This window comes from Python bivittatus, unplaced genomic scaffold (assembly GCF_059951505.1).
Source record: "Python bivittatus isolate LINGU-HERP-01145 unplaced genomic scaffold, Pbiv_v1 ctg000430_np1212, whole genome shotgun sequence".
Lineage (NCBI taxonomy): Eukaryota > Metazoa > Chordata > Lepidosauria > Squamata > Pythonidae > Python > Python bivittatus.
In genome coordinates this window covers 4,081,947-4,152,681 of record NW_028277071.1, presented here as the reverse complement: position 1 = coordinate 4,152,681, position 70,735 = coordinate 4,081,947, and the positions used below count along the sequence as shown (strand labels likewise).

Below are 70,735 nucleotides of genomic sequence, written 5' to 3'. Positions count from 1 at the left end.
TATCATCCTATTGATTGCAACATCTGACTCTAATTTCCCCTTCAAATGAACTGGTAATCTTAGAGGTTCCTGTACTTTTGTCCCATCCTAACATGTAGCTTTGGATCATTTTCCTCAATGAATAAATGAAGATGTATAATGTTTTTGACTCATTTGTTGAATTGGGTTCTCTTTATCTAGTTTTAGGATGTGTGGAGAAGAGATCACATTTTAGGTCATATTTATGTAGAAATATTGAAAGTTGAAAAGGATTCACAAACTTTTAGGCACCAATGTATATATTGTTTTAAAGCATGGGGAGAGAAAGAGAGAGGGAGGGAAGATGAGGACAAAACTAATGAAACACTCCAATTCTATCCTCGCTATCAACTCCTAATTCATAAAAGAACTGCTTTTTAGCTAACTAACAAATGAACCATTTAAAGTCTTTATTTCAATTATATATAGAATTAACCTTCTCTCTCCCAACTCCACAGCAAGAAGATCTAGGAAGAAGGCATGAATGAATAGGAAACAAAACCTGAGGAAAGGCAAAACAGAAAATAAGGAGAGAATGTTGTAAATAATAGACGATGTTTCTCTTTCTTTCTTCATTTCTGATATTCCTTTTTGGGAAGAATCACCTTAATTATTGCAGCAAAAAATGGGCCAGGCAAGGAGGACCATAAAAGGGTTGACAGGGTAAAGCAGCAGTGAATGTATGCATCAGAAATGTCTCCAAGCCAGTAAGAGACATGAAGGCCAGTAGGAAACTAATGAAATATTTTATACCCCTTCAATGGTGAAATGCAGTAAATTGTGGAGTGTTGCTGCAACTGCACTTGTTTTTACCAAAAATACATCACCCAGAAGCTTCTAACATGACTCTACCAGTCCACCTTCTAGGCCAGCTGGGCAGGAGAAGGCATGAAGGAAGTTACTTTGCATTTGACTGACAGCCAGATGACTTTCTTCTCATCTCCATTCAGCAGTTGGTCCAGGAAAGGCCTTTTGTAATATTGTTGTTCTTTTTATGCCATTGCTTAAGAAAGGACTTGTTATTTATTTACTGACTAGATTGCCTCCAGGACCTCAACACACTATAGATTGCATTCCTACTTCCAACTTTTCTTCACAACCATGTAAGGTAAATTGGCTTGAGAAGCATGGCTGGTCTCTCAGTAAGATTCAATGTCTATGGATGGATTTGAACCTGGATTTTCCTGGTCTCAGCCAACAACTTAACTACTAGCCCACACTGACTTACTAAAGATTTGCCTTTCCATTGAGATAATTGGATTATAGTAATAATTTCAAAAATCAAGAATTGCCAACATAATTTTTTGAAATACTTTTTTTTAAGTGCTGTTGTTAAAATTACAAACCATGAAAGTCAGCTGACAGACTGAATTAATAAAACCTGTATTCCATTTATGGATAAGAATTCTTGACATGTGCCAAAAGGAAGGAAGGAAGGAAGGAAGGAAGGAAGGAAGGAAGGAAGGAAGGAAGGAAGGAAGGAAGGAAGGAAGGAAGGAAGGAAATTCTAGCACTAAATGATACAAGTTGGAAGTAACAGGACAAATGGGAACCATAAGTGAGAAGGCTCCCTATTTCCTCAATTCAGCCTCAAATCATAATTTTGTGAAAGAACTGCTTGTAATGATGTCCACAATTATTGAATGCATATAAAGAATTTGAGCTTGACGTAGCCGATTTTTAAAACATTCTTTTCATTAGCTGATGCTTATTGTTCAGTTCTGGTCTTACCACAATGATAAAACACTTGGGGGAAAAGATACACACCAGTAAGCCAGCACTGGAGGAGATCATGGAGAAGATCTCCACAGCCAGCATATATTTTCCCCTTGTGCTTAGATACGTTGGAACAAAGCACAGCCAAACGCTGCAGAAGACCAACATGCTGAAGGTGATGAATTTGGCTTCATTGAAACTGTCAGGTAACTTCCTAGCTAGAAAAGCAGCAGAGAAGCTCACCACGGCCAGGAAACCCATAAAGCCCAAGACACAGTAGAACATAGTGACTGATCCCTCATTGCACTCTATTATGACTTCTTCAGACATTGAGTGCATATCAAAATCTGGGTATGGTGGAAAAATTGCCAACCATAGTATGCAAATAGCGGTTTGAACAAGACAACAAAAAAGAACAATAAAAGTGTCCATTCCTTTCCCCACCCATTTCCTCATTCTAGATCCAGGCTTGGTGGCCATGAAAGCTAGAACCACAACAAAGGTTTTGGCCAACACACAAGAAACTGCCATGGAGAAGATGATTCCAAAAGCTGGTTGTTGAAGGAGACACACAAGTTTATTGGGTCTCCCAATAAATAGAAACACACAAAGGAAAGAGAGGAGGAGGGAAACAAAGAGAGTGTAGGTGAGATTCCGGTTGTTGGCTTTGACGATGGGTGTGGCTTTGTGTTTAATGAAGATCCCAAGCATCAGAGTTGTGATAAAAGAAAAAGAAAGAGCACAAACAGCCAAACTGATCCCCATGGGTTCTTCATAGGATAAGAAAGTTATGTGTTTTGGAAGGCATGCATCTTTGTCATGGTTTGGATAATGACTTTCTGGACAATGAGAACAGTCTTCCATGTCTGAAAAAGAAAATGGCAATTCTGTGTACAGTGCCTTTCTAGTCATCAAGCTTTACTGTTGCCCTTCTGAGACAGAAATTAATATCGACAGTGACACTGAATATTTAGCCATTGTAATGTGAAGACATTCTCACTGAGCTTTAAATTCTTCATATATTTTGTTCTATCTTGGATATCACATAAAATGTATTATTTGTGTATCATTCTTGGGTATAAATCTGCATGCACTGAATTTTCACAATCCTTTTCACTGTGAACAGCTTTAATTGCAAGGGAATTAGTACACATGCATGGGGGAGAGGGCTGTGTTTTTAATCCTGCTACACTACCCAGGGTCACTTGTGTGAGATGGGTAGGTGTATAAATAATCCAAATAAATAAATTAATAAACAATCAAAATAGATAAATAAATAATCCAGATAAATAAATAACCCTGCTGATAAGGTAGCTTATCCCATTATTTCTCAAAAACATTTACCTTCTTCATTTGAAATTTTCCCTTCTGAACATGGATGGCAATCATAGCAGCAAAATGGTTTCCCTTCCTTCTTGGTCTTGCTATACCCACTTTGACAAGGATCATTACACAAAGAACGGGGATATGCCTAACCAGAAAGTAAGGAGAACATTGTTAACATTGAAAAAAAGTATTTAAGCAATGTCTATCTTGCTGGAGAATTTAAAGCTTAGACATGGAGTAATGACCACTACTGAACTATAATACGGACAAGAATACTTGGTCTGCAATTGGTGTCATGGAATATCCACCCTTCTTGGAATCTTTTCCCCCCAAAGTTTCTTTAGATGGCTCCTGAAGCCAAATTGCTCTTTATCCTTGGATTTCTATCAGTTGAATGCAGTTGATCTATGCAGCTGAGATCCTCTACTAGAGAGAAGAAGATTCTTAGCATCTGCTCAACTGTCTAATTACTAAGCAGCACTATCTGGTGCCCCCCTCCTATTGTATCTGTGTCAATGTGCCATGCTTGTACAAAGAGGCAGTGCTTTAATCATTATTTCATTACCACCATTTTGCATATGTTGACCCATCCTGAGGCTACCGTTGTGGCTAAGCCCACTTGGACTATGCATATAACTTCCTAGCTCAATGCAGCTACAGTACTGTGCATATTTTGCCATTCAGTTTCCCTTCTTTACCTTTACATTTGCAAACATTTTTATTTGTAGTTGATTTTGTGGTGGGAAAAGACTTCTCTGCATTTTATGGTAGTCCTGTGAGAAGCAGTATAGATTTGCTTCAGTGAAGCCTTTTGAGGCATGGAGGTGCCATGTGGATAGCATCAAATCATTGTGAGTGCTGAAAAAGAAGCCTTCTCTCAACCTCCTTTCTCAATACTGGCTGACTGAAGAGTTTCTATCTTGGTGCACTTTGGGATTGACCCACACTATGGAGCTGCCCAGCCTGGAAGACTAAGGTTCAGAGAGATGACCAAAAGTTCTGGCCAATGCCATGAAGGAGGCCAAGCTTTGGGCAAATGATATCTCCTCTGCAGCACTGATCAGAGTCTTTGCCAAGTAATGGGGAAGTGTTTCTCACTTTCTTCTAATGGCTTACGCATGTAGAGCATGATGAGGAGAAGGCAAGCAACACTTCTTTACAGAGCTGACCAAAGCTTTTGGGGACCAGGCCAAAGGTGGCTCTATCCTGGGTGGCTTAAGTGCACGTTATGGCTTGCCTGCAGTTCACACCAAAGCTATCCAACCTGGAAGAATATCAGCAGATACTAAAGGGTTTCCAAGCTGGCTGCCTTTAGATCATGCTGCAGGCAATGCTGCAAGGTTTGCCAAAGCAGGCCAGACTAGAAGACCATCAGCACACACTGAGAGAGGTGCAGAGCCTGGAAGCACATCCACCACCTTCAGTGTACACTTGCTGAAGCCACCAAGCCTGGAAGCACCTTAGCCAAAACTGAGCAGGCAGAAGATTCCTTTCAGCCTCTCCTTACATTGGAGTTCTGGGGGAGAGGTCTGAGAGGAGCCTCCCAACAGAGAAGATGAAACACATGGTCACTTGGCTTTGCTTTTACAAGTGAGGGGACACTTTGCTTCTTTGAGCTGTCTGAAGGGAAGTTTCATTTGAAGCTTCATTAAAACAAAGCACCTCTTCAGATCTTCATACATATTTGGTTTCCTGTTTATTTCTGAAAACAAAGTTCCATTATCTATTCTGTTTTTTGCCTTTTATACATTGTTAGGATGACAGCCTGAGAATGAATTCAGAGAAAGAAACTGCTGTAAAGTATTATCTGTGAGGTGACAACTTACAGAACAATCACGTACATTTTGACCAAGAAACAAGACCCACTGCATTGCTTCCAAGTATGCTTTTAAAGGAAATTTTCCCAACCTACATCTCTCTAGATCAGTGTTTTTTGAACTTAGCAACTTTAAGATATGTAGACTTCAACTCCCAGAATTCCCCAGCCAACATACTGGATGGGGAATTCTGGGAGTTGAAGTCCATACAACTTAAAGTTGCCAAGTTCAAAAAACACTGATCTAGATGGATTGGAGAATATTATGTATCATCCCCATCCAGGACAACCATGACTGAGTTGAATAGGGATGGTGGGACCTACATGGTGACATGTATAGTGGATACCAATCTGAATATATAGAGGAAAACAGTTTGAAGAAAACCAATATATAAGATTGCAGCCTAAATTTCAAAACTAAGGTTTCAGAGTCCATGACTAAGAAAACACTCAGAAGCAAAAAGAAGCTTTTTTGATCATTTAAATTGTAGCAATTTATAAAATGTTTGGTATCTAACTACAAACATCAGCTATGTATGGAACTTTTTCTATTCCTAGGAAATCATTGCTTATAAAAAAAAACCAAAACTACTCCAGAGTAGTTTAAATATTGTTTGTCCCAGAGAAAGACCTAAGAAACATATCTGAATCCAGAATGTTTTTAATGTTGTTTCAATGAAAGAAAACACAATTAGTCAGACCCCACCTGGTTAAAGCTTTTTGGCCACATGATGGAATCCTCAGAAATCTTGAAGAACTTGTTTGGGGAAGCCATGGGATCTATCCTACCAACCTGGATCCTAAAAAATGACCGGTTTGGGAATGTGACCCAGTGGTTAATATCAAATCCACCAAGTAGTTCCCCATCTTTGTCAAATGAAATCTTTTCTCCAGCATTATTGTTGAAGGAGACCCTTCTCAGGAAAGAATGAAGCTAAATTGAAAAGAGAGAAGGAGGGAAGATAAAATAGGTAAGAATTATTCATTATTCTATTTCTCATCAGAGTCCATTTCATACAGACTCAGTTTATTAGATTGTTCTATCATATTTCATTATTCATCTGTGAGTTTCTTAAACGTACACATATATTTGAATGCATTGCTCTGTAATAGAAGGCCTTGGAAGATGTTAGTATTAGTACATGAGGAAAGCTGGTAACTTGATTGTTAAAAATGTCTTTCCTCCCTTGATGAGTTTCAAACTATGTTCCTAGAGGGAGGTATTTGTTTCAGCAGGTATCCTTCTCAGGAAGTATTCATGGGGCTTGTATTGCTGTTTTTCTGAGCAATAGTGAAGAATATTGGATATGAGAATATGAATGCCTGACTATAGGGTACCATCTCTAAAAGGGTCATGAACAGCCCTAGCACTGGAGCTGTTGCAAAGGGAACACTGTAGTATTAGTTTCCAAGATTTTTTATGTGCCCCTATTATTATGAGTTCATTTTCTCCTTCAGTGTGTGTGAGCCATATGTAGCAATGAACATCAAGATATTTCTTGTTTGGAGAGCACTGGAGATGTTATAAATGCAGGGGATGTCTTCCATTGTTTCAGACTTTGACCAAACCAGGGGTCTAATCTATATAAGGAGATTATGGTGTAGATCTATGATACATAATGTTAATATACAACTGCTTTATTATGTCCTCTGTGGTCCTAAGATGTTGTAAGAAGGAAATCGGTGGTAGACATGGCACTTAGATGTCCCAACGTCCTTTGGAGTGAGACTTCTATCTGGTCTTTAGAGTGAACTTGCAGATCTCCTGCGTATCTCTGCTCTGAACATTACCTGCCACAATTGTTCATTTTGAAGCTTCTTCCTTCTTCCATCCACAATATTGTTGTGCTTGATTTTTGATGAACGCATTGCCTCCAAAGCATGTGCTACAGCATAGACAGCATTGTAGACATTGTAGCTGTAGCCAGTCATCCTAAGTTCAAACACAGATGCAGGAAGGGTTGCCATCTTCTCCCTCCTTGTACAGATTGTGCCATATTGATTATCTGGATCAGAGTGGTGAAACAAACACCTGAATGCATGCTCCCAGAAATTCCTTAGAAACCCATCATGTTCTGCTATGGTGGGATTTCTGATTAGAAGAAATTCCCGGAAGCCTGGCACCTCCCTTGAATGAACTGCAAAGGATAAAGCACTTTGGAGGAAATTTACATCCCAATCTCTTTGAAGAGAAATGGATGTGAAATCCATTTCAGCAGTCATGATCCAGACCTTTGTCTTCACTGATATATTCTCCACTTCTGAATACTGCACTAACATTTTCAAAAAGTTCATGGACTCCATTGCACCATATAAGACTATCACCTTGGCTGTGCTCTTCACAATAATATAATAGGTTTTGTATGTTTCATCCATCACATCCGTAAAGTCACTGTAAAAAGCTACATTTGGGAACTTTCCTATGAAATCAAAGCAGATGCCATTCATGGACAACATGGGGAGCACAGCCTCTACAACTTTCTCTCCTTTGTCATCATTCACAGCAAGAACTCCAATCCAGATCCACTTAAAATGTAGCAGTAACTGGAGGATGCCTCTGTTTTGGTGGGACACATCTGGAAGCATTTTTTGAAGGAAAATACCTTGGGTCCTTTTATCTATGGCTGGAGTAGAGCCGTACGTCAGCTAAGAAAAATGATGGGGAAGAATGAAGAATGCATGAGGCTGTTTTTCATCCTGAATAGTGTTGACTTTTTTTTGTTTGTTTGCCTTTGAGTCATTGCTGACTCCTTGTAACCACTTGGCCAAGTTCAAGTTCTAAGGTGGGGCTATACCTCCTGGTCTCCCAGTTTGTAGCCCAGTACCTTAACAACTGCACCAAATTGGCTCTCTGAAGAATGTTACACTTTCTAAATTATAATGCCTCTTTTCAAAGATCAGTTGGGATGTATCATGGATTTCCATGTGTGTCTATAATGATTATCAACAAACTGGACTATTTCAATTTTTTCCCATGTATTGTGAACATGAGAGGATTATGAATGTATTGTAGAAAACATCTGAACAAGAACTGAAGCCTATTGTCCTAATAAATAAAATTTTTAAAAAATCTTAACAATTGCATAAGTGTCTTTTGAAAAATTAATAGCAAATTTCAGGGGATGTTTCAAATCACAGACCTGCCATTACAGATGCATTAAGGCTTTTGCATTGGGAATAAGTTCCTGTTAAAAATGAATGGGAACCTTTTCTACAAAGAACACAATCAGCATAAGAATGTAGTGTGGGTTCAAAGGTTTAAAACCCCATGCAACACAACCTAGATCCATATTGGACACCCTGAGCCAACAAAAGGTTAATTATGGATTTTCTGATTGTGTCCTTAGGTTGATATTCTTGAACGCATTGAACATGACTTTTACCACACTGCTCCAAAATTCTCTGAGTGACCAAGACTTTTGGTAATTGAATGCAACAGGATAACACTTAAATATATGCAAATGTTAATATATAGAACCTGTCTTCGGGTTTCACAAAAATTCCTCTCCTTGCGGGGGGAAGGAGCCAAGAGGGCAATGAGGCAACAACTGCTGTAAACAGCTCCTCCAAAAGATTATTTCTTTATCATATTTTTTCTTAATCTATTGTTTTAAATACCAGCTTATTTTATTTTACAATTACCCTTCCACCCATGCATTTAGTGTGACAGCCTTGCACTGCCCTATCACAATTGTCAACATATAGAAAGAGCACAGGAAACTTCAGGACACCATCAATCATCATGGGAAAAAGAAGGGAGAGACACCAGACACATTCTGCAACATATACTACATCCAAGCCCACAAAACAGCTGAAAATCAACAGTTAACCTCTTTGCCAAGTGTGAACACTGATTATGCAACCAATCAAAAGTCAATCAAAAGTCTGAGTTAAAGTTTTTTCCTAAAAATGGACATCTTTTAGCTTTAGAGAATACTTTTGCATTTGGGAAGAATCCCTCATAACTTCAAGTGGAGACCTTCAGACTAAAATGAGGCATTACTTTGTGATCCAGAAACAGATTCTGGAATGAAGCTATTAGATGGGTGAAGCCTAAAAAAAGACCAGCTAATGTCCATATATGTAAATGAATGCAAATTACAAGTCTGTTTCACAAATCGGAAACTTTATATATATTTTTAACCAAGAATTTTCTCTTCCAACATAAGGTAAGCTTTCTTGTTCAATCATACTCTTTCCCAAACCTCAGCCCCAAAATTGCATCCAAATGATCATAAGAACAGTAAATAGCTTGTTCAGTTCTTAAGTGTCATCAACACGCTTTACCTGGGGAACTTTGTAGATGCCCAGTATGGTTGCCATGTGGAGACAGATGTCAGGTCCCCCAATGACTGCAGCTGGATTGTTCTGGACACCACACTTAAAATTAGGGATGAATCTATTTTGAGCAAAGAGAAGCTCCATTGAGGCAAGGTAGGTCCAGCTTGGACTGAAGTAGCTATTATAGATGTTGAATCCCACGGTGACATTGGGTAAAATCTGGGGATTTTCATTGATCTCCTTTATAGCAAAAACTAAGGCTAGGATGTGTTGGTAACTCTGAAACAGTACCCTGCAATGAAAACTGCATGCTGTTTTTAAAGGAAGTGGTTCCAAAAAGTATTTCCTGTATTAATGCTTAAATGCACTTTAATACTGAACATTTAATAAATTATATAAAAATACACTATCATCCAAATAAATGCAAAAAACCCTCTCCTTTTGACTTTTCTGAACAAGCAAGCATTGGCTTTGTGTTAGTAAATATAATTTGCATTGTACATGTATATAGAATTCACAGTATCACAAACCAGCTTCATAATATTGGATGCGACCCAAGAGCTAAGAAAGTTACTTCTGATACCAATAATGCAAAAAAGAAGTCATAGCTAATCTTAGATAATCTTAGACCTATACATAAATTTAAGTCAAACACAATCTGGGCCCTTGATTTTTTCTTCTTAGTGGTTACTCCATAAACATTGTTATCAAGGTGTTTTGGTACCATACATTCATTCAACAGAAGAATGCAGTATTGACAGAGGGTTTCCATATCAGAATGTTAATGATTAAAAAATGGTTAAAAAGATTAAGGCACCCCATGTATTACTGGGTGATGGTAGCTGTAGTGGAGACTGCCTTGAGAATCATTTGATTCAACACTGGGGTAAAAATACAAGACTTACACAAAATCATCAAGAAGGTCCAAAGAAGGGTGTTGAATGAAAGCAACAGGACTGGAAAAGATATACAGCTGAGAAAAAATGCCAGCAATTCTGAGATCTCCAGACTGAACGTACTTATGAAGAATAGGGAGAGGTTTACTAATATTGCAGTTACGATTATGGACCTTACACACCACCCAGGCATTGATAATAATAATGAAACAATAAATACCACCATATTGTCTGAAAGTCTTCCTTCTGTATACAAATGGACCTGTTTCCACTTTGGCAACTGCATATTTCCTTGGTGAGTGGGCGATCATTGCAAGTGCATATTTCCAAAAAACAGAGCATGCCATGAGTCTTTCAATTGTTTTCAGGACCAAATTGGACAATGTAACATATCAATGATCAAAGGGACAAATGCTTGTCTGACTGCAGCCCCAGCTCTGAACCTTTGGGGGAATATTAATAGCATCTGTTGCCTTTGTTCATGTTTTCCACTCTGATACTCTCAGGGATTTGGAAAAGAAGTCGAGATAATCATGTCTAATTGGATAATTACAAGGTACGGTAGATAATCATATGCTCATCGTTTTTCATTCAGACCCACCTTAAAGAAGAAACAATGGAACTGTTTTATGTGCTGTGGATCAGGGGAAGATAAAGCTCACAATAATAAGAATTTTAAAAGAACCCTTCAATGTGAGAAAACTGATTTTTGAAAACACACTGCACTACACATCCACCTACCCATACAAAGATGACATTTTGGATGATGTCAAAAGTGACATGCTACAACCTTTAATTTGATGGAATTAAAGCAAGCTTTAATTGAAGAGACTGAGCTTCCTACAAAACAAAATCAATAGACAAATCAATAGATTCAGATAAACACCAGGGAGGACCTATTAAAAGACAAATCACAAAAAAACAAAACAGTGAATATCACTGCTTGTTACCTCCACCTTGCTGCTCAAGTCACTAACACATTAGTAATAACCTACAGCCCTTACAATACAAGTGCAATGACACTGCACTTTCTCAGGCAGTGAGAAATGACAACTAGCCAGCCTGAAGAAAATTTTCACAAGCAAGAAAAAACAACAGGACAATGTTGCCGATATGGGAACCAGACCCTGCAACAAATCCGGATGTCTACTTTCCCCCCATATCTACACCAAAAGCACCATCACGGGCCTCAAAAAATTCACACGTAAGATTAGAGGTGACTTCAGATGTTTTTCCTCTAATGTGATGTATACCACCATTAGCCAGCTATGCCCCTCTGATTCTACATAGGATAAACAGACCAAACTTTGTGCAAAAGAATTCACAGACAAAAGTTTAACATTAGGACTCAAAGCAAGAACAAAGTAACATCAGAACATTTCAATCTTCCAGGACACTCCATTGCATATCTCAAAGTAGCCATTTTGGAAAAAAGAAACTTTAGCACAATCAAGAGATTACTGAACTCACATATATCAAAAGGTTTTAAACTACCTCAGGTTGCAACTAACACAATGGATTTTTAACACATTACAATTGTTAGTTGATAAGGTACTTATAATCTGTCTCAGACTACAATGATTTAGCCACAGCGACAATAGTATAGATTTATTTGGCATATACCGGTTAGTAACTTCCATGTTTCCAAGGATGTCCTGGTCAAATTGAAATACCTGTCTCATGCTACCATAAAATCCCCTTCATTCTCAAAATTAGTTGAGTCATTCTCAATATATAGGCATTCAATCTCAATGTACATTAAAATGAAATTTTACTTGGATGATTTTATGAAACTCATGGTAAATTGTTCTTCTGAAGACTGGGGAACTATCCTTCTAACATTCTCTTTTATGAAGGAAGGGTTGAGAAATGATCCTATTCAGCACTTGAAATCTTGGTGCCAAATCTCTGTCCCGATTGAACGACACTGTTATTAAATGTAACACTTCTAAATAATAGATATATAGAATGAGAAACCAATGGGATTATTTTAAAATTTTGAATGTCCTTTTATGCATCCTTTTACTTATGAGCGTTGAGCAAAACCACAATTTGCCCTACAGGTTTGAAGTTATTCATCCATAACCATCATATATTGAAGATGTGAACTTCTGATGTACTTAGAGTTTTCTCAGCTGACATACTGTGATGCAGATTACCATCATGGCTATAGTTCAGCATCTAATTAATCAGTGATGCTGTTCATCTTGATACAGTCCTGGGTAAATCCACACCACCATTTTCACATCTTTTCTCTCACCATTTTTGAGATGAAAGTAGCTTTCAATTGTATCCAGATGAAAGGTCAACCCCATTTTATGTTTCCTCCTACTGAGTTACTATTGACCTTGATCCTCTAATGGTCTGAATGCAGAATTGCAGCAGAAGGTGATGAATGGAGTAGTAAGTCTTCCAAGGTTTGTTAATAACCCAACCTTGGATATGGAGGAAATTGCATATTTAGAAATGAGATATCACCCAACTATCGCTATATTAAATTATCCTGCATTTATTTACATTTAAGCACTTTACATCCAGTTAAGTTCAAAACTACATAATTCTGCAGTAAAATTATTTGACATCAAGTCAATAAACCATTCTTTTTTTCCAAACAAGAAATTTGGAAGGGAGATGGCAAAACCCTGCAGTTTTGACACAATGCCCAGATCTAGCAGTATGACTAATCCGATATATATATAGAGAGAGAGAGAGAGAGAGATAAAGAGAGAGAGAGAGAGAGAGAGAGAAAGAGAGAGAGAGAGAGAGAGAGAGAATAGATATTCAATAGCTCACAACTAAATTAAGTTACAAGTAGTCCTTACTTAATGACAACAATTGGGACCGGCAACTATCACTAAATGGCACTGTTGTTACATGTGATGTGACCATGTGGACTTACAATGTCAATTTTGCTGCAGTTGTTATGCAGAATACTCATGGTCATTAAACACAACAACATGTGACTGTGATTTGAGACTTACTGCTGGCTTCTCCATTGACTTTGCTTGCCAGAAGCCAGTTGTGAAGCTTGCAAATGGCAATCACGTGACCGCGGGATACTGTGACCATTGTAAATGTGTGCCAGTTACAAAACACCCAAATGGAAATAACATGACCACGGGGATGCTGCAATAATCATAAGTTTGAGGACCAGTCATAAAGCTACTTTCTCAGCACCATCGTATCAGTTCAAAAGGTGCAGTTATTAACTGAGAACTACCTGTATTGTCCATAACAATAAGACATGGAGAGATTACAAAGGGACATGAGTTGAGACAAATATAATGCAGGAAAACATTACTGTTCTTAGCTAAATGGTTGCAAACACTACAGAAAGGGAATAGGGTGTCTTTCAGATGTTTTATTTCCTTTTGGTCATTATTTGCTGCCTGTTGTTCAGCTCAGGTTTCAGTACAATGATAAAACACTTTCTTATAAAGCTACATGTACAGAATCTTGCAAGTCTGAAGGTACAATTCTCCTCCCCCATCTCCTTTACAGTCTGAGAAACTAGGGAGAGTCTCTTCTGAGCCTCTTGCCCTGCCCACTATTCACTTGTGGGCTATGCTGTCTCTTATCTGACCATTCCCTTGGCAGTGTCCCTTTGCCCAGTCTCCTACTGTTTTTCCCACATACCATTACATCATCCTCCCCTTCACACTCATCTCCCCCTCCTGAGTTCCCAGGGGAAACTGAGTGTGGGCTGTGAGAATGAAATGTAGCTGTGTTGCTCCCCTCTTCGGCTGGTAATTCTCTGAGATCACACGAAGCATACCAATAATGAGCTGTACCTCTAGAGGGGGTAGCTGCCCCTCCCTCAAGAATCTGTTGGTCTCCCCTTTCATGTCCTGTGTGCCTGATATGGAGAGAGATGGGTCATTTCCCATGCTCCCTACGTGGTCTCTTGCTATCCCCGAGGCACCCTCCACCCCAGAGAAGAACCCCTCCTGTTCATTTTGGCCAGTGTCAAACTCCTGCAAGGACAGGGTTTGTTAGGGTATTGGTCATGAAAGCAGTGCATACCCATTGTTGCCTCCCATGACCTCTCCAACTCCTGGTAGCCTTTCCAGTTTATCAACTATTCAACCTGTTTCCCTCTGCATCTAGAGTCTAGCACTGCTTCCACCTCATACTCTTCCTCCCCATTTACCAGGACGGGGGGGGGGTGCTTCTTGTGAATGCAGATTGCAGGGGGTGCCTCTTTCACTAGTAAAGACTGATGGAATATAGGGTGAACCCTCACTGATGCTCATAATTGCAAACGGAATGCTACTGGGTTTATTTGCTCAATCACTGGGAAAGGGCCAACAAATTATGAGTCTAGTTTCTTAGAAGGCATTGCAGAAGTCAGACATTCTGTACAAAGCCACACCAAATCCCCTTCTGCAATTCTAGCTCCCTTTTGTCCATCTGCATCTGCTGCTTTTTGTATGCAGCTTTTGCTAGTTCTAGCTGTTCCTTTAAGAGGCTTTGGGCCTCTTGCCTCTTGTGCAGGAAATCTGCAGCATGAGGAATGGTGCTTTCTTGCCTGGTTGTTAGTAAGACCCATGGATGGAATCTGTAAGTTGCCTGGAACAGGGACATACCGACAGAGGAATATGCTGCATTGTTGAAAGCAAATTCAGCAAGCGGTATGAGATGAGTCCAGTTGTCTTGCTGGTATGAAATATAGCATCTTAAATATTGCAACAGTTGGTAACCTCAGATTCTCCTTTGGACTCTGGATGATGTGAGGAAGACAAATGAATTTTAATATTTAATAAATGCAAGACGGCCTTCCAAAATTGAAAGTGCAGGAACTTCCTGTGTCTAAGATCACAATCGACCAATTCTCTATATCTAAAGACATGGTCCAAAAAGAGCTGAGCTGTTTCCTGGGCTGTTGGGAGGCCCTTACTAGGAACAAAATTAGCCAATTTGGTAAATAAATTGGCTAATAAAGTAGTAAACTACTACTACTAGTATGGTTGTATATCCCTGCACTGGGGGAAGGTTGGTGACAAAATCTAGAGAAACCATATCCCGGGGCTATGACAGGGTCTCTAGCAGCTTCAGTAACCTAGCCGGCTTACCAGGGATTAGTTTTGTACTATTTCAGACATGACAAGAGGAAACACAATCCTTATTGTCTGCATGAGTGTAAGGCCATAAAAAATCTCTGAAAACTCTATGTTGGGTTTTAAATATTCCCCTGTGTCCAGATGTTTTGTTGTTATGGCACAGCTGTAGCACCTTCTGGTTTGGGCAGAGGAACATATAAATGTCCATTGTGCAACAGCCATCAGTCAATTGCAAAAGGCAGCTTGACTTGGAACAGTTTACATCCTGTGACGATACCTTTAATTCCATCAGACAACAACATCTCCCTACCCCAGGTCCTTGGGAAAGACTCGATAGGTGGGTAAAAATGCCAAATCCAGTCTAAACATCTGGCTGACTGTGCGACCAACAACAACAATAATTCATTAAACTTGTGTGCTGCCAGACTCTCAATGACTCTGAGCAGTCCACAAGAAACAAATTACAACAAAATCAATCAAGCCTAAAAATAAAACAAAAGATGGAAAGTACGATGAAGTGAAGGGTCTCACTTCCACACAAAAGACCTGGGTGAACATCCTGGTTTTCATGGCTCTTCTAAACAACAGGAGAGTGGGGACCATCCAGATCTTGAGGAGGAAATTGGTTCCAGAGGGCAGGAGCTGCTAGAGAAGGTGCACTTCCAGGGTACTGAAAGAAGACACTGTTTAATTGAAGGAAGTGGAGTGCACCAACCATGCAGGATTGAATCAGCTGGGCAGATGTTAAGGGAGACCGATGCCTCTTAAATAACCAGGCTCTATGCCAATTAGGGCTTTATAGGGAACAACCAGCACCTTGAATCATATCCAGAAGCAAATCTGCAACTAGTGTTGTTCATGAAGTAGAGGTATTCCATGGGCATACCGAGATATGCCCATTACTGCTACATTCCCTCCCTACCCAGTAGAGACTGGGTTGTCCTAAACAGAGCTGCTGAATGGCTATGAGTGGATGCAATAAGGGTGGAGAAATATAGACATTCTGCCATCCTTATCAACACAGGGAAACCCTAATATCACTTTGAGTCTTCCTTCAATGCCAGATCACATCTCAGCCACTCTGAGACAAAAAGCAGACCTAACGTGTGTCCTCCTGTGTGTGTTAGCCAGTCAATGACTTAGGGCAGATACATGATTGCCATGGAGACCATGAACATCTGAGCTACCCCAGATGGAATATTAATAGATGACAAGTTGAAATTCCTAATTAAATAAAACAAGAACTATTTGCATAGGTCTAGTAACTCCTGCACCAGTTTGATTTCTCTTTTTTGCCTCCCATTTTGAAATATGTCAGCAAGTCCATTTGTGCTAAATGTAATTGTATCCTGGTCTCTGGCTTCAAGGTACAATTGGGGAAATTCTCCTAAAGTATAAATACAGAATTTCAGGAAAAAAGACAAATTTTTAAAATGCTCTTTTTATTAGCTGATGCTTGTTGTTCAGTTCAAGTCTCATCACAATGATAAAACACTTGGGGAAAAAGATACATACCAATAAGCCAGCACTGGAGGAGATCATGGAGAAGATCTCCACTCCCAACATTTATTTTCCTCTTGTGCTTAGATAGGTTGGAACAAAGCACAGCCAAACACTGCAGAAGACCAACATGCTGAAGGTGACAGTCTTGTCTTTGTTGGAACTGTCAGGGTACTTCATACTTAGAAAAGGAGCAGAGAACCTGACCATGAACAGGAAAACATAAAGCCCAAGACATTATAGAACATGGTGAATAACGTCTCCCTGCACTCCATTATGACTTCTTCAGAAACTCAGCGAACATCAAAGTCTGGGTACCGTCAAGAGTTTGTCAGCCATACAGCACAAAAGCTGGCTTGAACAAGGGAGCCAGAAAGGAGTATGAAACTGACCATTCTTCCACCCAGCCATATCTGCATCCAACTTTAGTGGCCATGATTGCTACAACAACAAAGGTTTTCGCCAATACACAAGAAACCACCATGGATGATTCCAAAAGCTTGTTGTCAAAGGAGACATACACTCTTATAGGTCAATAAATAGAAAGACACATAAGAAAGAGAGGAGGAGGGAAACAAGGAGAGCATAGATGAGTATAGGTGAGATTCCACTTGTTGGCTTTGACGATGGGTGTCTCTTTGTGTTTAATCAAGATTGTGAGCACCAAAGTTGACATAAAAGAAAAATAAAGAGAAAAAACAGCCAGACTGATCCTCATGGGTTCTTCATAGGACAAAAAAGGTGATCTGTCTTTGAATACATTTATTTCTGTTGCGGTTTAGATAAATGATCTGTCTTCTGGACACAGAGAGCAGTCATCCAGGTCTGAAAAAGAACACAACAGTGGTGGATATAGTGGATTATACACAATGTTGTACATCCCATTATATTTGGAAATTTCCTACCCTTCTTCTTTGATATTTTCCCCTCTGGACACAGAAGACAATCATAGCAGCAAAATGACTCCCCTTATTTCTTGGCCTTGCTGTATCATGCCTCACAAGGATCATTACATAAAGGAAGAGGTGATGCCTATCAATAAATGAGGAAGAATATTTTAAGATGTAGCTGGAAAAGGAAGTCTTTGGAGACATACTGTTACTGAGCAATCAGCAGATTAAAAAGGGATTGAATAGTAGGATGACATCAATTTGAGATGTAGTTGCTCTGAAAGGAATTCATTAAATATCTACCATTATTGGCATCTATGGCCTTCTATAACCATCATCCCCACTCTCAAAAGAGAATTTCTGTCCAGGTTAGGGAAAGATGGTTTTTTCAACTTCATTGATGAAATGTAATACACTGGACTGCAGCTTTTATATCAAAACTATGGTTTCCATTATCCATAATTAACAGAGGGCCAAAATAAAGGGTGCAATATTCTTTACCAAAGGTTAGAAAAGTAAGCAATCCTACAGATATTTTTTTCCTTCCCCAGGGCATGTGTACTTAGATTAGTTCAGGAATGATAAGACTTTTATTTCAGTAAAGATATTTTTTTTTGTACTATATAAATGTAGGCAGAATTCAAACATCTAACATAATTAAACCCTACTTTGTGATGGAATCCACAGAGATATTGAAGAACTTGTCTGGCAGAGCTGTGGGATCTATTGCTCCAACTTTGATGGTAAGAAATGACTGATTTGGGAATGTAATCCGGTTGATAATATCAAATCCACCAATGAATTCTACATAAGGAGATCTTTTCACTAACGCTATTGTTGAATGAGATACTCCTCAGAAAAAGAATAAACTAAAATCCAGAGAGAGGGGGAGGGAGGGAGGGGGAGAGAAAAAGAGAGAGAATCAGAGTGGATATTACTTTAAAGAACATTTAAAAAAAACATTTTTTTTTTAACTTTGGTTTTGGCTAGTATCAAGCAAATAACATAACAATCACTCCAAAATATAAGTAGAAGTTAAATATCCTATTACTGAAATAAAACTAAACTATATTAACATAGAATTACAAAATATAAACACAGTGAAAAACTTATAAAATTATAATCTATAGTCTAAATGCTGTAATTAGTTAATCCAGATGACCATATATAAATATTTAAGAAATACTAGGATGTATAAGGCTATAATCATTTAAGATTATTCTTACTTATAAGGAGTCTTATACTTGCTGTAGCCCTACTAAGGTTTGATTTGAATTATCACAGTTACAATTCAACAGACTAGAAGCAATAGTAGGATAAAATATAATGTAACTGAAATGATATGTGTACATTTTCCAAAAGGGAGATAAATGATCATGGGCTAGAACAAGTTATGGTAAACTAGAGGGGCCTCCTCACTTGCAGGAGTCATATGCATTCAATCATGGCTTGCATATAGAATTGTGCTACAATGTCTGAAATGCCCACTCCTAACCAGCTAGCAAGAGACTAAGGTAATCAGACTCCCTCCTGCCTGGCTATGGTGTTATGAATGGGGAAATATCCATATAATGAGGGATCTCTGTATAATAGGGAATGGCCCTGAAGGACAGGAGGAATAGCCAGTAACAAGGCTACGATCAGATAACAGTTGCTTGAATCTCGGCCATTAAAAACAACTTGAGAAAACATCTCAGACAAGTCTAGTTCACTCAATGAGAAAGTGAGGAAAGGGTAAGGATTCTGTTACTATAGCTGTTACAATAAAAGTAAACCTGACCTATGTGGCATTGGTTTCTTAGTCTGGTTTACCTTTTGGTTTACCTTTTGGGGCTGACAATATCATGTCTATAAATAAGACAGCACGACAGCCCCTACCTACAGGATGTCCTCATTTAATAACCACTTGTTCAGAAACCATTCGAAATGCCATTTAAATAGCAACCATTAAAAGTCATTTCAGTGTCTTAAAATGTGGGCATGACTGTACTTTCCTCAATCAAATAACTGCGTCTGATTAAAAGCAAACATTACAAACAAAGCATCTAGAACAAAAGACCGCTTCAATGCATCATGTGGAGGAATTGGACCAGCTCCTTCAATTTACTTATAGACTGAACTTGTGGGAGTTAATTTCATGGATAGAAGCATGCTCTAAAGGGCGTGGCTATAATTTTGTAGAATGCCTAATAGAATTTTAATATAAGCATATAAACACTATGATTGGGTAAGTGCTTAGTACATTTCACTTTTACACATAATGCCAATGTCCTTAGAGAATATTGTTAGTTAAAGTTAATGGACAAATGTTGCAGCTGCAGTTATGGTGAAGGTTTCTGCCTTTCTCTGCTTAAGAACTTACCTGCCATAACTCTTGATTCTGAAACTCTTGCCTTTCTTTTTTCACTATTGTTCCTTGCATGGATTTGGATAAATACAGAGATTGCAAAGCAAGTGCCACAGAATAGACTGCTTTGTAAATATTGTATTTCTGGCCAGTCATGCATGTTTCAAACACAGACATAGGAAGGGTCTCAAGCCTCCCCTGTCTAGCACAATTTTTCTCAGATTCTCCATTTCAGAGGTGGAGAAGAAACACTTGAATAACTGTTGCCAGGAAACTTTCCTAAAATAATCATGCTGTTGTTGGTTGGATTTATGTTTTCAACAAATTCCTGGCACTCTAGGAGCTCCTTTGTGTGAACTGCAAAGGATAAAGCACCTTGCAGGAAATTGATGTCCCAAGATCTGTGAAAGGAAACTGAAGTGTATTCCATCTGAGCTGTTGTAATCCATATTTTTGTCTGATTTGGTGCACCTTGAACTTCAGAAAACTGAAGGAACATTCTCAAAGCTGATATGGACTGAATTTCACTGTACAAGACAATCACACTGGCTGTACTGTTCCTGACAACTTGGCATATTTGGAGTCCTTTATCCATCACATCAATAAAGTCAGTGTAAAAAGCAACATTGGGGGATTTTGATAAGAAATCAAGGCAGATGCCATGCTGGGAAAACATGGGAAGCACAACCTCTACATATTTCTCTCCATTGTCATCCTTTACCACAAGAATTCCAATGCACCTTCATCTAAACTGCAGCAATAGTTGGAGAAGGCCCCTACTATATGTTGGTAGAATTAATCTGGAAATATTTGTTGGAAGAAAACAACTTGTGTTGCTTTGTCCATGAAGAACCATGAAGCAGAGCCATATGTCAGCTAAAGGAAGCAAAACGTTAGCCAATAGAGAAGGTGGCCTATATATAAATGATTTGAGGTTGACGTAGCTGATTTTTAAAACGTTCTTTTCATTAGCTGATGCTTATTGTTCAGTTCAGGTCTCATCATAATGATAAAACACTTGGGGAAAAAGATACACACCAATAAGCCAGCACTGGAGGAGATCATGGAGAAGACCTCCACAGCCAACATATATTTTCCCCTGGTGCTTAGATAGGTTGGAATAAAGCACAACCAAGCGCTGCAGAAGACCAACATGCTGAAGGTGATGAATTTGGCTTCATTGAAACTGTCAGGTAACTTCCTAGCTAGAAAAGCAGCAGAGAAGCTGACCACAGCCAGGAAACCCATAAAGCCCAAGACACAGTAGAACATGGTGACTGACCCCTCACTGCACTCCATGATGACTTCTTCAGACATTGAGTGCATATCAAAATCTGGGTATGGTGGGGAGGTTGTCAGCCATACTATGCAAATAGTGGTTTGAACAAGGCAACAAAAAAGAACAATGAAAGAGTCCATTCCTTTCCCCACCCATTTCCTCATTCTAGATCCAGGCTTGGTGGCCATGAAAGCTAGTACCACAACAAAGGTTTTGGCCAACACACAAGAAACTGCCATGGAGAAGATGATTCCAAAAGCTGGTTGTTGAAGGAGACACACAATTTTATTGGGTCTCCCGATAAATAGAAACACACAAAGGAAAGAGAGGAGGAGGGAAACAAAGAGAGTGTAGGTGAGATTCCGGTTGTTGGCTTTGACGATGGGAGTGTCTTTGTGTTTAATGAAGATCCCAAGTACCAGAATTGTGATAACAGAAAAAGAAAGAGCACAAACAGCCAAACCGATCCCCATGGGTTCTTCATAGGATAAGAAAGTTATGTATTTTGGAATGCATGTATTTTTGTCATGATTTGGATAAAGACCTTCAGGACAACAAGAACAGTCTTCCATGTCTGAAAAAGAAAATGGCAATTCTGTGTACAGTGCCTTTCAGTCATTAAGCCTTAGTGTTCCACAGCTCTGAGGGGAAACTAGTATCAACAGTGACACTGAATATTTAACCATTTACATCTGAAGCCGTTCTCACTGAGCACCAGAGAGAAATCTAGGGCCAGAAACCATGGCCGATACCCAAAGCTTTAACCTTTTATATGTTTCTTTCTCTCTTGGATATCACATAAAATGTATTATTTGTGTATCATTCTTGGGTATAAATCTGCATGCACTGTATTTTCACAATCCTTTTCACTGTGCACAGCTTTAAGTGCAAGGGAATTAACACGTGTGTTGTCTATGGAAAGCTTGTGTTTTTAATTTTTGTACACCACCTGGATTCACTTGTTTGAGATGGGTAGGCATATAAATAATCCAAATAAATAAACAAATAATCCAAATAAAAAAATGAACAACCCTGTTCATATGGTAGCTTATCCCATTATTTCTCAAAAACATTTACCTTCTTTATTTGAAATTTTCCCTTCTGGACATGGATGGCAATCATAGCAGCAAAATGATTTCTCTTCCTTCTTGGTCTTGCTATACCCACTTTGGCAAGGATCATTACACAAAGAACGGGGATGTGCCTAAACAGAAATCAAGGAGAACATTGTTAAAGTACATAAGCAGTTTCTCCCTGGCTGGTGTATTTAAAATATAGATATGGAGTAATGACCACTATTGAACTATTATAAAGACATCATTGGACAACAATACTTGGGCTGTAATTGGTGTAATGCAATATCCACCCTTCTTGGATTCTTTTCCCCCAACGTTTCTTTAAATGGCTCCTGAAGCCAAATTGCTCTTTATCCTTGGATTTCTATCAGTTGAATGCAGTTAATCTTTGCAGCTGAGACCCTCTACTAGAGAGAAGAAAATTCTTAGCATCTCTTCAGCTGTCAAATTACTAAGCAGAGAGAAAAAGAAACTTTTTTGATCATGTAAATTGTAGAAATTTAGAAAATGTTTGGTATCTAACTACAAACATGAGATATATAGGAATCTTTTTCTGTTCCTAGAAAATCATAGCCTTAAAAAAAAATAATAACTCCTTCAGGGTAGCTTAAATATTTGCTTATCCCTGAGAAGGACTAAGAATCATATTTGAATCTGGAATCTTTTTAATGTTGTTTAAATGGAAAACACACAAACACACACAACTAGTCAGACCCCACCTGGTTAAAGCTTTTTGGCCATATGATGGAATCCTCAGAAATCTTGAAGAACTTGTTTGGGGAAGCCATGGGATTTATCCTACCAACCTGGATCCTAAAAAATGACTGGTTTGGGAATGTGACCCAGTGGTTAATATCAAATCCACCAATTAGTTCCCCATGTTTATCAAATGAAATCTTTTCTTCAGCACTGTTGTTAAAGGAGACCCTTCTCAGGAAAGGATGAAGCTAAATTGAAAAGAGAGAGGGAAGAAAGATAAAATAGGTAAGAATCATTTATTATTCTATTTCTCGTCAGAGTCCACTTCATAGGGACTCAGTTTATTAGATTGCTCTATCGTATTTCATTATTAATCTGTGTGTTTCTTAAATGTACACATATATTTGAATGCATTGCTCTGTAATAGAAGGCCTTGGAAGATGCTAGTATTAGTACATGAGGAGAGCTGGTATCTTGATTGTTAAAAATGTCTTTCCTCCCTTGATAAGTTTCAAACTATGTTCCTAGAGGGAGGTATTTGTTTTCAGCAGGCATCCTTCTCAGGAAAGGATGAAGCTAAATTGAAAAGAGAGAGGGAGGGAAGATAAAATATATAAGTATCATTCATCATTCTACTTCTGGTAAGAGTCCATTTCATATGGACTCAGTCTCTTAGATTCTTCTACTGTATTTCATTATTAATCTGTGAGGTTTTTTAAACACGTGAACAGATGAAAATGTACACATATACTTGAATGTATTGTTCTGTAATTGAAGGCCTTGTAAGATGTCAGTATTAGTACATGAGGAAAGTGAGTATCCTCATTATTAATTTTTTTCCCACCCTTGATGAGTTTCAACCTGTGTACGTAGAGGGGGGTATTTGTTTGCAGCAGGTATTCTTCTTGAGAAGTATTTATGGGGTTTGTGTTGTTGTTTTTCTGAGTAATAGTTAGACACATTGGATATGAGAATAATATGAGACTATGAATGCCTGACTATAGGGCACCATCTCTAGCAGGGTCATGAACATCTCTAGCACTGGAGCTGATGCAATGGGAACACTGTAGCATCAATTTCTAAGATTTTTAGGTAATGATGTGCCCCTTTTCTTATGAGTTTACTTTCTCCTTCAGTGTGTGTGAGCCATATGTAGCAATGAGCATCAGGATATTCCTTGTTTGGAGGGCACTGGGGATGTTATAAATGCAGGGGATGTCTTCTATTGTTCCTCTCAACATTTGACCAAACCAGGGGTCTAATCTATATAAGGAGATTATGGTGTAGATCTATGATACATAATGTTAATATACAACTGCTTTATTATGTCCTCTGTGGTCCTAAGATGTTGTAAGAAGGAAATCGGTGGTAGACATGGCACTTAGATGTCCCAATGTCCTTTTCAGTGAGACTTCTTTCTGTTCTTTAGAGTGAACTTGCAGATCTCCTGCATATCTCTGCTCTGAACATTACCTGCCACAATTGTTGATTCTGAAGCTTCTGCCCTCTTCCACCCACAATACTGTTGGGCTTGATTTTTGATGAACGCATTGCCTCCAAAGCATGTGCTACAGCATAGACAGCATTGTAGACATTGTAGCTGTGGCCAGATATCCTAAGTTCAAACACAGATTCAGGAAGGGTTGCCATCTTCTCCCTCCTTGTACAGATTGTGCCATATTGATTATCTGGATCAGGGTGGTGAAACAAACACCTGAATGCATGCTCCCAGAAACTCCTTAGAAACCCATCATGTTCTGCTATGGTTGGATTTCTGATTAGAAGAAATTCCCGGAAGCCTGGCACCTCCTTTGAATGAACTGCAAAGGATAAAGCACTTTGGAGGAAATTTACATCCCAATCTCTTTGAAGAGAAATGGTTGTGAAATCCATTTCAGCAGTCATGATCCAGACCTTTGTCTTCACTGATATATTCTCCACTTCTGAATACTGCACTATTGTTTTCCAAAAGGTCATGGACTCCATTGCACCATATAACACTATCACCTTGGCTGTGCTCTTCACAATAATATAATAGGTTTTGTATGTTTCATCCAATACATCCGTAAAGTCACTGTAAAAAGCTATATTTGGGAACTCTTCCACGAAATCAAAGCAGATGCCATTCATGGACAACATGGGGAGCACAACCTCTACAACTTTCTCTCCTTTGTCATCATTCACGGCAAGAACTCCAATCCAGATCCACTTAAAATGCAGCAGTAACTGGAGGATGCCTCTGTTTTGATGGGATGCATCTGGAAGCATTTTTTGAAAGAAAACACCTTGGGTCTCTTTATCCATGGCTGGGGCAGACCCATATATCAGCTAAGAAAAATGAAGGGGAACAATGAAGAACATGTAAGGCTGTTTTTCATCCTGAATACTGGTGGGTCTTACTGGTGGGTTGCACAGTCAGCCAGATGTTTAGACTTGGTTTGGCATTTTTATCCACCTAATGAGTTGTTGTTTTTGTTGTTGTTGTTAAGCCTTCGAGTCATTATTAACTCCTGGTGAAAGCCTGGACATGTTCCTGCAGTTTTCTTGGTGAGTTTTCAGAAGTGGTTTGCCATTGCCTGCTTCCTAGGGCTGAGTGAGAGAGACTGGCCCAGGGTCACCCAGCTGGCTTTGTACCTAAGGTGGGGCTATACCTCCTGGTCTCCCAGTTTGTAGCCCAGTGCCTTAACAACTACACCAAATTGGCTCTCTGAAAAGTGTTACACTTTCTAAATTATAATGCCGCTTTTCAAAGATCAGTTGGGATGTATCATGGATTTCCATGTGTGTCTATAGCGATTCTCAACAGACTGGCCTATCAATAGAAGCGAATATGTGTACTCAGGGTTAAAGTGTGGAATCCCTGAGGTTCTCTGAGCTTGGTTCTTTTCTTGCAAACATTTCATTACCCGGCTAGGTAACATCTTCAGTGCTATAGTGGGATGGGGTTTGCTTTCTATTTATGTGCTGTGGCCTACCTTGCCAGTGCTGGTAAGGGTCGGGGTTTTGTTTTGCTCCCCTGGTATTTCTTTGATTAGCATATGTTGGCTGCTTGATTGTGTGCCCGATAGTAACCTTTGCTTATCTGAGTGATGACTGCTGGTGATGATTGCTGGTGATTGATTGCTGGTGAGGTGATCTTCTGGTCTTTTGTCTCTTTTGAATAGTATGTAGATGCTTTTTATCTCTATGTGTCTGTTAATTGCTGCCTTGTCTGAATACCAGGCTTCCAAGAATTCTGGTGAGGAGATGTTCTGGTTTTTCATTTCCTTTTTATTATCCCATTTGAATAGCTTGTAGATATTTTTTTATCTATGTGCCTGCTGATGGCTGCCTTGTCTGAGTACCAAGCTTCTAGGAATTCCCTCACATTTTTGGATTTAGCTTGGTCTAAGATGCTGACAGTTTCCCAGTTGAAACTATGGTTAAGTCTGTCCGTGTGTTGTAAGATTAAGGAGTTTTCATCATGTCTTCTGACTGCTAGTTGGTAGCACACAACTAGTTGGTAGCACATTCTGTAGCACAGAAACCAACTAAAGCCCTCCAAAACATCTTAAGCAAACCAAAACACCCGGTAACCCAAGAAGAAAAAACAGGACTCATCTACAACATACAGTGTAAGGACTGTAAGAACCACTATGTAGGATGGACAAGCAGAAGGCTGGCAGAGTGCATCCATGAATACCAACTAGCAGTCAGAAGACATGATGAAAACTCCTTAATCTCACAACACATGGACAGACTTAACCATAGTTTCAACTGGGAAACTGTCAGCATCTTAGACCAAGCTAAACCTAAAAACGGGAGGGAATTCTTGGAAGCTTGGTACTCAGACAAGGCAGCCATCAAGAGGCACATAGAGATAAACAACATCTACACGCTATTCAAAAGAGACAATAGAGAAGAAAACAAAAGACCAGAACATCTCCTCACCAGCAATCATCACCCGGATAAGCAGAGATTACCACCAGGCATAAAATCAAACAGTAAACAATACCCTAATCAAGGAACTACCAGAGGAAGAAATGAAACAAAACCCACAGCCCCACCAACACTGGCAGGGCATGCCACAGTATATAAACAGAGAGCAAACCCCACCCCATTCTAGCACTGAAGATGTTACCTACACAGGGATTGAAATGCTTCCAAGAAAAGAACCAAGCTCAGAGAATGCCAAGGACTTCACAAACTGGACTATTTCAATTTTTTTCCCATGTATTGCAAATATGAGAGCATTATGAATGTATTCTAGAAAACATCTGAAGAAGAACTAAAGCCTATTGGCCTAAATTTAAAAAAAAAAACTGCATAAGTGTCTTTTGAAAAATAAATAGCAAATTTCAGGGGATGTTTCAAATCACAGACCTGCCATTACAGATGCATTAAGGCTTTTGCATTGGGAAGAAATTCCGATTAAAATGAATGGAAATCTTTTCTGCAAAGAACACAATAAGCATAAGAATGTAGTGTGGGTTCAAAGGCTTAAAACCCCATGCAACACGACCTAGATCCAGATTGGGCACCCTGTGCCAACAAAAAATTAATCATGGAATTTCTGATTGTGTGTTTAGGTTGATATTCTTGCACACATTGAACATGACTTTTACCACACTGTTCCAAAATTCTCTGAGTGACCAAGACTTTTGGTAATTGAATGCAACAGGATAACACTTAAATATATCATTGTGAACCACTCACTTTTTGTGAAATGGGTGGTATCTAAATTTGAATTATAAATAAATAAATAAATATACAAATATTAATACATAGCAACCTGTCTTCTGGTTTCACAAAGATTCATCTAAAAATAGACATTTTTAGCTTTAAAGGAAATGTTTGCATTTGGGAAGAATCAAGCAGAGACCTTCAGACTAAATGAGGCATTACTTTGTGATCCAGAAACAGATTCTGGAATGAAGCTATTAGATGGATGAAGCCTAAAACAAAGACCAGGTAATGTCCATGTCTGTAAATGAATGCAAATTACAAGTCTGTTTCACAAATCATACACTTCATGGATATTTTTAACCAAGAATTTCCCCTTCCAGCATATTGTAAGCTTTCTTGTTCAGTCATACTCTTTCCCAGTCCTCAGCCCCAAAATTGCATCCAAATGATCATAAGAACAGTAAATGGCTTGTTCAGTTCTTACGTGTCATCAACACACTTTACCTGGGGAACTTTGTAGATGTCCAGTATGGTTGCCATGTGGAGACAGATGTCAGGTCCCCCAATGACTGCAGCTGGATTGTTCTGGACACCACACTTAAAATTAGGGATGACTCTATTTTGAGCAAAGAGAAGCTCCATTGAGGCAAGGTATGTCCAGCTTGGGCTGAGGTAGCTATTATAGATGTTGAATCCCACAGTGACATTGGGTAAAATCTGGGGATTTTCATTGATCTCCTTTATAGCAAAAACTAAGGCCAGGATGTGTTGGTAACTCTGAAACAGTACCCTGCAATGAAAACTGTGTGCTGTTTTTAAAGGAAATGGCTCCAAAAAGTATTTCCTGTATTTATGCTTAAATTCACTTTAATTGTGAGCATTCAATAAATTGTGTAAAAATACACTATTTGATTATCATCAAAGTAAATGCAAAAAACCCTCTCCTTTGGATTTTTTTTGAACAAGCAAACATTGGCTTTGTGTTAGTAAATATCATTTGCATTGTACAAGTATATAGAATCCGCAGTATCACAAACCAGCTTCATAATAATGAACTAAGAGCTGAGAAAGTTACTTCTGATACCAGTAATGCAAAAAATAAGTCATAGCTAACCTTAGATAATCTTAGACCTATACATAAATTTAAGTCAAACACAATCTGGGGCTTTGACTGTTTCTCCTTAGTGGTTCTTCCATAATCATTATTATCAAGATGTTTTAGTACCATTCATTCATTCCACAGATGACTGCCAGTATTGGCAGAGAGTTTCCACATCAGACTGTTTATGGTTAAAGAGTGGTTAAAAAGATTCAGACACCCCTATATTACTAGGTGATGGTAGCCATAGTGGTGATTGCCTTGAGAATCATTTGATTCAACACTGGGGAAAAATACAAGACTTACACAAAATCATCAATAAGTTCCGAAGAAGGGTGTTGAGTGAAAGTAACAGGGCTGGAAAAGACATAGAGCTGAGAAATAATGCTGGCAATTCTGAGATCTCCAGACTCAACGTACTTATGAAGAATAGGGAGAGGTTTACTTATATTGCAATTACGATTATGGACCTTACACACCACCCAGGCATTGATACTTATAATGAAACAATAAATGCCACCATATTGCCTGAATGTCTTCCTTCTGTATACAAATGGACCTGTTTCCAGTTTGGCAAGCACATATTTCCAAATTGCGGAGCCTACCATGATTCTTTCAATGGTTTTGAAGACCAGACTGGACGATGTAATGTATGAATCATCAAAGGGACAAACACTTGTCTGCCTGCAGCCCCAGCTCTGAATGTTTGGGGGGAATATTAATAGCATCCTTTCCTTTGTTCATGTTTTCCACTCTGATATTCTCAAGGATTTGGAAAAGAAATAGAGATAATCATGTCTAATTGGATAACTACAAGGTACAGTAGATAATCACATACTCATAGCTTTTCATTCAGTCTCACCTTAAAGAAGAAACAATGGAAAAAGTTTTATGTGCTGTGGATCAGGAAAAGATAAAGTCCACAATAATAAGAATTTTAAAAGAACTCTTCAATGTGGAAAAAAATGTGGACTTTTAAAAACATACTGCACTACACATCACGTACACATACAAAGAGGACATTTTGGATTTGGTCAAAAGTGAAATACTACAACTTCCAAACGTTTTAGCATTTGCTGGGTTGTAGTCCATCTATCTATCTGTCTGTCTGTCTGTCTATCTATCTTTCTGTTGTATCTATCATACACTTTTCTATCCTCCTACCAACTTGTCTTCATTATTATGAATTAGATGTGTTCAGATCATTGCCTAAATCCACTTCTTGTTGGTGTTATCATTATTAAGTTATTATTCCATTCAGTCATATTTTTGCCATTTTTTCAGCACTGGAAAATCCACATTTGTTCTCCTATGCAGCTTTCCCAAATACCTGCTTCTTATAATGTAGACATCCCTACTATGCACTCTGGCAGTGGGAATGTGTCTAGGATTCATCCTACAATCAGTATAATTGTGAGGAAAGAAACTCTACAACATCCAATACCGAAAACATTAATGTGGAGAAATGGTGCAATTCATGTTCGTAGAAACACTTTCCATTCTATGATGTTTTCTCTCATTTCTGCACTTGAAAGACAATCATAGCAGCAAAATAGTTTTCTCTGCTGTGTCTCAAGTTAACCTGAGTTATCATTCTCATAATATCCAAAAAAAGGAGTTTCTATTCATGAGTCAGGAAAAACAACAACTGTACATTCAAAAACCATCACTGTTCTTGTTATGTCACTCTATGTCAGTCAAAATCAGAATGAGTCTGAGTAGAAACTGTGTGACTTTGTACTTAGTCATAAGTACTTTATCTTTGGCAATAATACATTCCTACAAATCAGTGGCACACCAATGGGCACACACATGGCTCCACAATATGCCAACATCTTCATGGCTGACCTAGAATGCTTTCTCTATTCTTATCCCTTGAAACTCCTCCTTTACTTCAGATTCATTGATGGCATTTTCAGCATCTGGAGCCAAGAAATGAATCACTCGTCAAATTCCAGCATGACCTCAACCATTTCCACCCCACCATCATCATCCTCAGCCTTAAAATATCTACTGAGCAAGAACATTTCCTTGATGTCACAGTAGAATTACACAGTGGACACAAAACACCAAGTTATAAAGGAATCCTGTAGATTGCCATGCATACCTATATATTTTAGGACTTTATATTTGTTAATTTGATTACTAGACAGAAGATAATTACATACTCAATTCTAGGATTTCTGAAATGCAACCACAGTCAACATGCTTATCGTATTATAACTGCCTTTAGTTTGCTTCAGTGCAATATTAAAAAACAAAGCAAAACAAAAACAGAGAAATTTGAGGTCTCAGAAATCAGAAGAAAACAAATCAGTGTGTGTGTGTATGTGTGTAAAAAAAAAAACAGAAAACCAGAAAACCTTCACAAACCAACTTTGTGTTTATTTATTGCTTAATTTTTAACATTCTTGTATAAGAAATCCTAATGGTCAGTCCAGTTAAGATATGTCCAAACATGAGCAAATCTCTCTCTTTCTCAGCCTTACCAAATCAGGAAGACTGCTGACTTTTCTATTTTATAAAAGCATGGATGCACTATTAATAGACCTCCCAAGGACTTTCTAAAATCTGCTTTGGGAGCCCAGGAGTCTCTTTATTACTAATACTTGTCTCTTGTACATTTGAAAGATATATACACATTGAATATCTGCATATAAAAGTACATCTTAATTTTGTATTGAAGATTTTAGGGAAAATAGTAGCATGCTTCATGAAAAAAAGAAACCATGAAAAATACCATTTAATTGATTCTTTTAATCAGATGCTCTTTTCTATTAAAGTCAGGCCTCAACAGAATGATGTAGCATTTGGGGAAAAAGACACAAACCAGTAGTCCCCCACTGGAGGCCAAGATGGCAAAGATCTCCACGGCCACTGTGTATTTGCCTTTGCTGCTCAGGTAGGCAGGTATGAAGGACAGCCAGACACTGCAAAAGATCAGCATGCTGAAAGTGATAGATTTGGTTTCCTGGAAAGTGTCTGGTAACTTCCTGGCTAGGAAAGCCACAACAAAACTGACAATAGCCAAAAAGCCCATGAAGCTCAAGATGCAATAAAGCATTGTAACAGATCCTTCATTACATTCCAAAACGATTTCACTACTAAGAGTGTTCATGTCAGTGTTTGGGAAGGGGGGAGAGGTAGAAAGCCAGACTACACAAAAAATAGTTTGTACAAGGGAACAGGAGAAAACAACAGAAAGGGATAGCTGCATTCCAACCCATTTCCTCATCCTTGATCCTGGCTTGGTGGCCATGAATGCAAGAACCACTGTGATAGTTTTGGCCAACATACAAGAAACAGCCACTGAGAAGATGATGCCAAAAGCAGTTTGTCGAAGGAGACATGTCACCTTCACTGGTCGACCAATGAAAAGCAATGAACAAAGGAAGGAGAGAAGGAGGGAGATGAGGAGGATGTAGGAGAGGCTGCGGTTGTTGGCCTTGATGATGGGAGTGTCATGGTACTTCAGGAAGATTCCTAGCACAGAAATTGTGGTGAAGGAAAGCACAAGAGCCACTGTGGCTAAGCTGCTCCCCAAATTTTCTTGATAAGAGAGGTAACTGATCTGTTTGGGAATGCATGAATCCTGGTCTTTATTTGGATAATGATCATCTGGGCACTGAAAGCATTCATCCATGTCTGAAAAAGCAAAAGTCTATGTTAAATCAAGATAATTCTGGCATTTCTGTATATTCCCCCTATTAAAAATATAACATAGATTTATTAACTGCATTTCTGTTCTCTATGTTTTTATACAGTGCTATATTTATCAGATATGTTCGTAAAACAAACACCTGTAGGGAAGAGTGTATGCAAACTTTTTTTTCTAACAAGAAAAATGTATTCAGTTACATTCAGGTGAGGTTTCTCTTTTTAATACCGACCAGTTGGTGAAATGCAATAGTTAACTGACTATCTGCATGAAAACTCAGTTTGAGAATGATTATAGGGCATTTGGCAAAAATAGATCAATGGAGGCTAATTCACATTTCCTCTCATTTTTCTCCAGCTGCTTCTGAGACAATGAGTTAAAAACCTATAATAATAAGATAAAATGTAGTGCTCCCCTCCTGAACAACTGGGTTTTCCTACAAATAAAGTCAAAATATTACCTGTCTCTGGATGATGATGATGATGATGATGATGATGACGACTACTACTACTACTACTACTACTACTACTACTAGCAGCAGTGAACCAGTTTGGTCTAGTGGTTAAGGTGCTACCTTAGAACATGTCAGCCTTTCCAGATATTCAAGACAGGAAACCAAAACCCCGAGTTCTAATGCTGCCTTTATTGTAAGCTAACGGTACCAGAATCTTGTAAGGTTGAAAGAGCTTCCCTCCCAACCCCACCTTTTTTTTCCAAAGAACTAGGGAGGGTGCCTTCAGAGGTGCTTTCTACACTCCCATCCCTCCTTTAGACTCAGATTTCTCTTATCAGACCATTGTCTAGACTGCAGCTCTTCCTCCGGTCTCCCAAGGTTATTCTCACAGCCCATTATAGAACAAACACCAGTAAGATGGAATTTGGCCCAGTTACACTCACACAGCCCTGGGAAGAAGGGAATGGCAAACAACTTCTCAAAATGTTGCCAGGAAAACTGCAAGTCTTGTCCATGGAGATGCCAAGTGTAAGCCAAAGGACACACATGTACACACACACACACACACACACACACACACACAAAGTCATAGGAGCAAGAGTATTCATGTAGTATTGGGTAGCATAACAAAGTAACATAATTTGTATTTTTTTTTCTTTTTTCTTTAGTAAGATAATACAAAGCAGGATTCTGTACATTAAAACCTTAATTTCCATTGCTAATGCTAATTTCTGGGACAGATTTTGAGAAAAGTGAACACTTATTTACAACCTGATGTTATCAGGAAGCAGTACGTGACAGGTTTTGTCTTCTTTTGTTCTCATGAGACATACATAGACACAGATCTTTGAAACCCCCTCCTGGAGACTGCAGTTTGGATGACTAAAAATACTGCATTAGCTTTAGGATCTATCCAAATTCTGATAGTTGTAGGAAGGGATACATATTTCTATGGTCTGAGAGTTTAAGTAAATGGAAGGGGAATTGTATATATGATACTAAAGATAGAACCTGATATCAAAATATCACAATATACCTCATATTCTGATAAGGCTTTTTACCTGTCTGGTTTGAGATCTTCCCTTCTGGACATGGAGTACAATCATAGCAGCAAAAGGGTTCTCCTTCTTTCTTTCTCTTTCTATAACCTGAATGGCATTTCTCATTACACAATGAAATGGGCTGTATCTGTCCATGAATAGAAGAAGCATTGGATTAAATATGCAGAGAGTAAGAAAAAGTCTCAGTCATGCATCTGAGAAATATTCCTACTTTGGGTCTAAGGGAGCAGACCCCCACCTCTCATTGTCCTCTGTACCTGCAACTTACATTTTTGCAATGAGCTGGAAATTGCAAGAAGCCCCCTCCCCCTTCCCTCCTATTTCACTGAGAGTGAGGACTCTAGAAAAATACAAGGAGGCCATAGACAGAGGACATCTCCCATTAATGGATTTTATCTTCTAGAATCCTCAGTCACATTGAAAAAGGTTTCAGAGTATGTAGGATGAATCTTGCATATCATATACTGTTACTGGAGAGAAACATAACCCAAATTCTTTTCAGGGAAATTGTTAATTTATACTACAGAATGAGAGACAAACATAAGCTAAGAGTGGAGAAGGGATTAAGCCGTCTGTGTTCTTTATTGATATGCAAATCAAGGTCAACAGCCTCCAAATGCCATCAGTGTTGTGATCAGAATTCTTCTGCTATTCAGTGATGGCAGGTTCTTGCATGAAATACTGCCCAATTGAATTGTAAGGAATAAAAATCAGGAGAATATTTGGGGAAAAGAATTCTAATTGACAGAGGTAGAAACTATGAGAGTTTTGTTTATCAAAAGTATTTGATTTTGGAATATGAACATTGAAGCTGCTTGAACTTTAGATAAGAAAATTAAAAAGTTCTTAAAATGATATGGGTTCTACCTGTCCAAACTGGGTTGGCCAGACAATATTCTGTTCAGAAATAGTCAACAGTTGCTCTAATGGTGCCTCTGGCTCTATCTTTCCAATTTTGACTCTAAGAAAAGACTGATTTGAGAATGTGACCCAGTTGATGATATCAAGTCCTCCTACTAATTCACCATTTTAGTCAAAAGAAATAGTCTTTCCACTGCTGTCATTAAATGAGACATGACGAAGAAAGTGATGCATCTAAATGGGAGTAAGAAAGGAACAATTAAATATATTTCTTTTTATTGCAATTTATTTTAAATACTTTTCATACACTATGCATATTCACACCTAAGGATAGGGAGACAGGTTTTTTTTAACTTTATTGATACAATGACATCAGACCATGTTGTAATTTCCCTGATTATACAAGTGAAAAAAAAGGGGGAAATATGAATGCAAAAAAGAAGGAGAAGAAAGGAAAAGTAGCTGTTAAATTAATTCAAGTAAATAAAAATATAAGAAATAGGGAACTGAGGTTCTTAAGTATTTCTCTGGCTTCTTTTAAAAATATGTTGCAGTATTGAATATGTCAGGTTATACTGAATGTGTCCTATCCAATATTTTAAAGGTTGAGTTTTCATTGTCATTCTTATCACACCACTTTGGAAAGCTCTATATGATTAGCAAAAAATCAGAGTCTGATAGCACCTTTTCTGATCACCAAATTTTATAAAAAGGCATATGATTTTGTGAATTTTGGGTGTTTATAACTTTTAATAAAATTAAAAAGCTTTTTCCTTTTAATTAAATGTGTTAGTTGGAAAAGGTCCTATCAGACTCCTTCTAGTTTTTGCCATGAAAGACAAACATGGTTCTCCTCTTACAATGTCTGTTGGATTAGGTAACCTTTAGGATTTGACATTTATCCAAATTAATATTTTATCTCATCAGATGGCTGTAAGTGGCTGATCTTCCTTGAAGGCAAAACAGGATCAGGCGTTCTTATTATTTGGACTGAACACTACCAAGCATGCAACAGATATAGGTTAGATGGAGAAACTGAAAAAAAAGTTCCCAGAGGCAAATCATCTCTGCACTGTAGCCAAGAAGCTGTGGAATGTCCATAAATAGTTTCCATTTCATACACCCATATGTACTTTCAGGGGACCATAATGAATTTTGTCTAATGTAACAGATACAACATAAATATAGGCTAGAAGAAATATAGGTACCAACTGTTTCGAGCTAGGCTCTATGGCAGGACTTAGCTGAGCTTGGATGATCTTGAAAATGCTACATGTGGTTAGTGTTTGCAGAGAAGATCATTAGAAACTTTCATGGCAGTGTGTAGAGTGGGAAGTTTAAAATGGTTCCCCAAAAAAGGCAATAAGAAATTTCATGACTGTAGCCAATAAAACTACATGGACATGAGTATGAAATCTTCAGGGATCAAGCTCAAATCAAAGGACATTTTATCTTGATCTTAAGATGTAGTACAACCATTCAACAACATTCTATAATCATATCATGAAAGGAAGTTGGGTCAGTCTCGTCCTGGCTAAGAGAATGCAATCACCAGTATAGACCAGTATCCTCTACCTTTTTTCTTGGCTCACAGGAAAAGCCAAAATTGGTTTCTGTCAATACTATCTGCTTCCTCGAGTCAGAAAATACTTGATGGTTCTGATGAAGAACAGAATGCCCACAATAAATAGTTTATTCCAATTCCACCTGTAAATAACTTCAAAATCTTCTCTTCAACCAAAAAAGGTGACATACAAAAGGGATTCAGAGCATTTAACTAGCTTACTGGTCATATGATCTAAAAATAAACTAAGGAAACCTCCTTTGTAAGAAAAAGCAGGTCTTTCATTCTGAAAGACTAAAACAAACACAACATTTTTATTTCATGTTGTTTTACCTTTCAGAATGAATTTTAGAAGGTCAGGAAATACTCATAAAATTGTCAGCCTAATCTCTAATCAGTCCCACAATTGATTCATGGCAAAATGAGGTTGGATGTTTGACCTATCATTAACAAACAAGCCACAGAGGGGCAGTTGAAAAACAAATCAGCATAAATAATAAAAAGAAGCAACAGCTTTATACATCTTTATCCCAACATATTGGATTTTACAAGATAGTGTAGATAATATTACCCTTATTATCATAAGGGTAAGAAAAAAAAATCCACTGGAAAATAGAAAAACTATAATGAGAAGCTATGATAAGGTTGGAAATATATTGCCATTTTTTTCTTACAGAGGAACTCTCTCTCCACTTTGAGATAATCTACAGGAATTCAACCTTCTCTAGATAGTTCCAGTATTCCACAATACAGTTAATTCTATGGAAAGAAACTGGGAAGAGGAAGGAATTGGATTAGTGGACATTCGAGGTCCTTTCCAGCACTATGATTTCATGATTGCAAGAAGAGTAACATCTTTGCTAGTTTACTCAGAGAGTTACCTTCCATGTCTGTTGATGAACTTTCTGTCTCCATCCATTTGCAATTGGTCTTTGGTTTCCCATAGAAAAGTACATGGCATGCAAAGCATGTGCGATGGCATAGACAGCAGCGTAGACACTGTAACTGTGAGCTGTCATCCTCATTTCAAACACAGCCATAGGGAGAGTCTCTAGCTGCTCTTTTCCAGTGCAAATGTCCTCATTTCTATTGTCACTGGTAAAACTAGGGAAGAAGCAATTAAATACCTGTTGCCAGGTTTCTCTTAGGAAGCCATCTTCTTTCTCCAAAGCAGGGTTCCTCACTTGAAGAAATTGATGGAAGCCAGAAATATCATTGAAATTAATGGCCAAGGATAAAGATCCATGAAGGAAATTTAAATCCCAATTTCTTTGAAGGGGAATGGATATGAAATCAACTTCTGTTTTCATAATCCAGACTTTAGAATATACTGGCATTTCCTCAAATTCAGATATTTTGAGGAAATTCCTTAAAGATAACATACTTTGAAATTCACCATGAACGATCACAGTATTAGATGTACGGGTCAAGAGAAAACATAGTGTTTTGTGAATCCCTTCTGCTACTTCATCAATCTCATTGAGATATCCATCAGACAGTTTTCTTATGAAATCAAAACAGATACCGCTTTTGGAAAACATGGGAAGCACATGTTGTAGTAATATTTCTGTCAGCCTGCCAATATCAAGATATAACATCCCAATCCATGTCCACCCAAAATGCAATAGAAGATGGAGAATCCCCCTGTACTGATGAATTGCATTTGGGAACATCCAGTGGAAGACAGTATCTTGGGTCTTCATCTCTGGAGCAGAACTATATCCAAGCTAAAAACATTTGAAGGAAACCAAGAGGGAAAAAATGTCTCCTCCTCCCACCCTCCCATAAAAGCATTTCATTGTCAATTTATGCTTATATAGTATAGCATTATCCAATTCACAGTACTATTCGAGCTGATGTTCTCAGATAAAAAAATGTTACTAAACATTAAGAGTAGAAGATAGAAATATCCAGGCATTCTTTTTTTATATTATTTTCAAACTCTTACCATTTCACGAAATCCTCCTACCTGTGCAATTTTGTAGCTGGTCAAGATGTTTGCCATGTCCAGGAATTCATTAGAGCCTGGTCCCCCAATAACAGCTACCAAATTGTTCTGAAGGTCACATTTATAGTTAGGGATGAATCTTCTTGGTGTAGAGAGTAGTTCCATTGTGGCTGCATAGGTATGTCTTGAACAAAAGTAAGTGTTATAGATGTTGAAGCCTAGGGTGACATTGGTTAAGATCTGGGAGTTTTCATCTCTTTTACAGCGAACACCAGAGCTAAGACATGCTGGTAGGCCTGAGTCAGTACACTAGAGTGAAATTCAAAAATCAGAAGTACATACAGTTAAATTGCTTCAGAGGAAATATTTGCTGCATTTCAATACAATATATATATATATGCTAACTTCATACTGAACTAAGACACAGAGGGACATCTGGGAAGAGTGATTTTGTGCCTTGACCCAGCACTATGTATAGAGTATTGTGTGGATGTTAACAACTAATACATTTACCCACACAAGTTAAACAGGTATGCACATACTTTCTCCTTCTTTCTGCCTGACACTCTCTCTCTTTCTCACAGACAGAACAGGAGAGAGACAGAGACAGAAAGGTGCTGTTTCTATTTATATTTCACTGGGAAATGTTAAAAATTAGAAACCACATGATTCTCACAGGAATCAAAACTGTTTAGGTACTTTCAGGTAACAGAAAAAATATAATGATAGTGCAATAGGGGAACTTATCTGATCCTTAGCACATCTTCCTTCCTTCCTTCCTTCCTTCCTTCCTTCCTTCCTTCCTTCCTTCCTTCCTTCCTTCCTTCCTTCCTTCCTCCCTCCCTCCCTCCCTCCCTCCCTCCCTTCCTTCCTTCCTTCCTTCCTTCCTTCCTTCCTTCCTTCCTTCCTTCCTTCCATGTCCATATTTTTTTTAATTAAACAATTATTACAACTATTAGTACAGCAACAACTACTGTAATCCTTAATACTATTGGATGTAGATGAGGCACCTTTTTGCAATATAGATATAGATGATATAGATATGGATATATAGATGTAGAAACTAGATATTTTCCATACCCCATCAGCAATAACTAAAACCTAGTACTATTTTTGCCAATTCTTATCAGAATAGAATCATGCTATGGCTTGGAAAGTTTTAGTTCCTTACATGAACTAAAGGGAACATGTCATGAAAGGGATGTCTTGTGAATTTGGCCTCCTCATAAACAACAATGTACTGAGAAACTATGCCACCAATAATGAGTCCTCCTGGTTGATGATATTTATGAAGAATAATGCTTGGCTCACTGCTACTGCATTTTGTAAAATGAACTTTGCAGACATTCTTAGGGAGCAAACATATTATCAGTATCCAAAACACTACAATCACAAATGATTTTTTTCCTTTCCCAAAACAATTTTCCATCTGCCCCACAGATGACAGAATAGCCTCAAATTTTGGGGGTAAGTATCAGTTGCAAGCCAAGGCAGTAGAGGATAAACATTTGTCCACTGAGTTGACAGAGCACAATGTCCTTGTATCTCCAGCTTTGAGGATCACAGGGGATATTCAAATAAAACATCCTTTAATTTTTATAGAATCTTCTATACCCACAGAGCCTTCAGGGAGCTGGGGAAGGGCCTTGATTAAGATGATAATTAAGTCAAATAATCCTGTATGATAGTGTTTACTATACTCCTGCTATCTTTGTCTTATTCCCACTGAGCAAAAAGAATGCTGTAATGAGGTCCATGAGGCCAAATTCCATTAAGTTCAAATCTAACTCGATAAATGAAAATCAACATAAAGCCATATGCTGGTTTGCAAAGGGTATCTTGGTTGAAAGAGCATCACAATTTTCAAATAATATAAATTGATCCCATTTTTCCAGGTCAAGCATACTTTACAGTTTAACATTCCCTAACCATTCACTGGTTAAAATATTTATTTTTCTGATCTCATAATAAACAAAATAATAAACAATCGTAATATTACTAGCAGCCTTTTAGAGTTTAGAAAGGAAAGTCTGTTTTTGGTATAAGGGTGTGATAGCAGTTTCTTTCTTTTATTTGAACTTCTTTCTTTTTGCCTAAATCTAGAACATCTCTGATCCATAATTTCTGAGATCTTTCTCTTTGCACATGAAGTGCAATCAGCAGTTACAATGATGTCTACATATCTTTAAAAATGGCTTTTTATGGTCTCTCTTTTTTATTCTTAAAATTGCACTCTTCCTTTGACATGAAATATGCAATTAAACAACAAATGTTGAAGCTTTATAATGGATTTTAGTTATAACAGTAGAATCTTTTACATAGATGTAAACCAGCTTGTCTTTACTGGATGACTTCAAGTGGAGGCAGGAGAGCCAACTTTCTGGGATAATTAATTGGGATTCCTACACTGAGCAGGAGAGTGGACTCTGTGCCTGAAATAGCTCCATCAAACTTTAGGACTCAGAGATTGTCTCAAAGGTTTCCAGGAATTACATACAATCTGAAGAGGGTTGCTGAAGACTGGACACATTAGGATTGTATCTGAGCAGCTACAAAAAGGAGTGTAGAAAATATGGGGAAAACAATCATTTGTTTCTTTATTGCATGACCTTATTTCAGCATAACTGAGGAACCCAGAATCATCCACAATGGGAAGGTGGTAAGGCAAGTGATCTAGTTTATTTCCTGAAAGAACTTTACATCCTTTGTACAGATACTCTGCTTTTCTTTGTCATAATGAACTCTGGATCCTATACCTCATTTGGCTGCTTCATGTCATGGGTCCAGAAATCTGAGTCTGCAGAAAGTAATAATATTTCTCCCCCATACTCCTATTTCTCTTATCTCATTCCAATCGTCACTTTACTCCTGATCGCTGTACTCTTATACTCTTGAAAGGACTCATATACATGGAGTATGTCCACATGAAAGTACTCTTTAAATACGTTATTGGAGAATGTCTTCCTTACAGTATCTCATAGTAGTGGCAGATATTGACGTTATGGAATATTTTAGAAGGCAAAATAGTCAATAGAACAATGCCACTTGATTCATTTCATCAGATGCTTTTTTTTATTCAGATCAGGTTTCAGCAGAATGATATAGCATTTTGGGAAAAAGTCACAACCCAGTAGGCCCCCACTGGAGGCCAAGATGGCAAAAATCTCCATGGCCACCATATATTTTCCTTTGCTGCTCACATAGGCAGGAGCAAAACACAACCAGACACTGTAAAAGACCAGCATACTGATTTTGATGGATTTGGTTTCCTGGAAAGTGTCTGGTAATTTCCTAGCTAGGAAAGCTGCAACAAAACTAACAACAGCTAGGAAGCCCATGAGACTCAAGTTGCAATAAAACATTACAACAGATCCTTCATTACATTCTAAAATGATTTCACTGGTATATTCTTTCTCCTTCTATTCCTTCTTCTAACATAACCATACATTGATGGTTAGATAATAATATATATAATTTGGCAGGATACGAAGAGCAGGCCACACATGGGGAATGGGCCAGAGGTATATTGTTCCTATGGCGTGTTCCAGCTCCTCGAACTCATTCCCAGGCCATGGTTGGCAGACTTTCAAGGCCCTGGGCTGTCGGCTGCTGCTACTGAATGCCAGGTTGGTTTGTAATAAAGCCACCTTCATCCATGATTTGATCATGGAGGAGAAAGCTGACCTGGCATGTATTACAGAGACCTGGCTGGGAAACAAAGGGGGAGTTCCCCTTTCTGTGATGTACCCAGCTGGTTTCTGGGTGTGGCACCAGCCAAGATCCCAGGGTAGGGATGGTGGGATGGTGGTGGTCATCCAAGATACTTGGGAGGCATTCAGGGGTGCTGCTCCTAAGATTGCTGGGTGCGAGACCCTATTTGTTAAGCTGGGCTCTAAGGGTGATCAGTTGGGACTATTATTACTATACCAGCCTCCCTGCTGCGTAGCAACCTCCCTGCCTGAGTACCTTGACTCTGTAACCAGGTTGGTGGTAGAGTTCCCCAGGCTTATGGTCTTGGAGGATTTCAACCTGCCTTCCTTGGGGGCAGGGTCAGAGATAGCCAGGGAGTTTATGGCCATCATGACAGCCATGGGTGTATCCCAAGTAATCCAGGGTCCAACGCATAATAGTGGTCATTTGCCTGACCTGGTTTTACTGTTGGAGCAGTGGCAGAGTGTTCTGAATTTGGGGGAGGTATTGGTTTTTCCTTTGTCATAGTCAGCTCACTTCCTGGTGAGCCTCCAGTTCTCTGGCACCACCCTCCTCCACAGGGAGGCGGGGCCTATTAGATCAGCCCAGCCCAGGCAACTGATGGACCCAATTAGGTTTCAGAGGGAGCTTGGGGTTGTTCCAAAAGTCTGCTGTATGGTCCAACTGAAGCCCTGGTGGCCACATGGAATGAGAGAGCAGCCACAGCTTTGGATCGGATCACACCTGAGTGGCCTCTCTGTACCCATGGCTCCCATAGCTCTCTTTGGTATATGGAAGAGCTGAGGAAGCTTAAGAGGGCTACGAGATGCCTAGAGCACCACTGGTAGAAGATGGGGAGTGAAGACGATCGAACACAAGCTAGACCTGCAATTAGAGCCTACCTCGTGATAGTAAGGGCAGCGAAAGGTAATTATTTATCCGGCCTTATTGCATCTGCAGATAGCTACCCAGCAGCCCTGTTCTGGGTGACCCAGACCCTCCTTGGAGGGAGTAATTTGGGGGTCTACCTTCAGGGCCATTGCGAGGAATATGGTGAGCATCTGTCAGGTAAAGTCGCTCACATCTGCTCTGCATTGAATTCAAGCCTTGATGCAAGACCAGTGGGGGCTATGAGGACTGAGTCTTGCATGGTTTTCTGGGAGGAGTTCAAGCCCATTGAACCTGAGAAAGTGTACAGGTTTCTTGTAGCTGTTAGTTTGGCCACTTCTGTGTTAGATCCGTGACTGGTCAAGGCTGTCCAGGAGCGGACACGTAATTGGTTAATTACGGGTTGTGGTTAATTCCTCTTTGAGGGAGGGGGTGGTCCTGCCAGCTCTTAAGGAGGCAGTGGTACACCCCTTTCTCAAGGGGCCATCACTCAACCCAACTAATCTGGATAGTTTTTGTCCGGTCTCCAACCTCCGTTTTTTAGGGAAGGTTGTTGAGAAAGTGGTCACACGGCAGCTTCAAAGGGCTCTGGCTGAAGCAAATTAACTGGACCTCTTTCAGTCAGGGTTCAGGCCAGGATATGGGACTGAGGCAGCATTGATCATGCTCTTGGATGACCTCTGGTGGGAGTGGGATAGGGGCAGTGCTTCTATCCTTGCTCTTCTTGACCTCTTGGCAGTCTTCGATACCATCAATCGTGGTGTCCTTCTGGACCGGCTTGAGGAGTTGGGGTTGGGTGGCACTATGTTGTGCTGGTTCTCCATCCTCCAGGGTTGGTTCCAGTCGGTGTTGGTAGGAGGGGAGAGGTCCAGTCCACGGGTGCCACAGGGCTCAGTTCTCTTGCCCCTCTTATTTAACATCTACATAAGGTTGCTGGGCGAGGTGATCCGACAGTTCAGGGTGAAATATCATCAGTATGCTCATGACACCCAGCTTTATATCTCCTCCCCAGGATGTCTGAGTGATGTTGTGGATGTCCTATCTCACTGCCTGGAGGCTGTAGGGGCCTAGATGGGGCACAATGGGCTTCGGCTCAACCCAAGCAAGACCGAGTGGCTTTGGGTGTTTGGCCTCCCAGTACTAAGGTTCTTCCATCTTTGGTTCTCGATGAGGTGACTCTGCCCCAGACAGACCTGGTGTGCAATCTGGGGGTCCTCTTGGATTCACAGTTCCTGCTGGAAGAGCAGGTGGAGCCAAGGCTAAGAGGGCCTTTGCACACCTTTGGGTTGTGTGTCAGTTGTGCCCATTCCTATACCGGAAGGCTCTACTCACTGTCACTCAGGCCTTCATGACCTCCTGTTTGGACTTTTGCAACACGCTCTACATGCCCTTGAAGAGCATTCAGAAGCTTTAGCTGGTACAGAATGCAGCTGCCAGAGTTGTAAATAGTATTGGCTACTCAGCACATGTAACACCACCGCTTCAGGAGCTGGACTGGTTGGTAGTGTGTTTCCAGGTGCAATTCAAGGTGCTTGTTGTCACCTTTAAAGCCCTTCATGGCTTGGGGCTGGGTTACCTTAGGGACCATCTTTTCCCAGTTGTTTCTACCCATCCAATCCAGTCTGGCAACTTGGGCATGCTCCGAGTCCCATCAGCCAAGGAATGTAGGCTGGCAGGGACTGGGAGATGTGCCCTTTCTGCTGTGGCGCCTGCCCTCTGGAACATCCTCCATCCTGAGATTAGGATGGCCCCAACTCTTTTGTCTTTTCAGAAGGCCTTGAAGACCTGGCTTTATGGCCAAGCCTAGGGCCCCGAGTGTGTAAAGGGCCACATTTCATGGTTGTGCTGATTCAAACGGCTTTTTAAGATCTCTTGGCTGCATTTATATTTATATTTAATTTTTTTGTACTGTTTTAAATGTTGACTGTTTTTATTGTTGTTAGCTGCCTAGAGTCATTTGTCTGAGATGGGTGGCTATATAAATTGAACATACATAAATACACACACACATACATACATACATAATACTAACAAAGAACAGCAAAGCCTTTTTATATCTTTATCCTGATATAGGGAATTTCACAAGGTACTTTGGATAATCAGAGATATTCATGAGACCTGCTCATGGTTGACCAAAAAAAAAAAAAAAATCACTGGAGAAGGAGGACATTATAATAAGAAGCTATGATAAATTTAGAAGTGAATTACCAAAATGATGTCTTTCTAAAGAAAGAGCTGTCTAAGACAGCTTTCTCTAATCTGTAGCCTTCTGCTTACAAATTCCCAGACAGATTGATTATTCTTTATGGCAAAAAGTTGTAGAATGCCAATGGTTTTGGTGGTACCTTCCACAACTGTTAAGTTTCTATGTGCATCTGTTCATCTTTGATCTTTGGTTGAACACTGAGGATTGCATTGCATGCAAAGCATCGGGAATGGCACAGACAGCATTGTAGACACTAGCTGTGAGCAGTCATGGCCATTTCAAACACAGTCATGGGAAGAGCCTCTAGGTGCTCCTTCCCTGTGCAGATGTCCTCACCCTTATTCTCCTGGCAGAACTGGGGAAGAAGCAACTAAATGCCTGTGGCCAGATTTCCCTCAAGGAACCATCTTCTTTCTCCTAAGAAGGGTTCCTCTCTTCAAGAAATTATAGAATCCAGAAACATCATTTGAATTAATTGCCAAGGATATAGACCAAGGAAGAAAATTTCAGTCCCTAAATATTCCTAGCCCTGAAGATCACAGAGGATATTTAATTGACCCTTTAATCTACAGAACTTCAGTGGCCATAGAGTCTCCAGGGAACTGTGCAAGGAAAAAGGGGGGGAAAAAAAGCTAACATGATAATTACAAGTCAAACAATGGTGTATGTTTGCATTTATTATACCATAGGTGATATACTCTTTCCCTCAGTCCCAGTGGGCATAAAGAAACAGCAAAGACATAATGGCCCCTGTTCCTGAAGTTACCAACAGTGAGCTCAACTTTAGATTATTTTCAGGTTGGTAAATGAAAATTAACATAAACCTAGTGCTTGTTTCTGAAGGCTATAGTAATTAATTAATTAATTAATTGACTTTCTTCCAAGTCACACAAACTTAAACTTTGAAATTGCTATGTATGACTTCCAAGTAACCCCACAACATACATATTTTATCCTCTATTTGGGGACACATTTCTTTAACTTGCCTAACATACATGAATTGCATGATATTATTCTCTGGTTCCAGAAAGAAACAATCAAGCAAACAAAGAAGCCGCTTCAAATAAGCACGGGAATGTAGTATAATAAAACGATGCATGCACAACATGTCTTCAATAAAGTCAAACTTCTGCATGTCTGAGGCCACAAATGCTATATAAGAAAAAAGTGCAGCATTACTGGGTCAAGCTGAGTGCCATTTTGATTCTCAGAGCGAGCAATCAGATGCTTCTGTGTGGTTTTCAGTCAGGACATGGAGACGTTTTGGCCCTGCCCCTGATATTTGAAGGCATGCTGCCCCTAGACCAGTAGTGTCATGGAGCCTTCAAGAGCCCTTGCCCTTGAAGGTCTTTTCCTCTAAGAGTTTTTCTAACCCCATTGAAAACCATCCTACTTAGTGGCTACCATTAGACATTGATGTAATGACTGTGTAATATGAGAGTGCTTTCTTCAGCCTGTTTAAAACTGCCTTCTAATGAACTTCATTTACTATACTGTCTAATACACACTGCAGTGAAGCCTTGATTATTTTGCATTTGTGTCCTGAGTTTTGATTCCATGGTCCCATTTTTTCACTGTGCTCCTTGACTTTGAATACTAGAGTTTGAAGATCCTTTGCATTTTGGGCTGTCATAATAGTATCATCAGCATAGTGCAGATTATTCATGTTTTTTCCTTCAGTTTTAAAACCACACTCATCTTCTTCCAATCTAGCTTCCCTATATATATTCAGCATATAGGTTGAATAAATAAGGGGGCTCTGCTAGAGAGTATTCAAGTACATTAGAGGAGTATTCAATGTACAAGTGGTGGCTCTTTTCACTGATGATGGAGAAGCTTGCAAGCGGCTGTTCACATAATGCAAGCTGATCAGTCTGGGAAAAAGCTCTTCCAATAGGGGAGGTGAGAAAGGTGACCACCATTTGGCAGGTATTATTATCCTGCGATGTCTATGTTCCCAATGTAACAACTGAGAAATTATCAGGAAGCTCCTATACCTTTTGTTAAGAAGAGTTTCCAGCTTAAGAAACATGCTGTATCTCAGAGAAATACTCACACATAAATTCATATACACTCATACATAGGCACACACACACACACAAAATACACACAAACTCTCATCAATGTGAAAGGATTGGACTAATGTTTAAACATTAGGATATTTGGTAATTCCAGCATTCTACTTTATTGAGACTTATTTTATAGCCAAATATAACTATAGCCAAATACAACTGAAGGCCTTTTGGTTAGGGTAAAAATAGAGACATCTGTTCTTTCACTGATCGTTATGATACAGAACTTCTTCATTCTTCCTGTCTCTCTCTTCTTTCAACTGAAATAAAGCTATAGGACATACAAGAGAAATGTGACACTGGGATGTTTATCATGGCATGGAACTTCCTTAGAAAATATGAATACTACAAATGTACTAAATGTTCCAACTCCTGCTAGTGCTGGTTCTATTAAGCCACTTCAAATTTTAATCTAATAATTTTTGAGAGTCTTACTTTCAATGGTAATTGAAACTATGTGTTTCAAAATTGACCAAACCAATAGTGCAACATTTCTCAGCAGAAAATCTATTTCTGATGTGTGGAATATAGGGTTCTGTGAAATGCAGTCAGCAAATCTGAGTAAGAAGGAGATGCAGAAACTGGATCTGAAGTGAGTGACACAACAGCACACCAGGATGACAATTCCATCTAAAAGCTGGTCTATTGAGGTTATTGATGGTGGGCCAGCTACGGAAACCACACAAAGCCAGAAATGCTTCAAGGGAAGAGATTAATTCTCTATGTGAGAATCATACCTGAATATTAACAGAAAGACTTGTTGCAAGAAAAGCTGCAGGGTGAAAAAAAAAGGGGGGGGGATTTAAAGTCAAGCATGATGCAAACAGATGAATGCAGATGGCCTGTGATGGCATATAACTTTCTTAACAATTTTATTTGTATTTCTTGATCTTGGGTTTTTGCCTGTAGGTGCTGTGAATACATTTTGTTTTTAAAGTATGCTCAACTAAGTACAAACCCTAAAGAATGAACTGTATGATTTCAACCAGGGTTACTTCAATTGTGCTAATCATGTCATTAGAACAACCATAATAGTCACCAGCTTGTTTTGAAACACAATGTACTTATTGTACCTACTTTAACTCACAGAGTGAATATCTCACATTCATCATTTCCTCATCTACCACTGAACCAACTAAAAAATATATTTACACCACTTAATTTCTAATCCTTTCTATTAAGAAATAATTAAAATACTCATAATGTGCCTTTTAAAGTAAATCTCAGATTACTGTTGGACAAGATTATTTTCAAATTGCCTAAAGGTAGTTCCACTAGTGGAAGGGGAAAAAAAGAAGTAAAAATTGTTGACCATATTGGTTAATTTACTCTTTTTATTAAGTGCTCCCTTTTATTCAGATCAGGCCTCACAATGATAATGTAGCATTTGGGAAAAAAGACACAAGCCAGGAGCCCACCACTGGAGGCCAAGATGGAGAAGATCTCAACAGCCACTACATATTTCCCCTTGGTGCTCATGTAGGCAGGGATAAAGGACAACCACACACTGCAAAACATCAGCATGCTGAAGGTGATGGATTTGGCTTCCTGGAAAGTGTCTGGTAACTTCCTAGCTAGGAAAGCTGCAATAAAACTGACAACAGCCAGGAAGCCCATAAAAGACAAGACACTATAAAACATGACAACTGACCCTTCATTGCATTCCACAACGATTTCAGAGATAAAGGAGTGCATGTCAAAGTCTGGGAAAGGGGGTGAGATTCCAAGCCACACAGAACAAAGAAGAGTTTGCATAAAGGAACAGGAAAGAACTATGGAAAAGGCCAGTCTTTTCCCCACCCACGTTCTCATCCTTGATCCTGGCTTGGTGGCCATGAAAGCCAAGATCACCGTGATAGTTTTGGCCAAGATACAAGAAACAGCTAGTGAGAAGATGATGCCAAAAGCAGTCTGTCGAAGGAGACAAGTCATCTTCATGGGTCGACCAATGAAAAGCAGAGAACAAAGGAAGGAGAGGAGGAGGGAGATGAGGAGGGTGTAGGAGAGGTCGGGGTTGTTGGCCTTGACAATGGGAGTGTTGTGGTACTTCAGGAAGATTCCTAGTACAGAAACTGTGGTGAAAGAAAGGGTAATGGCTACTGTCATCAAGCTGCTTCCTAATGTGTCTTCATAAGAGAGGTATGTCATGTACTTGAGAAGGCAGAAATCTTGGTTATTGTTTGGATAGTGATCTTCTGGGCACTGGAAGCATTTGTCCATGTCTGGAAAAGCAAATATAAATAGTAGTCAAGAGATAGTTGAGAGGCCACCAATCTGAGAATTATAATATGAAAGGCATATATTGGAAAGGTATGTTAAAGCAAATGAGTCCTTGGGAGGCAGCAAGTGGGGGGAGGGGTGCAAAACGTAAATAATAATAATAGAAATAGTAATAATAATAGTAATAATAGTAATGCTAATGTCTCCTCATTTAGCTTTCTGCTTGGATGAAAAAAATGACCATGATGCACTATTTAATTTTGTTGAATTTATTTTTTTAAAAAAGAAAAAAATGTCAAATATATTTATGAACCATTCTACAGTGTAAGAAATAGATTAATAATGAGATTGTTTGAATTTAACTAAAGCTTGGAAGGATTTCAAATATGCCTTAATACATGACATGTTCAATATTCCCTTAATATTTCACCTTTTTCACAAACTTTCATCTGATAGTAAATCACAAAAGAGAGAGAAAGAATTTCAAAAAGAAAACATTTGGCTCAAAACTCCTCTGCTTCCTGTAGGAATCGGGTACTCAGTTGTGAAAAGTTATACATGTTTAGGAAATTAGTGCGATGTCTAAATGATGGAGGACCTCTGATATCTTTCATAATGTCTCTTACCTGTCTGATTTGTGATCTTTCCTTGCGGACATGGAAGGCAGTCATAGCAGCAAAATGGTTCTCCTTCTTTTGGGGTCTTTCGGTAACCTGAAGGGCAGATGTCATTACACAGGGAGAGAGGCGATACCTGCCCATGAAGGAAATAAAAATACGCTAATATATTTGGAAATCATAATCACAGATTGTCATTGCAACATGTTGAGATTGTGTTCTTGAAGAGTGTCTTCCCATCCTCCCTGCCTCAGCTGAAATAGCACACAGAATCATAAATAATTCCAGGCCCATGACTCATAAAAGTGACACAATCAGGCCAAGAGGAAGACTGACAACTTCTTACTCCACATGTCAGCTGGATGTTTTAGCTCTTGCAGGCAGTGCTCCTGTTAGATCACTTAATTTATGAACTTGATGACACATGTTTTTTTATTGCAGTGTTAACCTCTGGATCCTATGGCTGCCTCTGGTTCTGAAGAAAATCAAAGCTCAGTAATCCAAAGAGACACACTTGAAAGAAGACCTCTGACCAATACCAAGAAAATAATATGCTTAAATACATTAAAACAATTGGTATCAGATTCTTTCCCTCAAGAATATGCAAGTAAACTTAATCACCCTGAATTTTTTCTCTTAATACCTTTTATCCCAATTTGGTTGCTTTTCCTTACTGGTTTACTGACATTGGCATATTGTTGCTTGTCCTGGAAAGCAAACTTTTTTCAAGGAAGGACTGAAATTCTCCCCACAAGAAAATTCACCATTTAACAGAAATTTACCAGAAATATTCAGAAAATACTGAGAATATTTGGAAAAGAATCTCACAAATATGATTTACCATTATTCTTTTTGAGATCATTGTGTAGAACTTAATATAAGTTGCATAAACGTATTCAAGGGAAAAAACTAAAAAAACAACAAAACAGCAAAACACAATTGCATAACATGATCTGCTTTGCATGTTGGTGAATAAATTAAGAAATGGGTTTGGATGCAGAGTGAATCCAGAATGAGGAAACATATATTGTGACATCACAGCAGAAGCTCTTGGTTGATACTTGCACTGCAATGTTGCATACAAGTACATGAGGCTCCAGGATCATTTACAGTGATAGATGCCAGCTTCAAATGGCACACACATCCAGCAATCAAATCCTTCCCCTTTTTAATCTGTACTATATCCTCTGATCACTAAAAAAGAAAAAAGGAACAGGGCTTTGAAACGAGTGACCATAGCTGATGTTTGGGTCCTATTGCACAATTTGTCACCTAACCTACCCAATGTGTCACCATATATCACTAGGATATTGGTCTTATCCCTAGAAGGACTCAAATTCCCCAACACTCCCATGATGAAACCAAAACAAGGCAAAATAGAATATATATTTTACCAGAATAGTCACCTGACAATCTACTAAATAAATACATATTCTCGTGTGTCTGATTTGCTCAGCTCTTGGTCAGGTTTTTTAATATTTGAAGACAAAAATACTCAACAGAAATTAATGCAATTGTGTTAGGTTCATGTGAACATCCTTATAACATTGGGTAAAGTGATGAGCCAATGTTGACCTGAGATCGATTCTACCTGATTGAACCAGGTGGGCCAGATGATGGCATCCTCTGAAATGGTCAGCAGTTGATGTGAGAGTCCTTCTGGATCGATGGTTCCAACCTTAACTCTGAGGAAGGACTGGTTTGGGAACGTGACCCAGTTTATAATATCAAATCCTCCTACAAATTCACCATTTTCATCAAAGGAAATCTTGTCCCCAACACTGTTATTAAATGAAACACCTCTCAGAAAATGGCGAAGCTAAACAGCAAGGAGGAAAATGTTGGAAAAGAGATGATGGTTTATTTTTAATGCTTTGCAAAATATTTATGTTATCAATATGATGAAGGGCAGCAAGGAAGAAAACCGACACTCAGCACTATTATAGTACATTAGATGCAAGATGGCTTCTTATCATTCTAAAAAAAAAATGATTAATAAGGTTTTGCAGGCTGAATCTCTGAAGAGATTTCCTACAAACTATAGAACATTTATTTATTTTTATGGGAAAAAAATGATACTCTTCTACAAATCTAACATGACTTAATTAATATTTTGAAACCTCCAAACCAGTGTGTTTCTATATAAGGACCTTCAACAGTTACTAGATTCACGGTACTTTTTTTTTTTCCCCCATGGAAAGTTATCTTTAAAAATCTCAATTCTAACAGTTTAGCGTTAAAATGAGGCTGGTATCATTTTCATCACCTCTCTCATTTTTTCCAAAAGTATATGATAATAGTATGAAAATAAAATTAAAAATAACACTAAAAAGAGAAAGGATGAGCAAGTAACTTTATGCACCCATATCCCAATAATTAGATCAATACAGTATGTTACAATAGCTGTAAGGTATAAGTGACTAATTTATATGCAAAGTAGAAGAAAGTCATACAGGGCTCTCAATGAGATAACTGAAAATAGGAAAATTGCATAGTTCTAGAAGTGAAAATTCAAGATTAAATTTCAACCTAGTACTTATAGTACAAGATGATCCTATAAAATGTTTTGCTACAAAGCCACCTTGAAGTATAGAAAAGTAATTTTCTGTTTTGAAATGACCTGTGATCCCAATGTATCTGCCAGACTCAGGAAGTCATGGATCTAGTTGGTGGGATTTTATCAGGAGATTCCTTTTGAAAAACTAAGAATTTTGGATCAGAGGATGAAGATGGACATGAGACTAGATTCCTTCCTCTGCATAAATGCTTCTTGTTGCAAAACCAAAACCAAATAAAAGTCTGCAATGAATGTTATCCATTCTAACAAAGATGATGGAGAGAGTTCAGTGTGGAGAAAAGGTTATAGTGAGAACATGAAGGAAACTAATTCACATACAATTTGGAATAAAAGTCAATGGGAGTACAATTCTATTGGATGAGAACTGGAACCTAGGATGAATGTAGAAATCAAAACAGAATTGCTAAATAAAAATTTAACAGCATGGGGAAGCTCACCCCAAACTTTTGCTCTGCTGATATGTTTGGGCCATATATGTTCATATATGCACCCAACTTGAAGAAAACACTGGCTCTTCTTCATGGAAATATGAAGATCTCAAATCCCAAATATCTCACAGGGATCAGTAAAACAAAATAAGTTTATAATGTTATTGTCATATCAACAGATATGGTGAGATATCCTGCAGTACTCTGATGAGGAGATTTACCTTCCATGACTGCTGTTGAAGATGTTTCCATGTCACCCCTGATCTTTGCTGGTCTATGGATGAATACAGGGCACGCAAAGCATGTGCAACAACATAGACAGCATTGTAGACACTGTAACTATGCGCAGTCATCCTTGTTTCAAACACAGTTACAGGGAGAGTCTCCAGCTTCTCCTCTCCAGTGCAGACATCCCCTTCCTTTGGGTCAGCGGTAGAGTTTGGAAGCAGACAATTAAAGACCTGCTGCCAAATTTCTTTCAGGAAGCCATCTCTTTTATGCCATAAAGGATTCCTCATCTCAACAAATTTCTGGAATCCTGACACTTCTTGTGAGTGAATTGCCAGAGATATAACACCATGGAGGAAATGAATGCTCCAGCTTCTTTGAAGCAGAACTGATGAAAAGTCCACATCCGCTGTCATGATCCAGACTTTTGCTGTTTTTCCTGCCACATCATTATAGTCTGAAAGTTCAAGTAAAACCCATAAAAATGCTACACTCTGAAATTCTCCATGAAATATCACTGTCTTAGCTATGCTGTTCAAGGCAATGCTTATTTTGTCATGGGTTGCTTCCAAAATATCATTACCCTCAGCTAACTTCCCACCGGGTAACTTTTCAATGAAGTCAAAACAGATGCCATGCTGTGAAAAGAAAGGCAATACTTTCCGGAGCAATAATTCTGTTTGACTGCCAATGCCAATATAAAATATGCCCATCCATGTCCACCTGAAATATAGTAACATCTGGAGAATCCCATGATATTGATAATCAGCATTTGGGAACATCCAATGGAAGGGAACTGCTTGATTTGGTCTATTCACCTCTGGAGCAGAAGTATATGCAAGCTAATTGAATGCAATCGGAAAAGCAGAATGAACGCAAGAAAACAGAAGGGTTTGTTCCACAAGAAATGCATTTTTTTTCCCAGTAAAACACTAAGTATTTCTATTCCTATGATTGTGCTGCCGGAAATAGACTGGGATCATGGGGTCCTGATTTTATTATAATTTACACATCCAATGACCACTTCTTAATAGAGTTAGTTAGGGATTTGTTAGTGTGAAGAAAAGAGGAATGTGGCATTTATCCAATTTTCCTGGAGAAATAATAGAAGCCCACCAATACTCACCCCACAGATCTCAAAGACTTTCCTATCTAACAGGAAAGGGAATTGTGGAATATTTCCTCATTTTTTTTTTATTTTTTGCTTTTCATGGGTGGGGGGGACCTACCTGTGCAATCTTGTATTGACTCAGAATAGTTGCTATGTCAAGAAAATCATTTGAGTTAGGTCCTCCAATGACGGCTACCAGATTGTTCTTGAAATCACATTTATAGTTTGGGATGAATCTATCTGGTGTGGAGAGAATTTCCATTGTGGCTACATATGTAAATTTTGGATTAAAATAGTTGCTATAGATGTTGAATCCAAGGGTGACATTGGTTAAGATCTGGGGATTTCCATTAATCTCCTTTACAGCAAACACGAAAGCCAAGATGTGTTGATAGGTCTGAGTTAGGAATCTGCAATTCAATTAAAAAATAATAAATCCCTTCAGTACAATTGCTTGCTGAGAGACCCACTTGCAATATTAATAACTCTGAGCTTGGTTACTATCTGATTTCATATCAAATATACTGGAAATATCTCCAGATATGTACTACCATTAATTTGGAAGGTAACAGCTAAATATTTAAAATATAATTTCAAAATTAATTGTACTTGTACAAAATTTGTCGTATAGATTTTTTCAGCAGATCCATGGCAAAAGTAATGCTACCCATTTTTAAATGTGGATCATTCCCTAAGGAAAAAAAAAAAAGAGCTAATGTGAAGGCAGTTGTCCTTTCTATGTAAACTTCAGGAGCTCCAAGGGAGAGTTTGTAGAAATGAGAAACTCTTCTGGTCTTTCTAAAATAAAATACTTGGTGATTTTTCAAAGGTAGTAAGAAATGGCTACCTTTGTAGAGTTAAAAAATTGCCAAGTCAAAAATTACTCTTGGCAAGCTTTCTCCTGTAATTTGTGTATATATGTTTTGTTTTATCTGGTCATTGACTGGAATACATATTATCTGTCTCTCTATCACCTATCTCTTGGAAAGCAGAAAGTGAAGGAGATTGGATCTTTGATTCTACACTCGTTCACAGACAAAAGATTGACATATAACTTTTAAAATGTTGACTTCCACAAGAACTGCTTAGATAGATGATGGATGGATGGATGGATGGATGGATGGATGGATGGATGGATGGATAGATAGATAGATAGATAGATAGATAGATAGATAGATAGATAGATAGATAGATAGATAGATAGATAGATAGATAGATGGTTGATAGAGGCTTGTGTGTCTGTGTGTATGCTTTTAAATATTATTTCCAAAGTTAATCTTCCAGCTGCTGCTCCTTCTTCTCTAGATTGGTGAAATGAGGAAGAAAGAATCATGTGCAAGCAGATTTTCCCCACCCCACCTCCCTTTCCACACAAAACAATAAGCAAACTATCCTGTCATAACTTCTGAGGATTGCCAGGCTAGATATACAATAGAGCTCAAAAGCATCCAACTCCTTACATAAATTCAAGAAAAAAGTCTTCAAAAGGATGTCTTCTGAACGTGATCTTCTCTGAAGGTAAAAAGCTCAGAGAACTTATACCACCAAGAATGAGGTCCCCTGGTTCATGGTAGTTATGAAGAAATGGACTGGGGTCACTGCTAGTGCCTTTTGAAAAAGAAATTTTGCAAACACTCCTAGGAAGTATCCCTAAGACCAACATCCAAACTGTAACATATGAAAATTTTCCTGTAAAAAAACTATTCACGTCTCCCATGACTCTTGGAATATTCTCCAAATGAATAGCCAGGATTCAACTGGAAAGCCAAGGAAGTTGAGAACAAACTTCTACCTATTGAGTTCATTGGAAAGGGAATGTTTGAAGCATCCTGTAGTGTTAAACTGGCAGACTGGCAATGTCCTGTTGTCTTTTACAATTTCAAATTGAAAGAAGTCAATCAATATTATAAAGACAGGACAGATGATTACAGGATAGTTCTTCATTATTCAAAGCAATGAGGAAAAACAATATGTTTTTCCTGGTATTGCACAGAGAGTTTTCAGCTTATCCTCAGGGTGCAATTAGGCCAGGTTTGTAACACCCTAAACCAAAGAATGCCAGTGGGGAAAGTTATCAGAACAGATTAGTAACTTCTGAAGAATGTTTTTCATGAGATTTGCATTACATTCAAATCTGTACATGTTCATGAGATGCTAAAAATTGGAAGACCTAGAAGTTCAGGATGGCTCCTATAATAAGCACTCTCACTTGGATACATTTTATAGAGATTCCCAGAATATCTTGAAAGTTTTCTGAAGGTGCTATGTATGATGCAACCCATAATGAAAAATAAAGAAATTGAGATATTCCCTGGACTTTACATGGATTTCCATATCCCATGTATATAGGGCTACCAGAATTGGTCTGTAACAGCGTGATTACACACTAGATGGTAACAGTGCACAGAAGTCAAAGGGATCTGGCACCACTTGTCTTTGGCAGAAACAAAAAGAGAGACAGGAACCCCTAGAGAGGATTCATAGTCCTAATTACTGACCCATGAAGATTAAAATCTCAGTTAGGAACACATCTCTATTGATACTGATTGACTTCTCAAGATGAAATCTATATTCTTTCAGTTACAAAACCTCATTCTCTCAGCAGCTCACCTTTGCGTGCCATCTTAGTGATGTACTCCTGGATGCTCCAGGTTTCATCCATGACAGTGGCTTTGACACTCATAGGACCCCGCCGCTCGCTTTCTGGCTGTTGTGCAAAGGTGTTGGGCTTAGGGTGGAAACCTCTGTACATTGTGAGGAACTTCCAGGTCTTCACATTGGCAGCCTCCATGTCCTCCTTTGGCCAGCTCACTATACAAGCAGGTATCTGATTACACACACACACACACACACACACACACACACTTTCAGTTAGAAAAGTGAAATTGTAGAATATATACATATATACATATGCATGTATACACACACACACACACACACACAGACATACTGTATGTGTGTGTGTGTGTGTGTGTGTGTATATATATATATATATATATATATAGTCATCCATAAATTGAATGTGAAGGTGACATAACATGAACATTCCACCTTAACTTATGTTCCAGGTAACTTTGTCAAAGCATGAGGGACAATATAGCCAGAGAATGAACCTAACAAAGCAGACATTAATTCTTTACACAAGAACCATTCCTGTATATCCAGAGAATGATGTCCTGGAATCTGTCTGTCTGTCTGTCTGTCTGTCTCTGTCTGTCTGTCTGTCTATCTATCTATCTATCTATCTATCTATCTATCTATCTATCTATCTACTCTCTCTCCCTCTGTCTCTCTCTCAAAAACATGCTTTTTAGTTGATATTATCAAGATGTAAAGTTAATCTCTAAAATTATGAAATTGAACACGAAACTAGCTTATTATGTGTGAGAATGCAGATGCTAGGTTTATCTGATTCACAATGTTACATAAATAGGGCCAATCACTACAAAATCCACTACATAACTTTTGTATCTTCAGCTGATACACTGGACTTATTTCAAGACCCATGAACATGGATTGTCTGGACTTTAAAATACCTCTCAAAATTGATGCCTATATAGATTCACCTCACAATTCTAATCCCATGTTGGAGAAAGACAAAAAGGCAAGATTGCTTAAATTATTCTCTTTATTAGATGCTCAGTTCAGGCCTCATGATGATGATGTAGCATTTGGGGGAAAAGACACAAACCAGAATCCCAGCACTGGAGGCCAAGAGGGAGAAGATCTCCATAGCCACGGACAAAGGACAACCACACACTGCAAAACACCAGCATGCTGAATGTGATGGATTTGGCTTCCTGGAAAGTGTCTGGTAACTTCCTAACTAGGAAAGCTGGAATAATAATGACAAGACCCAGGGAGCTTTCAGTGAGGGTTATGGCAAACTAGACATCTCCAAAGGAGTGGGGATGGCATTATGGTGGAGATTGGTGGTTTAATCATCTGAAATCAGCTGGTGCAAGTCTTTCTGGGTAAAGGAGAGATTGTGAGATTGCCCATTTGCACTCCAGACAGTTGCTCCTCATGAGTAGACTGCAGGAACTGATGTTTTGTGGTCAACTCATGAATCAAGTGGGTGGGAGTCAAGGGATTTCAATCAAGCTCACAGCCATAATTTCAGTATATGATACAGACACAGAGTTCAGCCAAACCTCATTTCTTCACCATTTTTGGAAGTAATTAATATACAGCTAAGAGATTTTTTTTTCTAAGTGGCAGGATAAGATTCCATTTGGTGATTATAATTCTTTTCGGATTACAAAGGAATATGTTAGGATTTTCTCATGGGAAAGGATGCAGCTCGTTATCTCCACAGAAATGTTGTGTCTAGAGAGAGATCGTATGACTTGTGTGTTAGCATGTATACTGCTATTTACTGCCACCTATTGGTGTGTGTATGCTAGTTACCCAGTGGGGGGGTATGGATTGGCAATGGGAGGATCATATGCCAAGCCTCTCAGTAGAGTTTCAGTATAGTAGAACCACCATGTCGTTGTTTTTATGGGTTTTGTAGTTGTAACTAATAACCAAGTAGTGTACCTCTTCTCTGAGAGTTTTTGGCTAGAGACTTTATGTTTGTAGATAAGTCTTAGATGCTGAATTTATGAGAAGACGTGTTTTTTCTATATTTTGTATACAACTTGTATTTTATGAAGTTTTTGCATTTTAATCAATAAACAACCAGATAGTATATATTTTCTGGCTGAGTTTCTTTGGAGAATAAGATATGGACATTGCAGTTTGCAAACCTCTCATGCTGATGTGTATTTTTCCCTGGGCAAAGTTTTTCTGGGAGCATTGCTGTACTCTGCACAACAGAATAAATAAAGAAAAAAAAAAGCTTAATAAGGAGCCCATGTAAGAAAGTTTAAAAGGGATAAAGAAGACAATTATTTTAAGAGATTATTGTTTTGTGAAAGTGTTTTTGAATAAATTGGTATTTAATTAGACAAGCAAACCAGACCTTTGTTGGAAAGTTTTTTGTTCATTATTAAAGAGTACAGGCAATTGGCAGGTTTTACAAACAAATATAAAAAAAATATATGAGCAAGACTGTGAAGTTGGCTGGAGATATGGGGATGTGTATTGTGATGCTGACTGATGTTATGGAATGCCAATAGAGACAAAAGTATTATGGGCATAGGAAGACAAAACAGAAAAAAAGGGGAGGGGGAGGGGAGCTTGCCTTTTCTTTTTCCCTTGTTTGAGACCTTTTCCTTTTTGGATTACAACATTATAATGACAACCAGAAAAGTGGTGAGAATGGAGGGGAGGGGAGGAGAGAAGAGGATTGCTAGAGCAACCAGCAGAGAAAGGAATTACACCAGATTTGCTTCAGAAAATGTTAGTGGAATTGGGGAATAAATTTGCAGGATTGCTTGATGCTAAACTTACTAAATCACTTGATACCAAACTGACAGCTTTTGAAAAAAAAAAAGAATGAAAGTCTTTTAAAGATGAAAGAGGAGATGAAAGAAGAATGTAAGAAGATGGAAAGCTGTGTAAAATAAGTGTCTGGAGAGGTAAAACAAGTTAATGACAAAGTGGAAACTTTAGAGTGTAAGACAGAAGTTATAGATAGAGAGTTGGAAAGAGAACTAGATAATCTAGCTCTATTGGAATTGAGAGAGAAGGAATTTTGTTTGAGACTTAGAGCAATCCCAGAGGGTTCTAATGAAGATATTAGTGAAAAAATTATTAAAGCGCTGGCAAATTTTTTGAATTAGGAAGAGGAGGATACTGAGGCAGAAATTGATAAAGTATATAGAAGGGACCAATTTTGCAGCAGCATTTTAATACAAGATTGAAGAATGATAATAGAGATATAATTGTTCTTAAAGAAATTCCTGTTAGAATTTTGCAAAAGTGAAAAGATTATTTTTTATAATAGCTTTATTAGATTTTAAACAAGAAAAATCAAAACTAACATAAACTAATATTTAAGATAAAGAGAAGAAAAACTGCAGATTAAAAGAAAGAAAAAAGCCAAAAATGCAGGAAAAAAGAGAGAAAAAAGAAATACAAAGGAATGAAGACTTATCAGTAAAGTTTGCAACCATCTCTCTGTGTGCTTGTGTGTGCTTGGCCTGGGAGAGGACATAAATCCCATCACTGGGAAGAGGAAATGGCTAATTCAGAGGGGAATGGAAGTAGACTACGCAAACATTTCCAGTGTAAACAATGAATGGGAACAACAACAACAACAAAACACAGGGTGCTTGTTTCTGAAGGCTATGTTATTTAATTGCTCCACTTTCTTCCAAGTCATGCAACCTGAAAATTTGAAATTGCTATACATGACTTCCAAGTGGCCCCACAACACACACATCTTATCCTCTATTTGGGAAGGCATTTCTTTACCTAATATACATGAGTGGCATAATATTATTCTCTTGTTCCAGAAACAAACAAACAAAGAAGAAGCTTCAAATAAGCATGGGAATGTAGTATAATGAAATGATGCATGCACAACTTGACTTCAATAAAGTCAAACTTCTACATATTGGGGACCAGCTATTATACCTGTTCTTATTAATTTGGTCTCTGTTATATTTAATTTGAGTCCCATTTTTCACCGTGCTCCTTGCCTTTGAATACGAGAGTTTGAAGACCTTTTGCATTTTTGGCTGTCAGAATAGTGTCATTAGCATAGTGCACATTATTCATGTTTTTTCCTCCAATTTTAAAACCACGCTCATCTTCTTCCTATATAGGTTGAATAAATAAGGGGGCTATGGTGGAGAGTATTCAAGTACATTAGAGGATTCAATGTACATTAATGTGCATTGTACATCAGGGTGGACACTCTCTGAGTTTCTAACAGCCTTCTTGTGATTTCTTGAGGTGGTGGCTCTTTTTGCTGATGACAGAGAAGATTGCAAGCGGCTGTTCACAAAATGAAATTTGATCAGTCTGGGAACAAGCTCTTCCAATAGGGAAGGTGAGAAAGTTGGCCACCATTTGGCAGGTTTTATTATTCTGGGATGTCTATGTTCCCAAAACAACAATGGAGAAATTATAAGGAAGCTCCTATACCTTTTGTAAAGAAAGGTTTCCAGATTAGCAATGAATATAACTTCCACTACTGAAACTCATTAAGCTACATCCTGCATTTCACAGAAATACAAACACATAAATGTATCTAAATTCATACACAGACACAGACACAGACACACACACACACACATGCACACTGTCATCATTATGAAAGGAATGGAGTAATTTTGAAAGATTGGAATATTGGGATATTTGGTAATTCTAGCATTCAACTTAATTGAGACTTATTTTATAGTCAAATACAACTGAAGGCCTTTTGGTTAGGGTAAAAATTAAAATATCCTTTCTTTCACTGATCATTATGAAACAGCATCTCTTCATTCTTCCTCCCTTTTCCCTCTTACAGCTGAAATAAAAGCTGAAGGATATACAAGAGAAATGTGACACCGGGAGGTTTATCATGCATGGAACGTTCTTAGAAAATTTCAGTACTATAAATGTACTAAATGTTCTAACTCCTGCTAGTGCTGGTTCTATTAAGCCATTTAATTTTTTAACCTAATGATTTTTGGGAGTCTTATTTTCAATAGTAATTGAACAGTGATTGTTGCAAGGAAAGCTATAGGAGGGGGGGGGAAAGCATTTATAGTCAAGCATGATGCAAACAGGGGCAAACAGATGGCCTGTCATAGCATATGACTTCTTAAAATTCTTACTTGTATTTCTGGATCTTAGGCCTTTGAGAATAAAGTTTGTTTTTAAAGTATGCTCAACTAAGTACAGATCCTAAAGAATGAACTATATGATTTCAATCAGGGTTACTTCAAATTGGGCTAATCTTCTCTTTAGAACAACCATAATAGTCACAGCTTGCTTTGGAACACAATTTACTTACTGTAGCTGCTTTGACTCACAGAGTATATATATCTCATGTTCATTATTTCCTCATGAAATATGGCACTGAGTACAACTACATTTATAACACTTTATTTCTAATCCCTTTTATTAAGAAAGAATTATAAATGCCCATATTTCCTTTAAAGTAAGTCTCAAATTACCGTTGGATAAGATTCATTATAAACTGTCTAAAGGTAGTTCCACTAGTGGAGGGGGAAAAAAGATGAACTAACTGTTGTTGACCATACTGGTTAATTTACTCTTTTCATTAAGTGCTCCCTTTTGTTCAGATCAGGCCTCACCATGATGATGTAGCACTTGGGGAAAAAGACACAAACCAGGAGCCCAGCACTGGAGGCTAAGATGGAGAAGATCTCCACAGCCACTACATACTTCCCCTTGGTGCTCATATAAGCAGGGATAAAGGACAACCACACACTGCAAAACATCAGCATGCTGAAGGTTATGGATTTGGCTTCCTGGAAAGTGTCTGGTAACTTCCTAGCTAGGAAAGCTGCAATAAAACTGACAATAGCCAGGAAGCCCATAAAAGACAGGACACTATAAAACATGACAACTGACCCTTCATTGCATTCCACAATGATTTCAAAGATGAAGGAGTGCATGTCAAAGTCTGGGAAAGGGGGTGAGATTCCAAGCCACACAGAACAAAGAAGAGTTTGAATAAGGGAGCAGGAAAGAACTATGGAAAAGGCCAATCTTTTCCCCACCCATGTCCTCATCCTTGATCCTGGCTTGGTGGCCATGAAAGCCAAGACCACAGTGATAGTTTTGGCCAACATACAGGAAACAGCCACTGAGAAGATGATGCCAAAAGCAGTCTGTCGAAGGAGACAAGTCATCTTCATGGGTCGACCAATGAAAAGCAGAGAACAAAGGAAGGAGAAGAGGAGGGAGATGAGGAGGGTGTAGGAGAGGCTGCGGTTGTTGGCCTTGACAATGGGAGTGTTGTGGTACTTTAGGAAGATGCCTAGTACAGAAACTGTGGTGAAAGAAAGGATAACAGCCACTGTCATCAAGCTGCTTCCTAATGTGTCTTCATAAGAGAGGTAAGAGATGTACTTGAGAAGGCAGAAATCCTGGTTATTGTTTGGATAGTGATCTTCTGGGCACTGGAAGCATTTGTCCATGTCTGGAAAAGCAAATAGAAATAGAAAGTCAAGAGATAGTTGAGAGGCCCCAAGTCTGAGAATGATAATATAAAAGACGTATATTAGAAATGTATGTTAAAGGAAACAAGTCCTTGGGAGACTGCAATTGGGGCGGGGAGGTACAGTGTAATTAATAATAATAATAATAATAATAATAATATATTATTATTATTATTATTATTATTATTATTATTAATAGTAGTAGTAGTAGTAGTAGTAGTAGTAGTAGTAGTAATACTAAAGTTTCCTCATTTATTTTCTTGCTTGGATAAAAACAATGACCATGGCCCATTTTATTTAATTTTGTTAAATTCACTTTTTTAAAAAAGAAAAGTATCTCAAAGGTATTTATGAACAATTCTACAGTGACTAAGGAGTAGATTCATAATGAGATTGTTTGAATTCAACCAAAGCTTGGAAGGACTTCAAATATGCCTTAATATATGACGTGTTCAATATTCCCTTAATATTTCAATCTTTTCACAAACTGTCACCTGATAGTAAATCACAAGAGAGAAAGAAAGAATTTTAAAACAAAAACTTTGGCTCATACAATCCCCTCTTTCCAGTAGAAATGGGGTACTCAGTTGTGAAAAGCTATACATGTTTAGGAAATTGAGTATAATGTCTAAATGTTGGAGGACATCCAGTATTTTTCATAACATTTCCTACCTGTCTGATTTGTAATCTTTCCTTGCGGACATGGAAGGCAGTCATAGCAGCAAAATGGCTCTCCTTCTTTTGGGGTCTTTCGGTAACCTGAAGGGCAAATATCATTACACAAAGAGAGAGGTGATACCTGCCCATGAAGAAAATAAAAATATGGTAATATATTTGGAAATCATATTTGCAGATTGTCATTGCAAGATGATGAAACCATGGTGCTGAAGAGCATCTTCCCATCCTCCTGCTTCAGCTGAAATGGTACACAGAGACATAATTCCAGGCCCATAAGTCATAAAGGTGATGCAATCAGGCCAGGAGAAAGATGATATCCTTCTTACTCCACCTGACAACTGGATGTTTCAGCTATTGCAGGCAGTGCTCCTGTTTGAGCACCTAAATTATGAGCTTAAGGAGCCACAGGTTAACCTCTGGATCCTATGGCTGCCTCTGGTTCGGAAGAAAATCAAAGCTATGTAATTCAGAGGGACACACTTGAAAGAAGACCTCTGGCCAGTGCCAAGAAAACAATGTACTTATATCCATTAAAATGATTCATTAATATCAGATTTTTTTTCCTCAAGAGCATGCAAGTAAATTGAACCACCCTGATTTTTTTCTCTTAATCTCTTTTCTCCCAATTTGCTTACTTTTTCTTCCTAGTTTTCTGTCTGCAGGCAGAGTGACTCCAGAATGAGGAAACATATATTGTGACATCACAACAGAAGTTCTTGGTTGATACTTGCACTCCAATGTTGCATACAAGTACATAAGTCTCCAAGAGTACTTACAGTGATAGTCACGTGATCCAAATAGAACACAAATCTCGCAAACAAATCCTTACCCTTTTGAATGTGTACTATATACTCTGATCACTAAAAAAAAATAAAAGAAAAGAAACAGGGCTTTGAAGCCAGTGACCATAGCTGATGTTTGGGTCCCACTGCACAATTTGTCACCTAACTACCCAGTGTGTCACCATATATCACTAGGATATTGGACTTATCCCTAGAAGGACTCAAATTCTCCAACACTCCCATGATCGAACCAAAACAAGGCAAAATAGAATATATATTTTACCAGAATAATCACTTGACAATCTACTAAATAAATACATATTCTCATGTGTCTGATTTGCTCACCTCTTGTCATATATGTATGACAAAAATACTCAACAGAAATTAATGCAGTTAGGCTTATGTGAACATCCTTGGAATATTCGGTAAAGTGATCAATCAATGTGGACATGAGATGGATTCTACCTGATTGAACCAGGTGGGCCAGATGATGTCGTCCTCTGAAATGGTCAGCAATTGATGTGAGAGTCCTTCTGGATTGATGGTTCCAACCTTAACTCTAAGGAAGGACTGGTTTGGGAATGTGACCCAGTTTATAATATCAAATCCTCCTACAAATTCACCATTTTCATCAAAGGAAATCTTGTCCCCAGCACTGTTATTAAATGAAACACCTCTCAGAAAATGGTGAAGCTAAACAGCAAGGAAGAAAAAGTTGAAAAAGAGATAAAAGCATGGTATGACAGTTTATTATTAATGTTTTGCAACATGTTTATGTTACCAATATGATGAAGGTCAGCAAGGAAGAAAACAGACACTCAGCATTACTATAGTACAGTACATTAGATGTAAGATTCCATCATTGTCTTCATGGAAGTGTAATCAAGCTTCTTATCGTTCTAAAACAATGATTAATAAGCTTTTGCAGGCTTAATCTCTGAAGAGATTTCCCACAAATTATAGAACATTTATTGATTTCTTGTTGAAAAAACATGACATTCTTCTAGAAATCTAACATGTCTTACTTAATATATTGAAAACCTCCAAACCAGTGCATCTATCTAAAGCCCTTCAACAGTTACTAGATTCAGAGTATTTTTTTTTTTTTTAATGGAAAGTTATGTTGAAAAATGTCATTTTTAACAGGTCAGGTTCAAGGTGAGGCTGGTATCCTTTTCATCACATCCCTCGTCTTTTCCAAAAGTATATGATCACAGTATGAAAATAAAATTAAAAAATAAATACATAAAAAAATGAATATGGATGAGCATGTAACTTTATGCAACATTATGCTAATATAGTGAGATGAATATATGATAATAGCTGTAAGGTATAACCAACCAGTTTATATGCAAAGTAGATTAAATTGTATAAGGTTATCAATGAGATACCTGAAAATATAAAAGCTGCGTAGTCCTTGAACTGAAAATTCAAACTTAAAATTGAATTTAGAGCTTACAGTAGGGGATCATCCTATAAAATGCTTTGCTACATAGCGCTTCTGAACTACAGAAGGATAATTTTCTGTTTTGAAATGACCTGTGATCCCAATATATCAGGCAGACTCAGTAAGTAATACATCTAGTTGGTGGGATTTTTTTAAGGAGATCCCTTCTGAAGATTAAAAATTTTACATCAAAGGATGAAGAAGAATATGAGATTAGATTCCTTCCTCTACACAATTGCTTCTTGGTGAAAATAGTGCAAAACCAAAACCAAATATAGATCTGCAATGAATGTTAATCATTCCTAAAAGGATAATGGGGAGAGTTCAACATGGAGAACAGGTTCTAAGGATCAAATGAAAGAAAATAATTCACATCCAGTTTGGAATAAACTTTTATGGGAGTAGAATTCTACTGGATGAGAACTGGAGCCTAGGACAGTTGTAGAAATCAAAGGAGAATTGCTTAAATAAAAATGTACAGCATGGGGAAGCTCACCCCAATGTTTTCCTCTGCTGATATGCTTGGGCCACAGATGTTCATAAATGCCCCCGATTTGAAGAAAACATTGGTTTTTCTTCATGGAAATATGAAGATATCAGATCCCAGACATCTGACAGGGATCAGTTAAACAAGTTTATAATTTTGCATTGCATCAAAAGATATCGTGAGATATCTTGCACTATTCCAATAAGATTTACCTTCCATGACTGCTGTTGAAGAAGTTTCCATCTCATTCCTGATCTTTGTTGGTCTATGGATGAATACAGGGCACACAAAGCATGTGCAACAGCATAGACAGCATTGTAGACACTGTAACTGTGCGCAGTCATCCTTGTTTCAAACATGGTTACAGGGAGAGTCTCCAGCTTCTCCTCTCCAGTGCAGACATTCCCTTCCATTGGGTCACTGGCAGAGTTTGGAAGCAGACAATTAAAGACCTGCTGCCAAATTTCTATCAGGAAGCCATCTCTTTTATGCAATAAAGGATTCCTCATTTCAACAAATTTCTGGAATCCTGGCACTTCTTGTGACTGAATTGCGAGAGATATAGCACCATGGAGGAAATGAATGCTCCAGCTTCTTTGAAGCAGAACTGATGAAAAGTCCACATCTGCTGTCATGATCCAAACTTTTGCTTTTTTTCCTGCCATTTCATTATATTCTGAAAGTTCAAGTAACGACCATAAAAATGCTACACTATAAAATTCTCCATGAAAGATCACTGTATTAGCTGTGCTGTTCAAGGCAAGGGTTATTTTGGCATGACTTTCTTCCAAAACTGCATCAGCCTCACCTAACATCCCACCGGGTAACTTTTCAATGAAATCAAAACAAATGCCACACTCTGAAAACAAAGGTAATACTTTCCGGAGCAATAATTCTGTTTGACTTCCAATGCCAAAATAAAATACACCCATCCATGTCCACTTGAAATACAGTAACATCTGAAGAATCCCATGATATTGATAATCAGCATTTGGGTACATCCAGTGAAAGGCTTGATTTGGTCTATTCATCTCTGAAGCAGAAGTATATGCAAGCTAATTGAATGCAATTGGAAAAGCAGAATGAAAGCAAGAAAGCAGAAGGGTTTGTTTCACAAGAAATACATTTTTCCCAGTTGATTCCTATCACTGTGTTACTTGGAATAGACTGGGATCATGGGGTCCTGATCTTATTACAATTTTTACATCCAATGACCACTTCTTAATACAGTTAGTTAGGGATATGTTCATGTGAAGAAAAGAGGAATGTGGCATTTATCCAATTTTCCTGGAGAAATAATAGAAGCCCACCAATACCCACCCCACAGATCTCAAAGACTTTCCTATCTAACAGGAAAGGGAATTGTGGAATATTTCCTCATTTTTTTTTCTTTTTTGCTTTTCATCGGGGGGGGGGAACCTACCTGTGCAATCTTGTATTGACTCAGAATAGTTGCTATATCAAGAAAATCATTTGAGTTAGGTCCTCCAATGATGGCTACCAGATTGTTCTTGAAATCACATTTATAGTTTGGGATGAATTTGTCTGGTGTGGAGAGAATTTCCATTGTAGCTGCATATGTAAGTTTTGGATGAAAATAGTTGTTATAGATGTTGAAGCCAAGGGTGACATTGGTTAAAATCCGGGAGTTCCCATTAATCTGCTTTATAGCAAACACAAGAGCCAAGATGTGTTGATAGGTCTGAGTCAGTGATCTGCAATTCAATTAAAAAATAATAAATCCCTTCAGTACAATTGTTTGCTGAGAGACCCAGTTGCAGTACTAAAAACTCTGAACTTGATTATTATCTGATTTCATAACAGACATATTGGAAATACTTCCACATATGTACTATCATTAATTTGGAAGGTAAGAGCAAAATATTAAAATATATAATCCATCATTAATCCTACTTGTTCAAAATTTCTCGTATAAACTTTATCAGCAGATCCAAGGTAGAACTAATGCTACCCATTTTTAAATCTTGATCATGTTCCTCATTCCCTAAAAAAGATAAAAATAAAAAGGGTGATAATGTGAAGGCAGCTGTCCTTTCTGTGCAAACTTCCAGAGCTCCAAGGGGGAGTTTGTGCACATGAGAAACCCTTCTAGTTTTTCTAAAATAAAATACTTGGTGATTTTTCAAAGGTAGTAAGAAATGGTTTGTTGTTGTTGTTGTTGTTCAGTCGTTAAGTCGTGTCCCACTCTTCGTGACCCCATGAACCATATTGCGCCAGGCCTTCCTGTCCTTCACTGCCTCCCTGAGTTTGCTCAGTTTCATGCTCATTGCTTCAGTGATGCTATCTAACCATCTCATCCTCTGCCAACCCCTTCTCCATTTGCCTTCAATCTTTCCCAGCATCAGGGTCTTTTTCAAAGAGTCCTCTCTTTGCATGAGGTGGCCAAAGTATCTGAGCTTGAGCTTCATTATCAATCCTTCCAATGAGCAGTCAGGGTTGATTTCCTTTAAGATTGACTGGTTTGACCTCCTAGCAGTCCAGGGGACTCTTAAGAGTCTTCTCCAGCACCACAGTTCAAAGGCATTAATTCTTCGGCACTCAGCCTTCTTTATGGTCCAGCTCTCACAGCCATACATTGCTACTGGAAAAACCATAGCTTTGATTATGCAGATCTTTGTCGGCAAGGTGATGTTTCTGCTTTTTAATATGCTATCTAGGCTTGCCATAGCTTTCCTCCCAAGGAGCAAGCATCTCTTAATTTCATGGCTGCAGTCTCCATCTGTGGTGATCTTGGAGCCCAAATAAATGAAGTCTGTTACTGCTTCCATTTCTACCCCTTCTATTTGCCAGGAATTGATGGGTCCAGAGGCCATGATCTTAGTTTTTTTAACACTGAGTTTCAAGCCAGCTTTCGCACTCTCCTCTTTCACCCTCATCAAGAGGCTCTTTAGTTCTTCTTCACTTTCTGCCATTAGGGTGGTATCATCTGCATATCTGAGGTTGTTGAAGTTTCTCCCTGCAATCTTCCAAATGGTTACCTTCACAAAATTAAACAATTGCCAAATTGGAAATTTCTCTTGGAAAGCTTTCTGCTGTAATTAGTTTATATATGTTTTGTTTTATCTGGTCATTGAAATTAATATTTTCTATCTCTCTATCATTTATTTGTTGGAAAGCAGACAGTCAAAAGACTGGATCTTGGATTCTCCATTGTTTCACAGACAAAAGATCCACATATGAGTTTGAAAATGCTGACTTCCACAAGAACTGATTAGATATATAGATAGATGATTGATTGATAGATATTTGTGTGTGTGTATAGTTTTAAATATTATTTTCAATATTAATACTTCAGCTCCTCCATCTCCTCCTCTAGATTAGTGGAATGAAAAAGAAAGAATCATTTGCAAGCAGAAATTTCCCATCCCACCCCACCTCCTCACAAAACAATAAGCAACCTGCACTCTCATCATTCGGATGATTACCAGGACACAGATACTAGAGAGATCTAAAGCATCTGACTCCTTACATAGATTCAAGAAAAAACTCTGCCAAAGGATAGCTTCTGAATGTGATCTTCTCTGAAGCTACAACGCTGTGAGAAATTATGCCACCAAGAATGAGGTCCCCTGGTTCATGGTATTTATGAAGAAATGGACTGGGGTCACTGCTAGTGCCTTTTGAAAAAGAAACTTTGCAAACGTTCCTAGGAAGTATCCCTAAGACCAACATCCCAACTGCAACATATGAAAATCTTCCTGTAAAACATCTATTCACATCCCCCATGACTGATGGAGTATTCTCCAATTGAACAGCAAGGATTGAACTGGAAACCAAGAAAGTGGACAACAAACTTCTAGCTATTGAGTTAATTTCAAAGGCATCCTTCAGCTTTAAAGTGGCAGACTGGCAATGTCCTATTGTCTTTTACAGGGAGGTGCCAAATTGAAAGGAGAAGTCAATCGAGATTAAAAGGACAGGGCAGATGATTACCTCACCAGAGTTCTTCATTGTTCAGAACAGTGAAGGGAAAAAAATATGTTTTTCCTGGTATTGCACA

General features: G+C 38.4%; 5 protein-coding genes and 1 pseudogene across 5 annotated transcripts; 1 reads left to right on the top strand and 5 right to left on the bottom strand.

Annotated features, from left to right (window-relative positions):
* Positions 1-1,698: 1,698 nt before the first annotated feature.
* On the bottom strand, positions 1,699-14,637 carry LOC112542896 (vomeronasal type-2 receptor 26-like). Its single transcript, XM_088144040.1, has 6 exons — positions 14,426-14,637; positions 9,164-9,449; positions 6,668-7,522; positions 5,583-5,810; positions 3,079-3,205; positions 1,699-2,600 (listed from the first exon to the last, which is right to left on the bottom strand). The coding sequence occupies exons 1-6, from the start codon at positions 14,635-14,637 to the stop codon at positions 1,699-1,701; spliced, it is 2,610 nt and encodes an 869-aa protein (XP_088000166.1).
* Positions 14,638-20,801: 6,164 nt separating this feature from the next.
* Positions 20,802-29,667, bottom strand: LOC148215292 (vomeronasal type-2 receptor 26-like). Its single transcript, XM_088144039.1, has 6 exons — positions 29,656-29,667; positions 28,074-28,346; positions 24,378-25,232; positions 22,925-23,152; positions 22,207-22,333; positions 20,802-21,703 (listed from the first exon to the last, which is right to left on the bottom strand). Exons 1-6 carry the CDS (start codon positions 29,665-29,667, stop codon positions 20,802-20,804), a joined length of 2,397 nt encoding a protein of 798 aa, XP_088000165.1.
* A 1,744-nt stretch (positions 29,668-31,411) lies between these two features.
* Positions 31,412-33,950, bottom strand: LOC148215291 (vomeronasal type-2 receptor 26-like). Its single transcript, XM_088144038.1, has 2 exons — positions 33,842-33,950; positions 31,412-32,313 (listed from the first exon to the last, which is right to left on the bottom strand). The coding sequence occupies exon 2, from the start codon at positions 32,309-32,311 to the stop codon at positions 31,412-31,414; it is 900 nt and encodes a 299-aa protein (XP_088000164.1). The 5' UTR covers positions 32,312-32,313; positions 33,842-33,950.
* Positions 33,951-41,748: 7,798 nt separating this feature from the next.
* Positions 41,749-43,148, top strand: LOC148215290 (uncharacterized; annotated as a pseudogene).
* Positions 43,149-48,390: 5,242 nt separating this feature from the next.
* Positions 48,391-50,025, bottom strand: LOC112542443 (vomeronasal type-2 receptor 26-like). Its single transcript, XM_025175328.2, has 2 exons — positions 49,917-50,025; positions 48,391-49,292 (listed from the first exon to the last, which is right to left on the bottom strand). The coding sequence occupies exon 2, from the start codon at positions 49,288-49,290 to the stop codon at positions 48,391-48,393; it is 900 nt and encodes a 299-aa protein (XP_025031096.2). The 5' UTR covers positions 49,291-49,292; positions 49,917-50,025.
* Positions 50,026-62,399: 12,374 nt separating this feature from the next.
* On the bottom strand, positions 62,400-64,101 carry LOC148215289 (vomeronasal type-2 receptor 26-like). Its single transcript, XM_088144092.1, has 2 exons — positions 63,993-64,101; positions 62,400-63,301 (listed from the first exon to the last, which is right to left on the bottom strand). The coding sequence occupies exon 2, from the start codon at positions 63,297-63,299 to the stop codon at positions 62,400-62,402; it is 900 nt and encodes a 299-aa protein (XP_088000218.1). The 5' UTR covers positions 63,300-63,301; positions 63,993-64,101.
* Positions 64,102-70,735: the final 6,634 nt, after the last annotated feature.

Excerpts from the sequence above, each read along its gene's own strand:
- LOC148215291 (XM_088144038.1), bottom strand. The coding sequence starts at position 32,311 with ATGGATGAATGCTTTCAGTGCCCAGATGATCATTATCCAAATAAAGAC.
- LOC148215289 (XM_088144092.1), bottom strand. The coding sequence starts at position 63,299 with ATGGACAAATGCTTCCAGTGCCCAGAAGATCACTATCCAAACAATAAC.
- LOC112542896 (XM_088144040.1), bottom strand. The coding sequence starts at position 14,637 with ATGTCCCTGTTCCAGGCAACTTACAGATTCCATCCATGGGTCTTACTA. Across the intron at positions 7,523-9,163 it reads GCATCTACAAAGTTCCCCAG|CTGACGTACGGCTCTACTCC; the intron begins GTAAAGCGTGTT and ends CATTTTTCTTAG. Across the intron at positions 3,206-5,582 it reads GGCCAAAAAGCTTTAACCAG|GCATATCCCCGTTCTTTGTG; the intron begins GTGGGGTCTGAC and ends CTTTCTGGTTAG.
- LOC112542443 (XM_025175328.2), bottom strand. The coding sequence starts at position 49,290 with ATGGACAAATGCTTCCAGTGCCCAGAAGATCACTATCCAAACAATAAC.
- LOC148215292 (XM_088144039.1), bottom strand. Across the intron at positions 25,233-28,073 it reads ACATCTACAAAGTTCCCCAG|CTGATATATGGGTCTGCCCC; the intron begins GTAAAGTGTGTT and ends CATTTTTCTTAG. Across the intron at positions 21,704-22,206 it reads GAAAATTTCAAATAAAGAAG|ACATGGAAGACTGTTCTTGT; the intron begins GTAAATGTTTTT and ends TTTCTTTTTCAG.